This window comes from Labrus bergylta, chromosome 4 (genome assembly GCF_963930695.1).
Source record: "Labrus bergylta chromosome 4, fLabBer1.1, whole genome shotgun sequence".
NCBI classification, from domain to species: Eukaryota; Metazoa; Chordata; class Actinopteri; order Labriformes; family Labridae; genus Labrus; species Labrus bergylta.
In genome coordinates, this window is record NC_089198.1 from 10,005,404 (window position 1) to 10,066,351 (window position 60,948).

A 60,948-nucleotide genomic window follows, 5' to 3' on the forward strand; every position below is an offset into this window, starting at 1 on the left:
AAAAGGACGAATTATGTCCTTCATGTTCTTTCATGTCATTTCTAGAATATTCTGATGCATGCATGGCATTATACGTTATTACATATTTAAAAAAGAGGCTTTCAGAACCAAAGCTTTCCATTACAGTTGTTGACATGCCTGAATGTGTTCAAGTAAACTGTAATGAAACAACTTTAGTTTCAACTCTTCCACCAAAAAAATATTGAAAGGCCTAAAAATGGCAAAAAATATAGAAGAAGCACTGCAGATAATTACTGTCTTTATAAAATATGAATCTGCTGATTGTTGTCTCAGTTAACTGAATAATTGTTTGGTGTGCGAAAAGTTAAACATAATAAAAATAAATTGGCCGTCATGATTTCCTAAATCTCAAGATAATGTCTTCAAATTGCTTGTTTTGTTCAAACATCAGTCAAAAAAACCCTGAAAATATTCAGTTCACAATCAGATAAAGACAAAGAAAAGCAGCGAAGACTTTGTAAGAAGCGAGCACAATTGGAAATGTTTTTGCATTTTTGCTGAAAAATAAATAAACAAACAATGTGGAAATAGTTGTCAGTTTTGACAGTAGACAGTTTGATGGTTTGATTTTCATCATCTTACTGCAGAATAAACTATTAAGTCCAGCTCTAAATGTAATGCTTGAAGGTAAGACTACGAGAAAATTGTAGTTTTATGATAATGGACTGCTGTCTTCAAATTCCATTGTGGGTTGTGTGTGTGTGTGTGTGTGTGTGTGTGTGTGTGTGTGTGTGTGTGTGTGTGTGTGTGTGTGTGTGTGTGTGTGTGTGTGTTAATGCCTTCCTCCTTGTCTGATGTATTAATTGTTGCCTTTAACAGTCGGCCCTGCCTGGAGAAGACTGCGGAGGGCTTACAAACCGGTAACTCGGTGATCAAAGGCTTTGCACACATTAGCATTTTGGCTAAATCATGTTTGGACTTGAATAGTGGCTCACTATTCATTTTCCATGAAGAAGGTGTCACTAAAAGGACAAGTATACAGCGCTGAATCAAAGACGTAAGTGTTGTGAAGCAGACTTACAAACCACTCCTCCCTTTAGGACAAGTCGCTGTGCCAAAACTGTTCAAGTTAATAAATATATTTAAACTAACAACTACAGCTCTCTGCCTGTGTTACATACCTAATCAAAGTATTACTTCAGGGATGAGGTCATATATGAGGCTGCACAATTAATCAAAACGTCATCGTTATCAGGACATGAGCGTTCACGATGAAGACATCGCAGTGCTTCCTCACAGAGCATGCATTGTAACTATTGGATGGAAACCTGGGCAGAGTGTTCATGCTTTCAAAACATTTTGACGCAGTCAGCTCAAGATTAAAGAAGCTATCAGATACCCTCAGATTAATTGATGCCAAATTAGTGGTGGACAAAAAACCTGCTTTTTGTCTTTATTTCTGATTCAGGACAAAAGTGTTGCAAAAAGGTAAAATGAAAACATTCGAAAAAAACGTTAATATGGCTAATATACACTCTATATATATTTATTTAACGCACTACATATTGTTATTGCGATATAGAAAATTGTTATCACACACCGCATTTTTTTTCTCATATCGTGTGTGTTTAAATATGAGACTTAACCTTCCAAAATGGGAACAGAAAACTCAGACTGAAAAACATGTTCTAGTATTTGTTTTACCTCTCCTTTATGTATCACACTTCTATGTAAAGTTTCTGAGAGCAGAGAACTTGATGTCGCAGCGATTTGTGTTTCTCTCTCAGAATGAACATAGTGTTAGTTTACAATCAACAAGTGTGAAATGAAACACACATTTTACAGTTAATTTAGGGTGTATGAAACTTGCTTTTCACTGCTAGTGAATTATCCCAACTCATTTTCTATTTGCAATTAAGGACAGAAATTCAGCTCTGCGATTGACTGGCGACCAGGGAGTAACCCCGCCCCTCTCCCAATGAAAGCGGGGGTTCTGCTGCAGCCCCCTTGACCCTGACGGGAAAAATCGGTATAGATAATGAACGGATGGATGGATGAAGAATTAAAATCATGCATTTGTGTATATTCAAATTATATTTATTTTCAGAAGCTTAAGTTACAACAGTGCATTGTGCTTTAGCTGGAGTCAACAAATACAGATGTGATAATATAAAAATCACTTTGAATTACAAAATGTTATTCTGTATTATGAAATAAGACATTTAATGAAACTTACACTTTCAGTAATTCAGCTCTACAAGAACTGGACTGCAACTATCAGCTTATGTGATGTTCTTATTATTCAGTCAACTATTTTCATGATTAGGTATGAATCATATAGTTTGAAAAAAAGTGCTGAAATGCAGTTTAAACTATCCCGACCTATCTGCCTCGCTAGTTTCTTTATGTTCAACCAACTGTCCACAACCAAAGAACATTTCATTTGCAGAAATTTACCAGAAAAAAATCACAAAATTCAAATTTTTCTAAAATATTTTGATTTTTTTTACTTACAAGTGAAACAATCGACTTCAAACTAGTCGCTGATTCTTTTACAAATTGCTGCAGCTGCATGCACAGAGCAGCAATAAAAACTTCAACTAAACCAAGAAATCTGTCACTTAAATATTGTATTGCTCCGTTTACATCAGCAATGTGATGTTGCTGTTATTAAAGAAGGGAGTATTTAGTTAGAAGTGTGTGTTAAAGTCCCTCCTGTTCTCTTGACCTTAAGGTGACCTTAACATTTCTCACTCCATAACTTTGTCTACTTTGCACTTAGGAGTTGCCCCTGGCCTGGGAGCTCATTTCACACGGTATGACTCACTGTAAAGCTTTAAATATAGCCTGGAGTTAATGAATCCTATCCAGATGTTAAGAGGCTAAGCAGAAAATCTCTCACCTCAAGACCACATTGTGTCTACGTTTTTCGGGACAATACATGTGAAAAATGGATTAACAAATGTATGAATGCCACAGTAACTTCTCTGACTTAGACAAACCACGAGCACACTCTGAAATGACGTTAAAAAAAATCAGCATGTTCAAAATCAGGGCTTCTGACGTATAAGCCCTCCAACTCTGCCTCGCTCTCCAAGTGAATGGGCTGGTGTGGTAAACGCAGCAAAAATCAACTCAAGGAGCTTCTTGAATTTGCAAAAAATCTAAGAGCAGTCGTGCTCAGTGAAGATGGGCTTGTCTGGAAAAAAAAGAAGCTTCCTTTAACGCAGACTTTTTTTTTATCGGAGACAAGAAGGAAGAATCAGACACACAGTGGCCCTTTTTGACAAGGTCACAGCTTCAAATGATTGCAGTGGAAATATAGCACATGAGCCCTTTTTTTTTTTTGCATAGCAACAACAAAGGTACCATCAGTGACTACAACCACAACCCCATTTTTAAGTGAGCGTATTGGCCCTCTGACAGATGTGATGGCTCTGTGTGTCTGTCAATAAGGTCAGGTGTTATAAAAGTTGCAGTTGCTGACAACTCCTGTTAAATATTTGAATCATTTTCTGCTTCTCGTATTCAATTTCATGTGTGCAGATTTTATTTATAACTTTCCTGTGCAAATGTAAAAAAAAACAATATCACTTAAACTCAGAGGCGCAGTCTCAATTCACTTCAAACTTTTGGATATTTAAGTTTTAACAAACCACCTCACCTCCTGGAGCTGAGGGAGGGGGTGAGGGGGGGGGCCCAATGTACAGCCAGGCCTTGCAGACTGCATGCACAGGTAGTGGCCACTGTAACACATCAGCACTAGCAGGCAGCACCACCCTAACTGCTAAGGGAGTGTACCTACATCTTACCTAGTGACAGGGAAAGCAGAGCGCCACAGACTGGGCTAATCAAAAAAAACTAATTTGATGCTCAAGTTCTTCACGTTAAGGAGCACTTTGTGTGTTCACCTGATTCTGACAAAAAAAACATCCTCCTCCTCATCATTTCCAGTGGATGAGAACTCAGAGTATGAATGAATAATGATTTGAAATAGATCCGTCGTATCATAACACACAGCTATCAATAATAAATCACTGTCTATGCTTACACAAAGTGTGACCCTCTGTAGCCTATTCCTATAGCCTGCTGCAGTGTTGTATGGCACAGCCTACATAAAATTGACTGCTATGAAATGATTTTTCAAATCAGCTCTCAATACCTGCTTCGCCCTGTGCCGCAAGAAGAAAAAAAAAAACCTCTACCTGGACGCGCTGCAAGTTGAAAATATAGTCAGCGGTAATGTTTTGACGAAAGCTGCTTTGGCCAAATCAAAACCTCTTTGCAAATTTATCCTCGTGAAATGCACGCAGCAGCAGCAGCAGCGGCAACATATCCCCGCCTCAACACCAGCAGCAGTGAGCAGCAGCAGCAGCAGCAGCAGCAGGCAGCTCGGCGCGGATATGTCGAAGGGCGAACATTTTGAGGTGTGTGCAAGTTGACGCGCGGTTAACGAGGCGGTTTTTTGCAGATGCGTCTCCGCTGACTGTGAGTGTTTACCAAAAGACCCGCTGCCCTGCGCTTACCACAGAGGCTACGTGAGGGAGAGAGGGGGGGGGGGAAAGAAAAAAAAGAATACACAGGCAACCCCTCCCTAGAAATAAGCCAATACCGGTGGAAAGAGGGGAAACAGCATGCAGCAAAGATGCCATAACATTGCAAAAAAAAAACAAAAAAAAAAAACCGAAAAGGGCGTAGAGACAGAGAGAGACGCATACCTGGGATGATGCTTGGCGCGGCCGTCGCAGTTCCCCTGCGCCCAGCTTTTAGCTGCTGAGACTGAGAGCACTGCACAGTGCCTGAGCCGAGCATGCCGATTGGTAGGCAGAGACGCGCTGGTTGCTGGCTGCCTGGACTGGGCTCTCCTCACTACAGCTGAGGTGGGGTGGGCTCCTCACATGCAGGCAGCCACAGAGAGGGGATGTCAGAATGGTTTCTTCCAAACTGTTCCTCCTAACTTTGCTTTTTTTTCATAGCAACAGTCATTTCTTTGCATTGAATCTGACACGTCGACTTGAATGATAATTGCAGACATGAAGCTGAAACCTCTGGATCTCCTTGTGTCTCCAAATGTGTGTGTAACATGATTGGTAAATTAAAATCTGGCAGGAGCACACCTGTTATTTTCTTAAGAACTGATTGGTCACTGCTTGTGCCCATGTTTGCTGCAATACTCAAACCAATTTTTCAATGAAAACTACATTTCCCTCTCACAATCCCCCCCCCCCCCCCCCCCCCAATACCCATCCCATTAACTTTTGGATGTGCAGTACGGCAGTGAGCAGCACCGCGCCCTTGGTGATGTTGATGACTCGTCACTGTGTGTGTCCCCCCTCCCATCCAATGCCAAGACAGCTTGGCTAATTAAATGTGCTGGGCTCAGGTCTTCCTGTGCCAACTGTGACATGCCGCACTCTGAGGGATCCCTCGTTTGGAGAAGTGGTGGGACAACGCACACGTCCCAGAGATCCACTTGCTAATGGCAAAGTGTTACAGCCTGATGTAAGGCGTCTCTGCATCACTTTTTACGACTTATTCAGGGAAGGGGTTCAGTTGACATACATCCACAGCTTACCAGCAACTTACCGGTTAATCAAGTTGTTATCCATAATGTTCAAGTAACTCCAAGTAGTTCAAGTGGTAAAGTACTTTGACCCAGTATTCATGCCTTATTGTAGGACACTTGGATGTCAGACTGATGATAAATGATACACCTGGCTGACACTGGTCCAAGTCTAACCCCAGTGCTGCGAACAGTAACTGCAGCTGTTTTCCACTCCAGGTTGGTCCACAAGTCCACATCTTTAGTTTTAAACTAAATGTGGAAACCATAAATGGGCCAGAGCTGACTTACATTTTGTGCCAAGGCGCTCAAAGTTGCCTGACACTCTTCTACAATAACCCTGACTGAACATGGAAGGCATTTCAAACCTTTATTTTTTACATCCAACCAACTAAACTTTCCTTCTTATAGTTCATGATATGAATTATTTTCTAGGCAATGTGCACAAGAAAATAAATTGGAAATCACTGCAAAGACAGAGCCCTACTTTGGAGCTCAATCTGTAATTCAGATGTATCATGTGGTCCACTTTATTAATTACCTTTCCATTTATTTTATCCATATACTTACATGTTTGAATTAAGCGGTCCAAAATAATTTCTATAATCTCAACGATGATCCTCAACAAATGTCTACTTTTAGTTTTAAAGTGGACACTGCAAGTCATTATTTCAGTTTGGACAATCTACTTTGACTTGACTTTATTTGAACTCTTACAAAAGTTCTTTGGTGAAATTTACTTTCCTGATCTTTTCAGGTCAAACATTGCTGGAGGAAAATTGCAAGTTGGATAAGAGCTCTACAAATGCTGGTATGTTGAACTTGAAGAAACTTGAGAATTTTTTTCTACAATACTGATTCAGCTTTCATACTAAAGAGATCCTCTAGTTTTCTTTAAAGCTGTATTTTTCTAGAGACAATAAATTCCTCTTCTTAGACGGCCACCATGAGATTGTTTTAACCAGTCGTATAATGCTAAATCTGTCTGGTACCAATCTTTCTTTGACAGACATTTTCATACCCTAACCTGCCTCTGATGTGGATCGTTCTGAATCCACTAAAGCACTAGTGGAAATGGAACTGGACAGTAGTTCACATAAAGTGTTTGTTATTGAACCACCATGTAACGATAAACACATTTGTAATATCTTGAACTATATGCAGTATAGAACTAGCTACCTAGACTAGCAACCTACAGTTATGTCAGATGTTTTGTTGCCCTGATTGGCTGCAGTTTTCAGGTACATTTTGTCCTCTTGTCTCTTCATTACAACATCTGGAAATGTAATGAAACCACTTATTCACATCTTCAAACGGTCTGTTGTTTTCAGGTACAAAAATCCCACGCTGCAAAAGCCAGTCCATTCCTCAGAAATGCAAAAAAGACTTTAAATTTAGTTGTTCTAACACTGTTTGGTGTCCTAAAACTTTGATCAGTGCTGTACAGTTTTCACACTGCTTTTAAATACGGCAAGAAAACGTGTTTTATTGTAGAGTTCTGTGTTATTGAAATCAGAATCAATGTATTGTCACACCTCAACTAATTACACTCTGTCTCAGCTAGTAAAGAGCTTTAGAAAATCAATACTCCACCGCTCCATGCAGCGGCCTTGTTGTTGGATGTCTGGTCAGTCTAAGTGCTGCCAGAGAGGAGAACTATAGCTGAACGCAGACCCCTGTATCAGCTTTCTACCACACTGTCGAGGCTCTGCCATCGTTCCCCATCTCTATGGCAACATAACATCATATCATTTGGTGGACGCTTGCGTCTCTTTTAGTACCCGAGTGCTTCCTTTTATAGTACAGGGAATGTGAAAGGGAAGTAGAGGTCGGACTCTGGTCTGAGCCAATATCGGTTCACCTCAGAGACACTGAAATATTGATTTACAGCTAAAACTCAGTTTAACTTTCTTGAAATGTGTCCTCATTTTGAAGAGACTTTGTCTTGCTAGAAGTCGGCGCTGTCTGAACTTTTTTTTTTTTTTTGCATTTCTAGAACTAAACATTTTACTCTTGATTGAGAGATTTTCTCCCCATCATGCCGTTCTGCATCAAGACACATTCTCCAAGTGTTGATCTTGAGCCAGACTATGTTTGATCCTGTTTTGATCTTGATCACCTCTACACCTGCTCAAGGTGGAGACATGTCTGGGGATTTACTTCAAAGCAGTCTTGAGGATTGTGTACACCTGCTGTGGCAATGCGGTGTAGAATCATCATTTGGCAGACTGCAAATTGCTCTGCCATTTCCAGGGTCGTTGTGCAGTCTGCTGCTTGCTACAGTGGGTGGTCTAACACCCATATCAGCTCTGCTCTACTTCACATGGCAGGCTGAATTTTCACCGAGTGGAGACCTTTGATTCTCATTACCTGCGTTTAAAATAATCGACTAAAGAGCTCAGAGACACTTGAAAGAAAAATGACTGTTCTTATTTTTTCACTTTTTAGATCCAAGTTTGAAACTTGAGGACATTTTGGGCGACACATCAAACAGTCCATACATTAATTGGGTGTCGCGCTTTAATTGTGCTTATTCTTAGAGCAGCTGTTGTGAGAATATCTCACTTTAGATTGAAGTCATTGCACATACAGGAGGTGTTGCTGCATGTTTTTCACATCTGTGCTACAGAAGGTAGACAGATCTGGCTGTTGGCTGTTTCAGACTATTGGAAGGTTGCTGGTTATGTTACATACACGGCTATAATGGAGCCGTGTGGTTCAGTCAGTTCGAACACAGACATGAGTATGGACAATTGAAGCAGCAGGAAAATGAATCAGAATGGAAAGGTGAAGTGAGAAAGAGTTTTACTGCAATGAAAGTCACTGTTCATGATCTGACTCTGAAAACTATTATTGTTCGTCATTGGATACATTTACTGGAGGTGTTTTTTGGGGCAGCTGTGGCTCAGTTGGTGGAGTCGACCACTCTCAACCGGAAGGTCGAGGGTTCGATCCCCAGCTTCTGCAGCAACATGTCCAATGTGTCCTTGGGCAAGACACTTAACCCCCATTAATTCTCAATGAATGAATGCTTATGAATAAGATTAGTTACTTCTGATGGTCTCACTACAGCAACCTCTGCCATCGGTGTGTGAATGTGTGTGACATGCGGTGTTAAAGCGCTTTGGGTAGTCAGAAGACTCTACAAGCTCAAGTTAATTTTACCATTTACCGTTTTGACTTCACCTAAGGATGCATATATCACAAAAACGTACTGTTTAAATGTTCTGCATTGCTTGGAAAATGCTTTCCTATGAATTCATTTCTTTAAGGTTTCTTAATAACATTTACACAGTTCTGTTCCCCTGCCTGACAAAAAAATGAGCTGAAATCATTCATTTTGCCCTCAACTGGTAACAAACACAGTATTGACCTTGATGAAATATAGATAATGTTGTGGCAAATAGTTGCTTACTTTCACATCCTGCAAACATGGATCAACATTAGCATTCATGTATTGTGTATCTGATTTCTCTTCTTAGCTCTGTTTTTGTTCCTTTTTTTATTCTCCTGGTGGAAAAAAAAAATCTGTCTGTGAATAGCCTTTATATATTTGCCAGATAGTCTTCCAATTCCAAGACTACCAATTGTTTAAAGGTAGTGTACCGTCTTTTATATCGACTCGTTGGCTAGAGACAGCTGTGTGCTACATGTGGATGCAACAAAACATTTAGTTAAATGGTCATAAAATGAACAATTTTCAGTTCCATAAATGTCTGTTAAATCTTTATCTTTGTTTCAGCAAGTTAAAGGCAGGGTTGGTCATTTTCTAAAACTAGCATGATTTGTAAAAGTAGCATTTGAGTAGCATTTGAATTGCCCCCCAGGGACAAATAAAGTTTTTTGAATTGAATTGAATTGATTCCCTCAGTGCTCCGTCTACACCAACCGCCTCCCCTCTGTGCTCCCTCAAAAGCCACGCCCCCTCACTTAAATGCACAATCGCCGTCGATCCAGAAGCGGACCTCAGCTCATTGCTTACGTGTAGAAACGACGTCGTCTCATGTCTCATTCAGCGGTAAGTAAACTCTCAGTATAAACTCTGTCATCTGTGACGCGCTCTGAATGTAGGCTGGAGCATGCAAGGAGTAGAGAACGAGCAGGGATGCGCGATTGGTTGATCAGATTGGTACCTCGTGGCAGTTATCGGTCAAAGGTTTTGCTTTGCTACAGATGACTCACTGATTTTCTTTGTTCCTTTTTCAGAGCACACGAGTTAATCATTTCTGTCAGGACCTAAAGACAATTTCAACCAAAATCTCTAAAAGTGTTTTTACAGAAATTTACCAACCCTGACATTAACAAAATGGGATTGCGCTCATGGACCACTGATATGAAATTTTCTTCTTGTAATACTAAAGTTGTGTAAAGGTTGATGACAAACCCTTTTTGAGTGACTTCCTGAAACACACCTTCAGTTACCGCTTACCTGTGCTGAAGCCGCCAAACACAACAAAACAGAGATTTCAAAGATGACTACTTTAAAAGGCTCCAGAGAGCTGAGGAGACCAGTACCTGGATTATGATTTTCATCTCTATAAATGATTCCTTTTAAGCTACACAAAGTATTTTGATCTTCATTGAATACGAAAATCTAGCGAAGGGCAGAGCTCAGCCAACAATATCAGCCATAAAACATAATATTATGATAGTTCTAAGTCTGTTTTATGCTGAAATAGATCAAGGACCTTCACTGCAGGATGACGATGCTGTATTGATCCAATATTTCGAAGACAACACTCACAAAATGCCATTATTGGGTTTTTGTGTTTGGAGTTTGGCACAACCATAGAAGCCCATTTATCTCCAAGTTATCTATTTGTCCTTGATGAAGTGTGTTGTATATAATATCCGCTTCCTTCTGTTTTTAAAATGTTCCTCCCCCTCTTCTCGCTGTCTGCCCTAGACTGAAACACAACTGTCATGACTTCCTCGCATGAAGAGAAACATTGATTTCGACTCAGCGGGGATCATGCAAAACAGCCTCTCATTAAAATCATAATTACAACTTGGAAATGGCACACGCGGTTCAACTGTGGGGCGAGCTGAAAATCACTGGAAACTATTAAAGTTGCATTTAGCCTTTCCCCCCCCCAAAAAAAACAAAACAGTTCTGACGTCTTTTGTAGCGTGAGGTGAAAGCTTAAACACGAGCTGTATGTCTCAAGCATTGTATTAAGGTCCAGCTGTTTCTCTCTGTTGAGATCTGGAGTCGTTGATGCTTCAGCCTGTTCTTTATAGTGACCAAAAAAATGACTTCTTTTGTTTCTAAAATACCCTTTCTATGTTATATAGTTGTTGTATTGTGGCAGGTTAAGAAAAAACAGTGAAAACTTGCCACTATCCTTCATGACTTATTTTTTCAATGTCAAGGGCATTTGTTTGTTTCTCCTTCTGAAGGTCACTGCTGTGCATCATCATCACTCGTTCTCTCACAAATATCAAACTACAGCGTCACACCAACTCTCTGACAATCCTCATAAAGTCCCCCATCAGTTGTGAAGGTCCACTTCAAACACATTAACACACACAAAATCACATGAAACACACACACACACACACACACACACTCTCTGCCCTCTCCCTGTCCCCAGCCCTGGTTGCCTTGGAGACAGCTGAGACAGGGACCCCATCTCATTACACACCAATAGAGCCGTGTGACTGGCTGCGGGGGATCTTTATCGCCATCTAGCAGCCAAGACAGGGAAAGACATGCAATTTTGTTCATGGCCAAGATTCTGCCTGGTAACCCAATATGCTGACTTCTCCTGGTGCTGAAGTCCAGCCCTGAATTTATAATGAGACACATCATGCTATAGGGGCTATACAGGGAAACATTGACTTAATCTGTAATCTGTGATGGATCTTTCCGAACGCAACTTATTCTTTGAGCTGAGCAATTGATCACGTTTGATCCTCTGATGCACCAGAAAATATATCAGAAACATTTTGTAAATAGATGGAGCTAACCAAAACGGTGCTTAGATGTAATCTATTTGTTTAAGGCAGGTGTGTTTTTCTATTCATGTTATTTTTTACAGCATTTCAGAGTTAAACATTATACCAACAAATTTAGCCACTTAGGTTGTCAAAATAACAGAAATTAAACTTTGAAACGATACTTTTAAAAATGAAACAGTCTCAAGACCTGTTTCTACACCACTGCAGCAAAAAAGAAGTCAGAGGCAGTAGAGGTGGGGGAAAATATCGATGCAGCATAGTGTCGTGATATTTTGCATGGCGATGTTATGTCGATTTGTGGCCGCCAAGTATTAATATTTTTTTATATATCAATACCAAATTTGCTTTTTAATTGTTTAATTGCTGAAGGGGTTTCACAATTCATTTTGAAAAGTTACTTTGTTAATAATTGCTGCAACTGTCGTCCGTACATGTTCTAGTGGTGCAGTCTAGACCTGTGAAGGCTGTTTCGTCATGAGCCGGGGATCCAGCTGAAGATTTCTGCCTTTTAATAAGGCAGTTTTTTCTTACCACTGTAACTTTTGCTGCTTTGCTAAAGTGCTCATGATGGATAGGCCGGGTCTTTGTAATATAGCAATAAGTAAGGTCTTTTACCTGCTCTTTTGTAATGTTAAAAGACAAAGATTAAGGTATTTTACCTGCTTTTTGTAAAGTGTCTCAAGATAACACGAGATAACGAGTTGACGCTATTCAAATAAATATTGATTGATTGATTGAAGTGTGATTAGACTGAAATACTAAATCCATATAGTGAGGTGCATGCAGCCTTACAGGGTTTGACTTTTATCCCAGTGTTGGTCCGTCTCGGGGCTTGACTCACATTGTGTAGAAATAAAAAAGACTGAAGTGAGATGAGTAGACTGAGATTTTTTCTGAGATTATTTTGTCATATTTGATAAAACAGTTCTTGATTTAATTTAACTTTATGGACATAATATGCAGTTAAAAAAGTTAAATCACAATAATATCGTATCGGGACTCAAGTATCGTGATAATGTCGTATCACGGGGCCTTTAGCGATTACCACTGCTAGACACCCATTGGCTAATCTCTTAAATGATGCAAATTGTTTTGAACACACGTGGTATCCAAACGTATTGCATCTAAAATGTTGACCACCTTAATGGCCACCTATAATCAGCTGTTACACCGGAAACATATTTTCAGATTGTATCAGTACTGTATGTAGCTGTGTTACAGAATAACTACCCTGGGCAGCAGTTGAACATTTCAGCTGATCAATGTGAAGCTATATTTGAACTGATAAATATAACCCATCAGCTTATATAAGTTTGCATCTTCCTTGTGTGTGAAATAGTTTTTCTGTAAGTAACTTGGAGCTTCAGCTTACACATAAACGTAGTGGAGTAAAAATATAATGGTAAATATTTATGTCTGAACTGTAATGATGCTACATCTATAGAAGCATGAAATGGAAACACTGATGTGAACTTTAAAGGCTTTGAAATCCAACTTAAAGGTCACATATTATCTTCCTTTTCAACAAGTTTGAATAAGTCTCAGAGCTCCTTAAAACATGTCTGTGAAGTTTCTAGTTCTAAATTCACTCTGATCCTGTTTTTGATCATGTCTATAAACCCCTCTATTTCAGCCCTGCTCAGAACAGGCTGTTTCTGTGTCTGTACCTTTAAATATGTAAATGAGCTGTGTTTGACCACGTCCCTCTCTGGAAGGGCTTGGGTGGCTCAGGCTTTCTCCCTCTGTGCCCTATTGTATATGGAGAGAAGGCAGACTCAGAGGGCAGAACAAACACCTAGCTGTGGGAGTGTCACCCACCTGGGGGAGGGGTTACTGCCCTTTGTGATGTCATGAAGGGAAACTCTCCAAACGGCCTGTTTGAGCACACATTTTCTGAAAAGTGGAGCAGGCAAAAGATGGAGAGGATGGTCTTTTTTCATAAATGAGGGGTTTGTAGTCAAACTAGGGACTCATATTAGTGTTTGAAAAACATGATAAATGCATTTTTCATATGTGACCTTGAATAAATGTTTGTGTACTGATTCTATATTTTAAAACTGTGTTAGTCTCAGTGTAAAACAATCATTTGTACGCACAGTTTGTATAATATACTTAGATGTATGGTGTCACTCTGCAGAATATAACACACTCTGAGTCGTCTGGTCTGGAATATACTGCAGTTTATTAACTCTAATAGATGTGCTATATTAAAAAACATCAAGTAAAAGTGGCAACATGTATACGCAGCAGCAGAAGCAAGAGTTTGGGCTGAACTGAGCAGGGCACTGTTGTGCTTGTAGTTTCTACTCGGCCGGGGACAAAAGATAGATTATCCTCGTGCTACACACATTGTACGTAGAACAGAGCCACAGACACACTCTAGTGTTAACCTGTCTCTATATTAAAGGTTTTGGTTTAAAGTAGGTACCCTATTCACCATAATGTGATGTAATGTGAAGATAGGAATATCAGAAATGTTCCAGTGGTATTGAAGAGGAACTCAACACTCACTGATCCATCCTGTTTTTTGACCTTCACTTGTTTAATTTGACACCTTGCTGTGTACTCCATAGACTGTATGTAAAAATGGACAACACACGACCCTCAAAGTGAAGTCAAAAGATGTAGAGCTCCCCCTACTGACTGGCTGCAGTATAGGTCCTAAACTCCTCTTACTCCATGTTAACAGATGGTACATGGGGCAAACTTTAACTACAAGCAGACTCTTGCTCCAAATATGCGAGACATCAGTGTGTGATGCGGGGGTATTTTGGCTTCACTTTTTTCCTACAAAAGGAGTTGGAGATGTGTTGTCCATTCTTCGTCACATCACTGCTGGGTGTGGTCTCAAAGTGCAACACATCTCATTACTCTCTGACCAATAAAAATGACTCCCCAATGCCTCTGGGACATTATAAACCATTTACAACCAGGCCAAGAAACCACATTTGTTGTCCACTTGCCCCTTTTATAAATCTTTGCCAGCTACACAGAGTATTCAAATATAATTTTCTAGCACCACCTGTTGTTGGTTTTTTCTAAGTGTAGTTTTAGCTGAGTAGACAGATGTGGGCTGGTGTTATGTTCCAACCCTGATAATACCTGATGATTTACAACGCATCTAAAGGAAATTAATGTTTCTGCAATTTGAGTCTTTAACCTCAATATCATCTAATTATAATCATGCGCAGGGGAAAATATAGCATCTACGCACTGTACCTATTTTTAAATGTGAACAATCCCACAATGTGCACACTTATTTGTCCGACAAGACAAATCCTTCCATCTCCCTTTGTCCACAGGATATACTATTATTGACCCCAACCTAAAGCATAGTATTTGTCATTTAAATGTAGATATAGGCAAGGGTGATAAGAGCTAACACGACGTATTGAAACGATTTCACACAAACTTGTAACAAAGATAAAGAAAGAAATCAAACAAGACAAAATATAAGAATAAACTCCTTCAAACGGAAACGGAAGATATGGTGTATACTGAAGAACTTATGCTTATGAAACTACTCATTTGCCTTGAAAGTAAAGATCTGCGAACATTGATAGTGGTTTGGTGGATGTGTACGTAATGTCTTTGTAAACATTCTCTGTCCTAGGCCTCTGATTCGGATTGGTCGGTGGCAACGCTGCCGTTCAGCTCGCCCAGTCCCGTCTGCTCCTGGATGTCGGTCATCTCCCCGACGATGAAGGTCGGCTCCCCTCCTTTGCTGTTGGCCGAGCCGCTGTCTGGCTGCTTTGCCGCCTGGTTGGTCAGAGTGGGTTCTTCATCCAGCCTGCTGGAGATGGACCAGTAGAGGTGAGCATCGAGCCTGGCCGCAGCCAATGAGAGCTCTCGCGCTGAGCAGGACGGCGTGTCCACCTGGTGGGGGGCACATAAGGTCAAATAAGAACATCTCATGTCTGCACAGTAGATATGAAGCCACAGCTATCAGTCAGTTAAGTTAGCCTGGCAAAAAGACCTGGAACATGGGAAGATAGCCTGACGCTGTGGGAAAGTTAATCACATTGCAGGACGCTCATTACGTCTGCACAGGTGGACGAAGAGGTTAAGACGGGGGTTAACTCGAGACTGAAGTCCAGTGTAACCAAACTCAGCATTAATCACATCCTACAAACTTTGTGAAACAGTCAGTGTGTCTAGATTTATGCAGATTTAGTTTAAGATAAAAACCGTGGGATGAGGTAAACACATATTGAGGCTCTTGTTTTCACACAGGTCTGCATTATTTTGGCATTTCCAAAATTTTGGGTAACAATCTAAACATGACCCTTTGGACATTTATAGACCCTCTGTGACACTCTGCCTCAGATGTGAAAATAGAACATGAACATGATCAATTATAAGTCAGGTTTAAGAATGGTAATCCAAATGATTTTAAGTGTTTTGATATTGTATAAGTGTTGGTGCTCTGATATATATATGTATATACTTTACATATACATTTACTGTATATAAAAGCTCATCTGTGGATAGGCCTAGATTTAAGAAGCTTTGTTGTTTTGCAAATCTTCATTTTATTAACCTCCTCTAAAGTCTGAATGTGGAATTCATTCTCACATCAGACATCCTGCATTTCCCAGCATGCCCTTCAGCAAGCCCAAGAGAACAAGTGTGAGAATTCAGCTCCATGTGGGTGGAGACAGGAATAGGAATAACAGCACGCGTTTTCTTTACTTAAACACTTTCAGACAGATATTGTTGATGCTTCTCAACTGCAGTACAGTATGTCAGAAAGAAGCCTTTGCTTTTTGTTTTTCAGCGTTGCAACGTTTGTGATAATGTTTTAAATAAGTGAAAACATTTCTACCACCAGACTCCTTTTTAACCTGACAGCTGACTGTTGCCACATCGGCTGTTTGTCCTCAAGTAAACTGCAAAGATAATTCTAAACTCCCGACAAATATTGACATTAGTGTTTGATCCCCGGTTCACATAAGACAGTTCACCCATGTTACCACTTCAAACACTATATTAGCCCATAGTTCTTCGGCTTTGATTGACTCTACCTCAAATGTGTGATGAAAGGCTCCGTAGTCGATGTCAAAAAAGCCCTCTGCCAGTGACATCATCGGGCTAAACCTGTGACCCCACATCACCTCCTCCGCGAGATAGGAGCTCCTCGCCTGGCACGTCATCCCTGCACACGCAAACATGAACACAGTAATGAGTACAGACATTTATTATTTCTTGCATCACTTGTTAAGACCGCACAGTAGAGGTTGTAACTGCATAAGTAAGATCAAACACACAGAGGTAATTCAGTTACCCATTCACTCTCGAAAAACTAAGTGACTAGAACCTTAAAGAGGACATATTATCCCCCTTTTCCACCTTTTCAAACAGTCCCCCTGTGGTCTAAATGAAACATATGTGCTGTGCTTTGGTCAAAATATAACATGAATCAACACCAGAGGAGGTTTGTGACCCTGTATAAACCAGCTCTCTCAGAACACTCCGTTTCGGTGTGTGTGTCTCTTTAAATGAAATGACCCCCCCCCCCCCCTGAGTTTTTACGGTAGACATCACTCCTCTGTAGCGAGAATAAAGCCTGCTCAAAAGTTTTGTTCTAGGCTGGGGGTGGAGTCCATGGGTGGAGATATCAGGGGAGGGGAGGGGAATTGTTTTACCAGAATCCCACTGTGACATCATAAGGAGCATAAATTTGAACATTTGAGCATTTTTCTCTGGGTTGTAAGACTCATACAGACCACAAAACAAAGGACTGGATTGGTTTATTTCACATTTTGTGGGTCTGTAGACACTCAGGGTACCCAAATATATGTTTAAAAACACTGTACAAGTGGATTTTCAAAACATGTCCCCTTTAAACAGAAGTACTTTAGTGGCTTATCATGTCACAAATGTGTAATTTACAAGCTGCCTTTATGTAAATACTGTCTGCAGCCGTCGTGATGACCATCAGCTACTTCTGTGAAACTCTCCGCAGCACTCTGACTAAGGGAATCAATATTTGTGAGTGGGCAAAGAGGCCCCCTTTACCTCACGGAGACGCATCATGAATAGCTTTGACACACTGTAGTCATGCCAAGTTAAGTACCAAGTTTATGTAAGGTTAACGTGACACATTCACATTTTTGGTATTTAACTGATGATGTGTCCAATGTGAGTGCCTCGCTGAAGGTCAGGTAAGTGTTCACTGACACACGTTGGTTTATTTAGGAATGGATGTGGTTGTTGATGGTGGGTCTCTGCCTGATAAAAAAAAAAAACCTTGTCATATGATGTAACACCCTTGAAGCTTTCCCGATGCAAAGAAGGAAAAAGACAAATTTGACCCACAGATGAGAGATGAGAACATACAGTAGAAGAACACAAAAGCATCAGCATGTCCTCTAAAGACACAGAGATTTCTCTCCAGTTCTGTTTGCTGTTATATAACACATTCCCATACACACTCCTTTCTAAATATACATGGTATATTTCCCACGTTACCACAGCATTGTGAGGCTCGAGAAGATTCTAAACAGACAGATAAAGGGATTGATAAATAAATACTGCAGATCTAAACTTGGACATCCTGGAAAGGGATATTTCATTTTCTAATGGACAGTTTGGGACAGGGTTTGCTTTCTGCAGAGATGTGATAGTATTACTGTAATATTGGACATTTTAATGCATCTGCAAGATTAAGCTCCTAATGTTCAATTCTTGTTTTTGCTGCAAAATATACATTTACAACCCAGAGCCTCGAAGGTATTAGTTCCCACAGGACAATGCTGTTAAGTTGTTATCTTGGTTTGGTTATTAAATGACCAACTAGCCTGAATTTAAATCTCATGAAACTCTGAAGCAAGAAATATTGTTAATTGCAAGTCCATACAGAAAAATTATAATCATCTTATTGTAGCTGCTTTTATTTCTGTCACCTTCCACTGAGGAACCATGTTTTCATTCACGGCAAGATTTATTTTTAGCTGCACGTTTTCCATCGCCCACTTTTTAATTTCATCTACAAACATAGAAATGCCTTCTGGCACAGTCATTTTCATATTGTGTTGTGATTATTTGATCTCTTTTTGTTACTTACTTTCATAACATTTAAAGGTCACATATTATGCAAAATACACTTTACCGTGTTTGTCGAACATTAATATGTGTCCCTAGTCCGTCTACAGACCCCCCCCCAATTATGAGAAAAGTCCATCCTCTCCCTCTTTTGCCTGCTCCACTTTTCAGAAAATGTGTGCTCAAACAGGCCGTTTGGAGATTTTCCCTTCATGACATCACAAAGGGCAGTAGCCCCTCCCCCAGGTGGGTGACACTCCCACAGTTAGGTGTTTGTTCTGCCCTCTGAGTCTGCCTTCTCACCCTAAACAATAGGACATGGATCGAGAGAGACTGAGCCACCCAAACCCTTCCAGAGAGGGGGCATACTCAGACACAGCTCATATTTACTACTTTACATATTTAAAGGTACAGACACAGAAACAGCCTGTTCTGAGCAGGGCTGAAATAGAGGGGTTTATAGACATGATCAAATACAGGATCAGAGTGGATTTAGAACAAGAAGCTTCATAGACTATTTTAGGGAGCTCTGAGACTTATTTAAACTTGTTGAAAACGAGGATAATGGGTGACCTTTAAGTTTCATAACAATCTTATGTTAAAGATCTCCTGATCTCGATTGAAATAAAACAAGTCATCTAATAACTCTCGGAAAAATAGTGTACCAGTGACAGATGGAGGATTTGGTGTTTGCGTTATCATTACTTTTATTATTATTATTATATTTAACCCATTCCTCACCGGTTGCCTCCACCATTCCCTCCAGGATGACCACGATCTCAAAGTCCTCCTTCTCCAGCTGACCCTGCGACATGTCCCAGAAGGGCGAATGAGTGTCGATCTCATGGGAGATCACGAGCGGCGACACCAGGAAGAGGCGGTCGTCGCCTGTCTCGAAGCCCACGCTGATGTCCGTCTGATCCAGCGGGATGAACTCACCTGAAGGAGACAGTGACAACAGAGGTGAGAAAATCAGAAGGAAGGGGAAAGAGTTTAGAGCTTTTTGTGTCTCAATGTGCTCCTGTGTGGTTTACTAAAGTGGTTCCAAATCAAAATCAATCAAAAATCATAAACAGATTTTTTGGTAAGATTTGGTGTACAGGTCATCAAAGTATTCACATGAGAATCTATAGTGAGTTAAAACTGTACCAAGACTTTAATTCATTGTCTTATCTTGGTATCTCACCCTCCTGAGTCTGTTTGGACTTGATGAGCTTGGCCCTCATGTTGGCCCCTACGATGTGGGAGCTCCGCAGGTCGCCCACCCTGAACATCAGACACAGCTTGTCGTCCCTTAAAGAGATGACGGCGTGTTTGGAGAAGACCAGTGTCTCTGCCCGTTTGTTGGGCTGTGAGATCTTTACAAACATACAGCCCACCTGGACGGAGAGAAGAGAAGAGTAGAGGATGGGTGAAATAACTGGCAGAGTAGAGGATCAATAACAAAAATGTATTTTGTTTCTGAACTAACACAAGAAGTACAGTTGTTAGATTTCATAATGAGTGCTGAAGAGAAACAACTTTGTACGTTTTATGAATAGAGCTGGGTATTTCCAGTTTCCAGTTTTGTCTCTTGATTTAACTTCAGACTCTTATCGCTTTTTTTAAACATGCAAAAAGTAAACAGCCCACATTCCCATCAGTTGCTATTACCATGGCATGTTTCCAGCTCACACACATGCATAAACATGATGCTGCTCGGACATCAGTGTGTGGATTCATCTTCATCAAAAGAGTGCTTACTTCACGGGAAAACAGCGCCTCATCAGCACTCTGGATATTCTTTTTGCTGGAAGCTTAACATCTGCGCTGAAATTAGTGTCATTTTTTTTGCTTAATACTCGTGAATAATCTCAAACATCTAACTAACATCGGGCCTCTTTTGAATCAAAGTCGAGCAGGTCTATGTTATTACTGTTCTGTTTGTTGGATCTTACTCAGGTGTTTTATGTATGTTGAGGTTCTGCCAAGGGAAGTGAGATTATTTAAAGATTTAACTTTTGCTGCAGCACATCAGACAAACAGATTCTTATAGACACAAAAAATACTCTAAATACAGACTATAAGTTTAATCTGAATTGTCCTGGCCCTGATTGTAATCATTACTAGTATACTTCATAACATAACGATTGAAATTTGATTTAGAATTCTTTATGTTTTTGCCGATTCTTACAGTTTTAATAATTGCATACTGATATGAAGGGAATTACACAGCTTTTGATTCACCTCAACAATTACACAATCATTTCTTCATCAATCATATTAATTAAACATAATGAAAAAAAAAGATAGAGATGATTTTTTGTTTTTCTGACTGCCTCATTTCTACACTGTTCCCGTTTCTCAGCCCTGGTGCTCACCATGAAGGCGTTGACCATTGAGCCCAGTATGGCTTGGAGCAGCAGCAGCATGGTGCCCACTGGACACTGGTCTGTGATGACTCGGTGGCCGTAGCCAATGGTGGTCTCCGTCTCGATGGAGAAGAGGAAAGCTGAGATGAAGCTGTTGACATTGTTGACGCACGGCGTCCACGTCTCGTCCTCCAGATGGTCCAGATCGCCCCTAAGGAAGAAAACGTAGAATGTGTGTGAGAAGGGGAAAGAGGGGAGGGTGACAAAGTGGGTGTCGAGATCGAAAAAACAGACAGGGAGCGAACACATTTATATTTTTAGAACTGAGGTGCCAAAGTACATGTACGGCGTCTCATCCTTCCCTGTTTATTTACAATCCTCCTTTCAGCAAGTTGTTATAATGAATACGATTAATAGTGCTGATGAGGCTTACGCTCATGATGTCAGTTTGTGCAACGTTGCAAAAAACCTCCTTTTATCCATCATATATCATAACGTGAAGCATCTTCACTTTGTCTGCTGCTCTTTAAAATCTGCAAATCTGCACATTTTTCTTTAAAGCTACTCGGTACACAAGCTAATGTCCCTGATTAACACAACCCCCGCCAGAGAGGGAGGGCTAATTAATGAAAGTGGTGTTAAGTCGTTTATAAAATCTATGACTTTTATTGACCTGTGTTGGTGACCGAGGAATAGCAGCAACACTGACAGCTCTCTGGCACAGGCTGCAGGTGGCCTGTTATTGATATAAAGGGGTCACACTTTTATGAGGAGAATATGTTAGCTAATTGGTAGCGAGGATCCAGCAGACACATCTTCTAGTGAGGATGTAACACATCATGATGAAATACGCTGTTTTATCAATACTGCTTTGTCATCTGCTTTTTTTTATTTTTGTCTGGACTTTTTTTTTTTTTTGCATGCTTTGCAGAAATGTCTTGCACTTACTCAGAGCATCATCATCCATCTTTTAGCAGCGGCCTGGTGATGGTTTCATTAATTAGATAGTTTTGAAGGGAATTTATTTTTTCCCTTAGTTGACAAAAAGTTTAATGAGAAGATCGATACCACTGACTGTTAGATTCAAGTTATGAATAGCCAGATCGAATGTAAGTTTTAAGATCCAAACAAAGGAGGATGAATATAATGAGTTGTTTGTTTCATGTGGGACTCAACAGCTTTGATTTCCATCATCCCAAGTTTTAAAAGCTTTTGTCCATTCTTGCAGGTCGCCTCATAATCCCCGTCTGCCCCTTTTTAACCTTTCCCTAAATTTTTCCTCTTGTAGCCAAATTTCCTTGACAGCATTTCCCCATCTTCTTCTCCTTTTCTCTCTTGTTGGTGGTTTGTGAATGCAAACAGAGTATGCTGCCATAAAGCTGCAGTAAGTGTTGTGAACTGTCACTTAAACAAGCAAACCCACACAAAAGAATAATAAAATATTAAATAATGACAACTACACTTTGTAGATTGGATACAGTTTTCTGAACTGTCTCAAATTGCTATCTACATTTTAAGACCACTGATGAGTTTTATGCCCTTTAATATAAAAAAATCTAATAATAGGCTTTTCAAGTATCCGCAGGAAACCCTGAGCTAAGCACCTTTTGACTGTAGCTTTATTTTTGAACATGCTGACATGCAGGTAGTATCAGTCTCTCTACAGATATCATTCTCACAAATTAGCACATATCCCAGAAGTTCAAAATAGTTCACCAAGCAACAAGAAGGAGTTAACTAGTAAACAGTCAAATACAGAAAGAGTCTATAAAAGGGATTTTTAGAATCAACAAAACAATGTTTGGATTTTGGGCAACCCTAGTTTAGATCGTGCTCATCGTCATGTTGATGTAGCGACATGTAAAACAAAACTCTGCTCTGAGAGTCTGGACGGAGGGGATTTAAACAGATAGCTGGCTCTAAGTCAGGGTTGTCACAGCCTGCATGCAATAAGATTAAGATTAAGATTTACTTTATTGATCCTCACAAGGGGAAATTTCTGTTTTCACACTCTGTAAGTCATGCAACACACACATAGGCTGAAATACACACACATGCAGAAACAGGATCCTGTGGACATGCACTAATGGAGGGATGTCAGGGTGACGGAGCGGCCCACAGCGGGCGCTCCTGAGCTGATGGTGGGGAGGGGGTTTGGTGCCTTGCTCAAGGGCACCTCGGCAGTGCTCAGGAGGTGATCTGGCACCTCTCCAGCTACCAGACCAACTTCCAGAGAGGTGCCAGATCACTTCCTGAGCACTGAACCTTGAAACACTGGGATAAGAATTACACATAATAACATTATTATTATGAAATCATTATTTCAGGGTCTCTGTGCATTTTATCTATTAAGAGCAGACACCTTTATTGAGTCAGCCATGAGCAATCTTAAATTTTAAGGATTATATTTAACATAACTTTCATTACAGCACAAATCTCACTTACGGACTGTGGTTTTATTTTAAATTAAACAACTTGTTTTGTCTATAATTTAAAAATAATGGGTAAAATATACAATTTTAAATTATTTCAAATTCTTGTTTGTTTTTGGAAGGCATCTCGTGACCCTCCCCAAGGGACCCTGACCCCCACTTTGGGAACCACTGCTCTCTGTTTCATCAATCTTACCTACAGTAGGCTATGAGGTACCAGATAGCCCCGAAGAAGAGCCATGTGACGGCGTAGGCCATGACGAAGACGAAGAGCGAGCAGCGCCAGTTGAGGTCCACCAGTGTGGTGAAGATGTCGGTCAGGTAGCGGTAAGTCTCCCTCATGTTACCATGCTGCACATTGCAGCGTCCGTTCTTCTCCACGTAGCGCTGCCTCTTACGCCGAGTCCGGACTGGTGAAGACAGGAGGGGGATGGGGAACCAGCAGGGGGGGGGACACAGCAGTCAGGAGAGAGAGAGGGGAAGAGATACAGTTTGGTTACGGAAGATCAAGTTAGAAATAAAAGTAACGCCTGAGGCTGAAAATCGCGACATTTTGCCCTTGTGGAAAGCGCCCGCAGCGAGTGTTTTTTCTTCACTTGAATCTAGGCTGAAGATGAGTGTTTGCAGGTGTCTCGGCCTCATACCCGAGGGTTTCCAAGAAATCCTTTTAAAACCTCTTAGAGATCTTCAACAACACAAATACCACAAGGCTTCCTTTTTTTTTTTTTTTTTTTTTTTTTTTTAATATTTCTGTAAAGTTCTGATGTTTGAAGACACAACCCGGGCGTTATTCAGAGGATGTGAGTTGAATAAAGGAACACGGAGAGATGTGGAAGGTAAACAGAGGAAGGTGTCAGGGGAGAGCAGAGCTGCTCAGAGAGATGCCGTGAGGCTGCGAGGGAAAGTCAGGCGGCTGGTTGAAGAAGGGATAACAGAAATGAGAAGAGACAGGTGAGGAACAGAGAGGTAGATGAAGTACGACGGGAGAGCGTCGTCAAACACTTGGAAAGAAGAAAAACTTCAACATTGGAAGGTCAACTGCTGATGTTTGTCTTGTCTTTTGACTGAGGGGGAACCAAACAAACTGAGATTATGACAAATGCAAGACACAAACTGTTTGCAACTTAGGTCCGCAACGACAATGGGGATCAATCAGTGTGCAGCCCAGTCAACCTACAAGTCGAGTATTAACCTTCACAAGAAGATTCCAGCCCAAAATGTCAGCTTTTCTTCTTTTGCACAAAGACGTGACGTGATAGTGGAGAGTCAGGGAGCATGCACAGAGTAGAGCTACTGCAGGAGCCTAATGGAAGAAAAAAAAATGTGCACAACTGTCAAAATCGCTGAGGGGTGAAGCTTTACCGCACGATGCAAATTAGAGGAGGTTCACAATCATGGCAGGAGGGGTGGAGACAGGAAGGAGGTGCTCGAGTTTCGACCCTTTCCAGTATGTGTGTGTGTGTGTGTGTGTGAAAAGAAGGAGAGGAAATAAATCCTCCTGTGTAAGTCAATAGCTTCCCATCTCTGAAGGATTTGAGGGAGTCATTAATGATGTACCTGCAGCCTCCATTCAGTTTCTTAAAGCTTGAATGACGTTCATAGAAAGCAGGAAGGATGGAGGATGAAGGTGCCGAGTCACTCACCCCACCCGAATCGCCCCCTCTCCTTCTCCGTCCCCTGCGTCTTCTTCCTCGGTTGTTGGTTGTTGGCTTGGGCCTCCCGCTCGGCCAGCTTGTTCTGGAACGACCTTTTTTCCTTGACCGGCGGCGGAGGGGACGGCGCCGTCTCCGTGGTGACCACGTGGCCCAGCTCCTCCAATAGGTTGAAGACGCCGGTGGAGGCGGTGACTTCCGTAGCCACCTCGACCTTTTCCCCTTCCCCTTTCTCGTCCACAGGGAGGGAGAGGGAGTCCGGGCGGGTGGGTAAGACCGAGTTCTCCAGCGCCATGGCTACTGTGTGTGTGTGTGTGTGTGTGTGTGTGTGTGTGTGTGTGTGTGTGTGTGTGTGTGTGTGTACTCGAATGTGTGTGTGTGTGTCAGGTGTATTAGCGTGATATTGATGGCCTCCCTATGGCACACTCTGTCCACTGGATATTGATTGGACCATTTGTTTGCTTGACTGAAGCCTGGAATGAAATAGAGAAGAACACAATGATCCGTCAGCGTAATTTACAGACAACTGATGTTTGAGAGAAAAAAAGATCTTCTTCATGGACTTTACACACACGTCTGTCTTCAATTTATCTCAAGACACTTTCTTCTTTGTACTTTTTTTACAAAGAAAACAATGCATGGAGGATCTGTTTAGCTTAGCATACATATATATGTCTTTGTCTATTTTATCATTTCCTTTTAAAGACTTAATCAACATAAAATAAACAAGGCAAGAACAGCCTTCTTCTTGCCACTATGCAGGGTTTGCTAATCAACTTGTTTACACATTAAATACCCATTGGAATGACAGTTTTTTTACACTTTCCCGTAAGAATGCCTTGAGTTTTCTCTTTTTTCATTCCTGTGTTTTCCACCAAACAGCACATCCAACAAACCTCGCACTTCAGAGCACTCATGTCTGTCTCATTTTTTCTGAGTTGAAATTACACTTTCATTATCCTTCACTGAGAGATAAGCCTCATCCTGGGAAACATTAGAGCATTATGCACCTTAGAGCCACTATCATTGTGTGCATGTTTCACAAGGCACCTTGGTGTAGGTGTGTGTGGTCCAAGCAAATGTGTGTGCGTGTTTCATGTAGTGCACTTGCAGCTATATTTAATGTGGTGGGTTTGTACTGCAGGCCTGGCCAGGTTTCTTATATAAGTCCCATAGGGCCTGTATGTATAAGAAACTAAGTTAAATATGTATGTGGAGAGTAGGACATGGTGTGTGTGTGATATATGTTCAGAGTAAAATGGAGTCCTAGCCCCTCTGTAAGCCTTTTAATGATGTGCGTCCATTTGGACAACTGGCGGACGGACGCAAGAGGAGCCTGATGGTGACAGTCAAGATGACGCACTACGCCTGATGGATGGATCAGAAATAGACTATTTCACAGGTTTTCTGTTAGCCAGGCAACAGAAAACCAAAAAAAAATTTAAAAAAAATGCTAAAGCCTGTGGATACAATAACACAGCAGGGAATGAATAACACGAAATCTTTACCTGCTCAGTGTAGCAACTTGCGGGATGTAGCTTTAAGACCAGGATCGAGCAGATGTTGTTTTTTTTTTTTTATCAGGAGAACAACGAAAATCTGGCCCAAGACTTCACCGCGATATGCCGTCTTGGTTCAATGACACCCATTTCTGGTGTTTTACCAGCGACGCAGCATCAATCCTCTCCTGTTCGCGATTTCTTTCTCCAGGAAAACACACAAGACCCCCCCCCCCCCCCTCGATCCGACCACTCAGCAGTCACTATAAATAAAAAAAATTAAAAAGGCGAACACCCCCATTCAACTGAATGATCAGGCATACAAATGAAAATCCCAGTAAAAAAAGAAAAAAATCAAAGATGAAGTCCAATTATCAGAGCATTTGTAGAACATGTGTCGGGGCAGTGGACGTGCGAAATGGTGGCTACAGGATAATAACCCGGCAGCACGGAGAGCTCCATCATCTGTGCATCTGATGGAGACAGTCAGGTGTGGAGCCACTGAGCAGCGGAGGATGCTGTCGTCAGTCCAGCCCCCCCTCCAAAACCAAAACCCAGCCTGCCTCAGACTGCTCCTCATTTCCACAACATTAGGGGACAGAATCTCCGTCTGCACACAGTTCAGACATGAGGACCTTCATTATGACACAAATGAGATGACATTCAAAAACCTATGCTCGAATTAGCGGCTCAACATGGCCAATTTGTTTCTATTTCAGTATTCATCCAGTTCTGGTTACTTTATTCCTGTTGTTTCTTATCCATCATTGCACTACGGTCACTTTATTTATCTAATTTTTACCTTTACAGTTATATTGTGTATATTAGTTCTGCTGTTCCATTATTCACCATGCACCTTAATAACTTATCATTTAGTATTTAGTATTTAGCCTACCTGCACATAGCTCTGTATATATATATATATATATATATGTATTTCTCGTTTACTGCACATAGTTATGTTTACATCTGTTTACATCTGTTAGTCCGATCACTGTCCACTTATATCTGCTCTTTTATATTTTGCATTTTTAAGTTAAGTCTAAGCTTTGAGTTGTATTTAAACTGACACTTTATATTTAGGTTAAAATGTTTCGTCTACTTGCACTGTTGTTAATTTACTGCTCTGTGTGCCTTTGAATTGCCTCCCCCCGGGGACAAATCTAGTTTTTTGAATTTGAATTACAAATATAAATCTATGCTGTCATTTAGTGCTAATCAAATACGTGTTTTTTTTCTACAATGAAATAGTTTGCCAGACTTTTCTTAAAACAATGAAATAGGTTAATAATAAGATATTATTATTATTATTATTATTATTATTATTATTATTATTATCATATCTTGTAAGATATAATAATAATAATAATAATAATAATAATAATAATAATAATAATAATAATAATAATAATAATAATATAGTCACACGCTGCATTGTATCACCAATTGTATCAATGACTTATTATAATTAGCGTCATAATCATTAAACGCAGTTCCTCCTCCAGCCTCTAGGGGGCGGTATATATATGTTTGTTCCCCGCCGCCGGTCAGCAGCAGTCCTCCTTTTCCAAGATGTCGGTTTACGGGCCAGTGGTGAAAATTCACCCCGTCGTTCTCTCTTCTATCTGCGACTCTTACGAGCGGAGAAATGAGGGAGCGAGTCGTGTGATCGGGACTCTTTTGGGTAAGCGGAAACAGCAACATGTGTTTTTTATGTGTCGGGTTTATTCATCCCCTCTGTGTCAACATGTGATGGGTAGCTAGCGCTTGTTAGCTTGTATGCTAGCTAACGCATGCTGCTAGTTTCAGTAAAGTGAAGGTAAGCTAACTAGCTCGCTAACGTTAGCAACATCACTTTTAACAGCTGGATAACATGTCGTATAGAAATATTGACTGTAACTCAAGTCGTTAAGCATTATAAAGACACTATTGTGCACCATATGGACTCGGGTGTAACAGTATGTAATGTTGTAATGAGGCTGGTAATGTTATTCTTCAGTGTTGTTATGCAGCTAACAATGCTAGGGGAGGTTAAGCACACAGCATTACCTCATCACTAACAACACTTTGTCTCTCTCAGGTACTATTGAGAAGCACTCCATCGAGGTCACCAACTGCTTCTCTGTCCCCCACAATGAGTCTGAAGACGAGGTATGTCACCAAAGTGTTCCACCTCACAGTGCAATACAAGTGTGCAGTGTTAACCTTAAAAACAAACTGTGCAGGTGTATCATGTGAGAAATGTGTGTGCAGTAACCTCAGGTGCAAAAAGAGATAATAAGTGCAATAAGAAAACTTATTTATGTTTTCATTTCTTTGTACAGTGTTCCCCTTTGTTATTTTTTTGTATTATATCTTTGCTTTAATACAGAGTATAACTTCTGTGCAGTTTATTTTAAATCACTTATCTGTTACTACAACTTGTTTATTTTTACTTTTTTTTGTACTTTTCTACTCTTTTTTTCTTATAATGTTATTCTATTTTATATATAATTTTAACTTTGTTTTGTAGAGTTTGACTCGGGGAGAAACGCATAATAATTCCGATGTACCTGTACCGTCCTGTACCTGTGCAAATGGCAATAAACGTCTATTCTATTTTATTCTAGGGCTAAATCAACTTTGTAGATCTTAAAATCTTAAATGTTGATGCAGTACACCTATTATAAGTTATCGACCTGTACAATATGTCCATATTCTTTATATTATCTGTAAACCAGTATAGCATGCTCACTGCACCTTAATCTGTATATTATAATCCTAACAATACTATATTTATAGCATTTATTTATATTTATAGCATCCCATTAATCCAGCCATCCAGATATACCTAATAATTCACTTTTTTTAGTCTACATCTGTAAATTTTGTAATTACTGTACATAGCACAGACTCTTGCACTTTCTGCTTATTTGCACTTCTGGTGAGATGCCAAACCTCATTTCGTTACTCTATACTTGTATATGTGTAATGACAATAAAGTTGAATCTCATCTCATACGATACGATCATCCTTGTATTGATTCCCAGAGGGGGAATCCAAGTGTTGCAGGAATATAAAGGCAAGAAGAGCATGCATATGAGTTCTAATAAAATACAAATAGATAGAACAAGTAAGGGTCCGCCTATTAACTAGTAATAATACAAAAACTCTACATGACATTTCAATTCAATTCAAAAAACTTTATTTGTACCTGGGAGGCAATTCAAAGGCACACAGAGCAGTAAATTAACAACAGTGCAAGTAAACGAAACATTGTAACCTAAATATAAAGTGTCAATTTAAATACAACTGAAAGCTTAAACTTAACTTAAAAATACAAAATATAAAAGAGTAGATATAAGTGGACAGTGATCGGACTAACAGATGTAACCAGAACTATGTGCAGTAGTGACCAGATGTAAACAGAACTATGTGCAGTAAACGAGAAATAAATATATATATACAGAACTATGTGCAAGTAGGCTAAATACTAAATGATAAGTTAATAAGCTGCATGGTGAATAATGGAATGACACACTTAAGTTTGTTGTTAGGCATCTGAAAATGTCATGGGGTAGCATGTTTATATATGCAGGACATACTTGTATAAATCTCTCTGGTCTTTTCCCACAATAGTGGTGTAAGAGGTGAAAAATATGTTGATTTTACCCTCTTTGCCATCAGGTTGCGGTGGACATGGAGTTCGCTAAGAACATGTACGAGCTCCACAAGAGGGTGTCGCCCACTGAGGTCATCATAGGATGGTGCGTCAGTTGATAAGATTTTGATTCCATGGATCAGGCCGGGATCATTTCTCTCTTACAACGTTTATATCTGTCGTTACAGGTATGCCACAGGCTTCGACATCACAGAGCACTCGGTGCTCATCCATGAGTACTACAGCCGTGAGGCCACCAACCCCATCCACCTGACCATGGACACAGCTCTGCAGAGCGGCAAGATGAACATCCGAGCATACGTCAGGTCGGCTGATCTTCCTGCCACATAAGCTATGTTTATATCCCAATCACAAACCAAGTGTGTGTTTAAACGTGTGTTTTTTTCCGTCTCGTCCACAGTGCACAGATGGGCGTGCCAGGAAAGACAGTTGGTGTGATGTTCACACCGCTGACTGTCAAGTATGTCTACTATGACACTGAGAGGATAGGAGGTAAGAATACAACAAAATGAAAGTGACAAATTATTTGTGTGCATATCAACTGTCAACATAAAAACTGCCTATAGTGTATATTCCCAGTTAATCAAATTATTTAAATTGTGTACCTGTAGTACTAAGCCCGTGGTTTTAGTGCTGTACTCTTAAACATGCATCTTTTTCGGACTACACTTTTGTCAATAGCTGATCTATTTTTTATTTTTTTAATCTATTTTTTTTGTACATTCTTAATTTTTCTTTTTTTAATTTAAATTGTACTGTGTTCACTTTGTGTCTGCAGTCTTTGCTCTTTGCTGCTGTAACACTGTAAATTTCCCCATTGTGGGATAACTAAAGGATTATCTTATTTTATCTTTTCACAGTGGATCTCCTAATGAGGTCGCGAGTCACTCCGAATCGCACCAAGGGGCTGACCTCTGATCTATCCCAGGTTGGGTGCTCTGCAGCCAGAGTACAGGACATGCTGACCACCGTGCTTGCATATATTGAGGATGTGCTGGTGAGTGTCAGACTATTCTTTTGATATGTACAGAATGATAACACAATGCCTTTCTTGTGTTTCTGCTTTAAATGAATCTGTTGTGTCTCAAGAGATCATCTGTAGATTAATTAAACTCAAAACTAATTATGGCTTTAAAATGAATTCTGTTGTGTCTCTCAGGCCGGTAAAGTAGCAGCAGATAACAGCGTGGGCCGCTTCCTGATGGACTTGGTCAACAAGGTGCCCACCATCTCAGCCGAGGACTTTGAGAATATGCTCAACTCCAACATCAATGTAAGTGCATCTCATCAGCTTGAAAATAGGTTAATGTCTCATGTAAACACTTCAGTCACTCCTGAGGGTTGTATTTCCTCGTTTGTTTTAGTGCATCTCCTCCAGTCTTCCACTGTTGATTTACTCGCTGCGCTCCGTCTTGTTCTCAGCACTTTGGCACACACATTACAGGAAGCATTTAATCAGGCTTTGCTTCCTATGTTTAGTGCTCTCCTGGCTCAACTTGTCCAATACTTCTCTACTAAGTACTCATCAAGCATACACAGCAATCCATTGAGTGTACATTTTATCGCTTTAGTCTAGTGCTCCCCGACCTTTTTTGTCTTTAACTCTTGTTGAAGGAGCATCATTTTATGCCTTTTTGAATAACATTGTATGAGAAATCATGTAAATTCTGTTTTGTTGTTGCAGGATCTGTTGATGGTGACTTACCTGTCTAACCTCACCCAAGCACAAATTGCTCTAAATGAGAAGCTGGTGCTGCTCTGAGGGGATTTCTATAAAGTGATTCATATTTAATTTTGTGTACTTTTTTTTTCTTCTTTTTTTTTGGCTGAGACTAATAAAGACGTAAAACAGTCATACAGTTCCAGACACTGATTTCTTTGGCGATATCGTATTCACACACAAGTAATGAAAGTTGGTTTGATATTGAATGTTACTTCATTTCCTGAGCATGTTTATTTAAACTAATTACACTGGAGGCCTAAAATGTTTTGATTAAATATAAACAAGGATGAATTTGTTGATAATAAGGCTGCAAAAAAACTCTGTTCATAATCAGTGTGTGCACTTGTTTGGTACTTAGAATAGTTTCATAAGTATTGTTTTGTTTGACTAAAAGAAAACACATGTAAGAGGTGTTGGTCTCAAAGTTCAGACGCTAAATAGTTGATATCTTTCTACTTATTTTAGACATCGGTCCAGTCGCAGTTTAATCCATCAAATGTATCTATCCTAGAGAGAAAAAAAAAGTCTCTTTCATTTTTGTGTAAGACAGCTGTATTATTTTTTAATTAATTCTCTACATAAATATACATTCAGATCAAAGGCAGAAGTCATTCAGTCAAGTTGCAAACCCCATGTGACAGACCATGCCCGGCCTGAGTTAACATGTGAAGCATAGTGCAAAAAAACAAAAAGTGGGCATGAGGAAGTCGCACACATCACTGCTCTCCTAAAGTAGCACACGTCAATCTACAATATCAGGAAATGCTGCTGATTTCTTATTGCTGTGTTGTCGCTGGGTCACATTTTGGGGCTCCTCAGGGTTTAGTTGGGTCCTTCCCCTTGTCCGGTTTGTTGTCAGGCCTCAGCATCTTCTCCACGGCAGCGTAGGTCTGCACGGCGCGCTCGTACGCGGAGTCTCCGGTTGACTTTGCGATCCCGACAGCCTGTTCCGGGTAGTACAAGGAGGTGCTGACGGTCACCAGGCCCGCAGGGTAAATAAGCCTCTTAACCCTGGAGCTCCTGCCAAGAAACAGCCCCAGGGCGCCGGTGAAGGCTATGACTCCCGCCCGGGGGTAGAAGTCCTGGGGTGGGTTCTTCAAGAAGTTGTAGGTGTCATTCCCAAACCGGACCACACTTTGAACTTTGGGTTTAATTTGGCCATAAGTTCCCTGACACCAGTCCTTGTATGGCTCCAGAAAGTTCCTGAGGGTGGCGACAGTGTCCTCCAGCTGACCCGCTTCAGGCTCCACATACCGAGACTTGGGCTCAGGAGCCGTGTATAAAGACAGCTGGTCCCGGTGGACCGGGGTGGTCGTCCCGCTCTCCTCGTCACCGGCTGCAGCGTACACAGTGACCGGCAGCAGACTCTGAGCACCCGGCATCGTGCTACCTGTCACCTTCAACATGATCGCATCTAGCCATGCATGAACTACGGTGTCCGAGAAGGGACAGGAACACTACTCGTAGCGAAACTCATTCAGCCGGTTGGTTGACTTGATAGATTGAATAAAGTTATTACACTTTTTACGCGTAAATGTTTATTACTATGATTGCAAATTGAGCAGCCTAGTATTCATGAATATTATATATATTATATAAAAAATATTGTTAGGGCTTATACGGTATTTATAAGCAGTTATGTGAAAAAAACTTAAATATTTTCAGTGTTGTGCTCTTTTATAGTTTTCATTTACTCATTTGGTAAATGTTTTCGCGTTTACTGACTTTATGTGGCAGTTTCTTTGCAGACTAAATAGGCTATTAGGCCGAATTATTTTATTTTTTATTAATTAAATACATTTAAAAACAATACATAATGCCTTGAAATGGATAAAACTGTATAATTAGAGTTTTATAAAACGCCATAAGTTACTCTCAGCTCCACTTCAATCAGTTTGTAGCAAACGGATGGTACACATTCATACAATCATGTTGTGTTAATAGGCTATATGTGTTTTTTAAAGTAATTTGTTAATATTATTATTAATAATAGGCTATATTTAATTTATAAATAACTAATGCTTATATAGCCTACTTCTACATAAAATAAATAGCTTTTCCATATTTATTGAGTGTTGATCAGTGTCTAGTCCAGATATTCCTGAACATTAAATAAACTTCTCCAAAACCGGAAGTTAGATTTTATTGTATTTATTATTTGTTGTGTGTTCATTTTTTCAGGTAATGTTTCTCTTCGCTACACTTTTGTATTCAGCCTTTAATTTTCATTATTAATTCATCACATTGATTTATTCTCGAGGGTTTCCTTTTCTGTGTGACGTCATCGGTTTCCAGGGCCGACGGATTGTCTGGTCGTCTCCAAGGCAACGGAAAGCGTCAGCTGCAACAGGCCATTACGTTCAACCAGCATTAGCTTCTTTTACTGGAGATTTTGTGCCTCATTTTTTTTTAAAATCTGTTTGCTGTTGTAGTTGTTTGCTTTGCTGAGATTTGAGAAGATTTAATTTAAGATTTAATACATTTATATTTTTTCTGAATGGAGTCTCTTGGAGTATCATCGGCTCAACACCTGCAGGCACTTTCTGCCTTATTATCAACTCAGCAGGAGGAGGAGGAAGAATGTGAAGTAAGTTTTATGAACTGAATCTCATTCACTTTTCTTATGAGTTGATTGTCTTTTAGTATACATTTTATAGTTGATATAATTAAAGCATAGTCTCAAATTAATACAAGAACAATATTAAGAAAAACGCACAAAGATTGGCTATCTTTTCTGCATATGTAGCCTCTTTTTTTTATTATTGTTTTTCAGGTCATCAGTATTTTTACAACAGACTGAATGAATGGGTGCAATAAGTGTCTGTTTGAATCAAAGACTGAACAATATTGTGGATTACGTTAACATCACTTAATCTGAACAGAATGTGACATCGTCTGCACGGCTTGGTCCTGGACATATTGGCCCCCTGCCCAAAAAAGATAAAGAAGGTAATGCATTATACATTCACATAACCCCCCAAGTCACTGTAATAACTCATGTGGCCTGTCCAAAAGTGCAAGACGCATTATAATGTGTGTGTTTGTTTATTGATTTTTGTTTAGTGTCAACTGCCTACATGAAGAAGGACAGCAAAGACATCTGGAGTCCGGAGGAGGTGGCTGAGGGCTCGCAGTACGATGATCTTTCTGACCCACGGCCACAGCCTGAGTAAGACAGGAACACACTGTGCAGCTACTTTCCTTACTTTTTCACCCATTTTTTTCCATCAAGATTGCATCTTTTCCTGAGGTCAAAAAAAAACATTCATGGGTGCTTGGTTTAGCTCATTCAGTAGAGCAGGTGCGCAGGGCTATAGTCCCTGTCGCTCTGGTCGCAGGTTCAGGTCCTGATTCATCCCCCACTCTCTCTCATCCCTGTTTCCTGTCACTCTACAGGTGTCCTATCAAAAGTGTCCTTGTCAGGGTATAACTCACAACAAATCTGAAACGTTGCTCCACATTTCCCTGACAAAAATGCCTACTAGCCACGTCTTTTACAAGTTTTTACCACGGTTATACCTGAGTAAAAGGTACAGGTCAAGATGCCTGTTGAAAAGTATTTATCAAAATTAGACACCAAATGTTCCACTCTTCATTGACCTCAGCTGACACTCTGCTTCGTTCTTCTTGTTGGTTCCCTTCTGATGCTCAGGGGATGACTTTTGTTTTATGTAATGAATTACGTTTTAACACCTTTGTGTTCAGGTATGAAGTAATCCTCAAGCAGAGTGTGGGGACAGAAGATCTGTTCTTGGGCTTGAATGGAAAGGATCCATCCTCCATGTGCTGTGAAGCTATGCTGGTAATTCATCCTGCAGAGCATTGACTATATTTAGATCCAAAGCACTTACATTATCGATCTTAAAAAATTCTAATGTTGCAGAATGGGATCAGATACACTGAGAGAAACGGAATCTGGCTAAATAACACGATTCTGCCGTTGCTAAGAGTGGGCTGATTTCAAAGAATTCATATGAAGGACTAGATCATTTTAGATACAAAAAAGACAATTCACTTTTTAAAATGCTGGCCAATATAAAATTGATAAGGTGCATAATTCCAACATTTTAGCAGCATAGAGACAAGGACGGTCAAATGCACATGTTTAGAAAATCACTTTTTTTTTTGTTTTAAGATTTATTTTTGGGCTTTTTTTGTGCCTTTATTTGAGAGATAGGATAGTGGATAGAGTCAGAAATGGAGGAGAGAGGAGTGGGGAACGACATGTAGGAAAGGAGCCACAGGTCAGATTCAAACCTTTCGCCGCCCGCTTGGAAGACTACAGCTTCTATACATGGGGCACGCGCCCTAACCACTGCGCCACCAGTGCCCCAGAAAATCACTTTTGAATGACATTACAAACCTTGATTTTTTTCTGCATACAGTATGTCAGGCCAGGTAAGAAATATCTTTACCTTTACAGGCCTGATTAGTTTTCTAACATCTTTGAACCTCCACTAGAACTAATAAGGGGTGAACATATGCAATAGTGAGAAATGTGCTGAACTTGAACGATACAACACAAGTAAAACATTTTTCCTCGTGGATAAAGGGGAAGATTAAATGTTCTCATTGTATAATATTAAGAATTGCTTCTGTTTTTCCCCCCATGCGTAGGTGAAAATAAAACTCCCAGAGACTAAAGCAACTGATGTCGTCCTGGATGTAAAAGAAAAATTCCTTGATCTGCGGACGCCGAAATAGTAAGGGATGCTTTGAAAATCTTCTCTTTGATATTTGTATCCCCTCAAAAATGAGACATCAGTGGTTCAGACCAAAAGCTCCCGTTCCAGATATGTTCTATTAATCAGAGGGTTCACATCATAATCTCGCCTTTGATATCTGTTTCACACTACTCCAAACATCCTCTCTTATATACACTCTCTCTCTCTTTTGCTATCTATTTAACTTTTCCTCTCTCCTCTTTTCAGTAAACTGGGTCTTCATCTCCCACATCCCACTCACAGCCCCGGGGGTAAGGCTCAGTTCTTCAGTGAGAGGGAGGAACTGGAGGTGACTCTGCCAATGAAACGCCCCATGGATTTTCTCATCATGCAATAGGAATGAATGACAACAGCCAACAAATATTGAAAAGACACATAGATGTGAAAAACAGTGAACAGTAGGAGATGAAGCACACACGCTGTGAAGTGGTCATGGAGAAAAAACTGCTTATCATTTCTCTGACCATCTCTTTACGAATTTCATGGTCATTTCACATCTCTGCTCACAGACTCGATGACCAATAAAATGTGAGTTTGTATGCGAGTTATTTGATTTATTATGTGACTGATTTATTTGGATTTCCACATATCATAAATCGTTCTATAAGCTTTGCTGATCTTTTGATGAAAGAGAAATTACGGCAATATTTCGGTTTCTTTGAAAAGATGCCTACTCGAGTACTGAGGTCTAATAACTTGGACTTTGGATTTTGGATTTTGGATTTTGGATTTTGAATTGAGTCTCTTACACTGTATTCAGACTTTAGAAAGAGCTTGTTTCAGGGCTTGTATGGGAAACACATATCGAATTGTATTCCAAATACTTGATATGTTGAGAAACTTTAGGCAAGCTGGTTTGCAACATGAAATAATACCATTACACACAAATCACAATCTAGAAATAAAAAGATAAAAAACAAAGAAGGGGACAAAAGGCTTCTAAACAAGGCGAGATTGTAGCTGACTTATAGTGGCTATCATAAACACACTTTTTCAACATACACATGCATGTATACATTGTAATAAAGACACACAGACTTGCAAAAAGTCAAAATCTATCATGTAGGTATTAGCCATCTTTTAAAGCAACAATTTAACATTGAGGAACTCTTGAAACTGAAACACCACCAAACGCGCATGCACATCTGGAGTAACCAGCCAATCAAAGGTGACACAGACAGGTCACCGAAGTTAAATTCCTCGTGTGTGCAAGCAAAAAAGCTGATTCTGATTCAATTAAGAAAACATCATAACAAGAGGTGGGACTGGGCATAAAGTGCAAATACTTCTTTAGGTAGAGTTTACATACAATACAATACATAGGCCTAGAGTAGGCCTATGTATTTTTGAATCTACACATTATAGGTCGAAAATCTGTTCTCGCTTCTCCCTGCATGCTTTAATTCACTTAAGGGTAAAAAGCACTCATTGTAACCAGCCAACACTGCTGACAATCGAGTAATATAATCAGAGCTCCTTCTGACTGTTTTCCACATCGGTGCAAAGTTAGCGTTCATTCATTTCAGTATTTTTTTTAAAGTAAATTTGAAGTTATAAGATTTTAATTTTTACAGTCCAAAGTATAAGATTGGGCTCAGTTGGCTTTGCACAGAAACAGCTGAGAGAAGTTAGGGCCACGTTTTGCTTTATTTGTGAGTACATCTCTAAACCTAAGCTATTCCACTTCTAAATATACTTAAAGGTGCACTATGTAGATTTTGTAGTGAAATTTGAAAGTTGGAGAAGAACAATTCTCTGCTATATTTTCTGAACAAAATACACCCATTTTATCTAAAGGAAAAAATGGGTCCCTGGATGTTTGGCACTAAAAAGCTACCAGGAGAGTTACAGTTTCACTGTTGCGGACCCACCACCATAACTTCTCAGGTAGCATTTTATCTTCAAACAGTGTTACAGGGACCAAATGTTCCTCTGAGGACAGTTTGTGTACAGAGTTATGAACATATACCACAGAATCTGTACACTTCTACAACATTCACATTTCTCTACCAAAAATCCACAGTGCACCTTTAAAATAATACCAATAATAATCATAATAAAAACTTTTTGTACAGTACATTATATAAATGAAGTTTGCAGAGTACTTTTCATAGAACAAGTAAATACAAGAAAAACACAAGAAATGATGGATTATCTGTGACAGGTAGCCATATAATTTATATCACATCATCAGTCAGATATAAAAGACGTGCTAGTTAAAGTTTAATGTAGGATCGGGAAAGATAATTTGCATAAAAGTCAAGTTTAGTAAACAATTTCAATCAGTACCGGTAGGCCTACTTCTACTTTCACAACATTGAAAATAAAAGAAGAACGTGTTCTTTTACTTGATTTGACATGACTTGTGCATTTTTTTTGACATCTCAGTTTACAACCAAGTACATCTCAAAACCTAAGCTATTCCACTTCCAAATAATTATACTTAATTATAAGAATACCAATAATACCAATATAATAAAAACCTTTTGTACAGTACATTATATGAATGAAGTTTGCAGAGTGCTTTACATAGAACAAGTAAATACAAAAAAAAAAACCAAAAGAAATTATGGATTATCTGCAACAGGTAGCCATATAATTTATAAAACATCAACAGTCAGATATAAAAGATGTGCTAGTTAAAGATTAACACATAGGGTTGAGTTCTTGTGTTTCCTGGGTTCTTATAATGGTTCTTGTGATGGTCGAGGTTATATATGTCTGTTGGGTATCGTGCAATATGGGTTATTTTCTGTTGAATTGTATTTAATTATTTTTTAGTATTTTGTTATGTTCTTCTGTGTTTGGTTTAGTTTGTTCTTATTTTTTGCTGTTTGTCAAAGCACTTTGTAAACCTGTGTTTTTAAAAAGGTGCTATAGAAATAAATAAAGTTATTATCATTATTATTATTATAGGATCAGGAAAATGACACTGAAAGATGATGTGCATAAAAGTCAAGTTTAGGCCTACTTCTGCTTTCACAACATTAAAAAAAAAAAAAAAAAAGAATATTTTCTTGTGCATTTTTTTTTTTTTTTTGACACCTTAATTTAAAACCAAATTCATCCCTGAACCGAGCAGCCTGAGCCACACCTCCGTGCACCGTTACCGCAGCAGCAGCAGCAGCAGCAGCAGCGTCGGTGGTGGTGTGATCATGTGACTCCTGCCTTTACGACACAACAATACAACACACACCGTATCGGTCTGCTTTCACTTCTCTCTCCCCCACTCTCCCCCTCCACGCCTCGCTCTCGGTATGGCGGACGGCGAGAGGTCCCCCTTACTAGCAGACCTGGGAGAAGGTGCTCTCGGCATCGGCTCCGGCGGGCTGTCTCCGGGTGCGGCGCCTTACGGTGTGCCCAGCAAACCACAGAGTGAGTATCCATCTGTCTCTCTCTCTCTCTCCTCCATGTACTCCAAAGCCTGAGCTAGCCTTAGCTCCCACGTTAGCATGCACTGACTGGGCATTCTGCTTTAACCTGCTTGCCCAGCTGTCAAATATAATTTCGTGGCGTTGTCCGTGCGGGTACACTGAAAACACCTCTCTGAGAGTTTATCTACGAGCATCTCCTTGTTTCATGATAAAATGCTGTTTCAGACATGTGATGAAGCAGAGGTTGAAGCGTTGTGTGTTAGCATGTTAACCTAGCCTGATAGCTGCAGCCTCAAACCCCGCATGTTTGCAGAACTCTGCAGAACTACAGTAATAATGCATTTCATTAACATATTCCGACGTTAACTGTTGCATGTGTTTCAGCTGTGCAGTGCTTTTTACTGTGATGGTAAGATAGGTTACTGCAAGGCTGAGCTAGCTGAGGAACACCTGATTTGATTGACTGATGGGAGATCCATTAAGGGAGGCTGCAGAGGGATGCTCCAGCAGAGAGCTGCGACCAATAGCATGCTCGCATAGGGAGGGGATGTTTTTTTTTTTTTTAATTCATTAATGGGGGGAAATGCATGATGAGAGAAAAGCAATAACCCTGATCACATCTGTCTATTTCAAAGTGTGACCTGCTCCTAAGTTAAGTTTGCACATTTCATCCTTGCACATTAAATGAGTGTACCTGCTCATTATTACATCATTTCTTATTGCTGGCTGATGACATGTCTGCACACTTAGTTGCACTTTGACGTATGTAAACACAACTCTCTGTAATGTAACCACATTTTACACCTCTGCCCTCCAGAAAAGTATGTTTACATTCAGTTATACACTCTGTCTTATTCATTTTATTTAGTCTTTTTTGAGACTATTTCCTTTGTAATATAGCAAGAAGTAAGGTGTTTTACCTGCTCTTTTGTAGTGTTAACAGACAAAGAGTAAGGTGTTTTTACCTGCTCTTTTGTAGTGTTAACAGACAAAGAGTAAGGTGTTTTACCTGCTCTTTTGTAATGTTAACAGACAAAGAGTAAGGCTTTTACCTGCTCTTTTGTAGTGTTAACAGACAAAGAGTAAGGTGTTTTACCTGCTCTTTTGTAATGTTAACAGACAAAGAGTAAGGCTTTTACCTGCTCTTTTGTAGTGTTAACAGACAAAGAGTAAGGTGTTTTACCTGCTCTTTTGTAGTGTTAAAAGACAAAGAGTAAGGTGTTTTACCTGCTCTTTTGTAAAGTGTCTCGAGATAACACTTGTTATGAGTTGACGCTATACAAATAAAAATTGATTGATTGACTTGAGTAGGTAATTTGAATTTCCCTCGGGATCAATAAAGTATCTATCCATCTAATGTTAATCTAAATTCTGGATGTATATATTTCTTTCTCTTGTATTTGTGTTAGGGTTTATTTACTTTGTATGTATTCTTCTGTTGTTATTTGCATTGATAACCCTGCAGCTGTAACTTCCACAATCTCCCGGTCTATCATCCTGCTTAATAGAAATGTAGAGCAGACTGTACAGTATTTTGCAATAGATCTCTCGATTAATCCGTCTCATTTATGAACTCATTCTTTAACTCTGGTTTCTGTTTCTCACAAGACTCTTATTGCTTGGGACTGACCCTGCTCTGCATTCCAGGAGAGTTTTTCTCCTAAAGCTCCTTTCTGTTGAACTCGAGACCAAATCTTATTATCTTGTTAATCACAACGTTGAGGTTACTTGTCATGAGTATTAGGTTTTTTTTTTTTCTTCTTTTCAGGGCCATTACACCACTTTTGCAACTGCGTTTCCTCAGCAGTTCATTAAATGGTCACTGGTTGTGTTATCATATTATTCATTATTGTTTCACTTTTCCTGTCTCCCGCCTTGTGTAGGCTTCCCTCCATTCCCAAGCCCCACCCAGCCCTCAGTGCTGCTAGGGGAGGACCCTCCACCCTACTCCCCTCTCACTTCCCCAGAGAGTGGCAGCGCCCCTGTTATCAGCTGCAGAGTGTGCCAGAGCTTGATTTCTGTGGAGGGCAAGATCCACCAGCACGTGGTGAAGTGTGGGGTTTGCAATGAAGCTACGGTAGGTCTCAAGAGGAGTTACTCCAGCAAAATTTAACACACAGAGAAGGTTTATGTCCCGCTTCTGAGTCCGTACGACTTCAGTGTGTTCACCTGAGTTCAGTTCGCAAAGTCTGAATGTTGCAACAACAACGAAAAAACAGAGTGGAACGTCTCTGTTACAAGTTATATTTGAGCAAAAAGTTGATGTGCAATATGTGAATTCATCAACAAGTATTATAGCGTGAACAAAACATATTTTGACCCCCATGTGATGACGATTATGACGTCAAGTCGGCTAGTCGGGCTCCTAATTCTTTCCAGAGTTTCCAAATAGTTGCTGAAACTTGAATATGTGTTCATGTGCATTTCGCAACTCGGAGACTCGTTTTTCCGATATGTACGACGCCAACTGGACATATTCACGGTATCAACACATGAGTGGAGAAAGAACATCCTGAGAACCAGGAAATGGTTATAAAGCTGCTTCAATAAGCGGCGGTCTCATCTCCAGTCTTGCACCGGTTGTGTTATAAACGTCATCAACCCCTCACACGCGCTCCTGCTGAATTTTCCTGAAGATGTCCTGCTGCCTTTCACACATCAGCTCATCCCGCTCTTCATGTGAACATTTTACTCGGGGGGGCTGGGCGGGGAAAAGTCAGGGGAAAGAAGCGGGGCTGAACTCGCTCGACTCACCACTTAATTACAATAGAGCTGAACCCTGGGTCCACGATGTATACCTGCAGAGCAACAAATAAGGAAATCATTCCCTGTTTTTCGCACACCTCACTGGTGGGTTCATTCATGTATCAAAATAGTCTTATACTGGTAATTACGAAACCAATGCAAGCCAGAACTAGATTTTGGTGTTAACAATGTGCGGGCTGTTTCAGTATTAATGTAAGTGTTTGGTGCACACCTGTCCTGCACACAGTCTAGTTCAGTTTAGCTTTTTTTTCATCTACCATTTACAGCAGTGGGTCAAAAAGTAAATTCCAGCGCTTGGGTAATTTAAGGTTGTTGGGTTTTTTTTTTCTTGTCATTGAGTTTCAACACAATTAGTTTTCAGTTTCATTATCCTTATTAAGATGAATAATCCACCAGACTCACACTGAGGTCACTTTTAGTCCTCACTGGTAGAAAGTAGTTCCACTGTTTCTGTTTCAAAGCTGAACCGGACATTGGACTGTAACTTTCTGTAGTGTTTTAAAATCACCACCACCAAGACGGGTTTGCAGACGTTAAGCGGTTGTATTGGTTCATCAAAAACTATGAGCGTTTACTTAATTAAATTAATTAAATGGGGTCATTTTGGTCGAGGGAAAGCAGTGTAGCATGAACCTGTGTGTGCACTAAGCCGTTTCAGCAATATTTATAGTATAGATCCTCTTTAACATGCTCAGCTTTGACTTCTGCATACATTTGAAAGCTTAACAATTATATCTGATTATTATTCTGGTGCTAAAGGCTTTCCTGATGCAAGTCACATTGCATATCTTAAGTCTAGTCACAGTCTTGTCTGATGCTACAGAACTCTTGTTTCTTTCTCTGTAAATACATCATCATAGTTTGTGAAAACACATCCGAGTATTTATTTTAATGATGCTAGCGATCAGATTCCATTAGATTTTGCGATACCATGTTTTGTCATAAACCGCATAAAAAATTCAGTATGTTCACAACCTGTAACTGAATCTTTTCTGTTTGAAGTTTAAATCAAAGTGCTGGAGTGCCTGATCCAGAACATGTGACATGCTGAAGTGAGAACACTGTGAGTGACGCTATTTTTACAACCGCCTCATTCTTACGTTGGGTCGGTAATTAAGCAAAAATCACATCTCATATGACAGCCAAACACTTCAGTTCAGACTTACTGTGACTGATCAGGTGTAGTTAGACGCAGCAGGAAACAGCATGCACAGAGAAAAAGATCCAAAATAATTAGGATTTAAATTTAGCTGATGGTAACAGCACGTCATTTAAAACGACCAACGCTGTCTGATTTTACAGGATGAAGGGGCGTCATGCATGCTCATCACTCGCAGCTCTGCTGTTCAGTACACAGATGGAGAAAAAATATATAAAACATGTCCAGATGTACAGATTGGAAATATGAGCAATCGACAGACGGAGGAACATATGTACAGAAATATGGCCATGGCTTACAAATAAAAATATTTTGACACAAATCTGTAAAAAAACCAAAAAAAAAACGATAGCTGAGGTTTCATTGAGACTGGAGTCAGTCTGGATGCATCGTTAAAGTTACAGATTGATGTTTCATCACACAGACATGTTTTAAAACCCAAGCATTTTCTGTGATCCGAAGATCTGTGAGGGATGTTGGGCAGGAGGCGAAATATGCTCCTGTTATAACTGCAGGGTAGCTTTTTTTATTTTTTTTTGTTTCAAGCAAATAAGTTTGATCTGGTCTGGTTCTGTTTCTGTGTTAATGGGGCGCTCCTTCTGTTCGTGTCACTCCCCTCTCCTTAATTAGGCTGATGCATTTGTTTGTTGTGACATAACAATTTGGTGCGGCCCTGCTTTAATTTGACAGCCAAGGAGGGATGACAGTCCATTGAGTAGTTGCAAATAAACAATTTAAATGCTTATTTCGCTGCCGCTAATTGAAATAGCTCAACAAAAAAAAAAAAATCAGAGTTAATGGTGATTAACACGAGGCAGAAGCAGCTGAATATCTAAGACCGAATGGCTGGAGCAGGGATTATGAAACTGAAGATTCAAATTACTGAAGACATCATGTGTGTTTATTGTGGAAAAAGGTAACTTACCTGCACATTACCCCCAAATGATCAACAAACCATCCTCAGGGAGACAAAGCAACATGTAGTTTGAGCGCTTTATTCCCGAGCGATCTTGTAGTTCTCCTGTGGTGTGAGTTCAGCTGATCATGGCTGCGCTCACAATCCAGAAACGGATCCATTGGGGGCAGGGTGGTGCGCCATCTGAGTGGTCAGAACCCGTGGCGCTGACAGACTGAGGCGAGCACGGAGTAGGGGGAAATTGGGGGTTAGATTTTGTAAAGAAATGGGCTAAATATGGGAAAAACATTTTTAGAATGATGCAGTGCAGTTCAACCGTAACACAAACAATATTCTCCTACATGAATATAAATCCACTTGACACTATTTGCAGGCGTTAAGGGACCAGTTCAGCCCTGGATCCCCCCTAACTTCCACTTCCGCTGCTGCTGGATAATACATAAACCAATTTGTTGTTATTAGTAGTTGTGAAGAAATACAATGTCCTCAAATGAAAAAGTTTGAAACAAGGCGCAATATGACTGACCAGCTAACTCACTCATATCTACCCTGTCTGCACCTGTGAGAGTGTGAGGGCAGCAGCCATGCTACAAATACAGAAGCTTAAGCTGGGAAAAAAAAAAAAATATCTCCTCGTTTCATCAAGCCATAGATTGATTATTGGACGTGTGCCTAATTGTGATTTTTGTGTCCTGTAAGGTAATTACTCCAAGAAATTGTAGGTCAAATCTTATCTGCTAACTTTGTTTTTGTACATACCAGATGTATTCTGGGAGCTTACTGTGTAAATTAAGCCTGTTACTTAATGGATCTGGACTGAGCACGTGTTTGTTGTTAGCCTGCTTCTGTAGATGCTTATCTTTATTCATGAAACGCTTGTAATACTCGTTTTGATCTTCCAGGGGAAAAAAAAATCTCACCTCAGGCTACCCCGTTCAGTCTGAAAGTCGCATAAATGCTGCTTTGTCATTTCCTCCTTCTTCTTTTTTATTAGACCTCTGATAGGCTACAGGCAGCATATGTGACACACCTACATTTGGTCGCTGCCACAATTCACACTACAGATTTCTTGTGTTCCCACGGCGTTGTTTTTTTCTCCGCTGTGTCATTGCCGCTCTCGTTCCTCTGCAGAAACAAACTCCCTCAGTTGTTGTAAGTGAAATTGATCAAGGCGCAGGAAACTTGCAGGACTCCATCTGATCTGGTTAGTCAGAGTTTAACGACGCAGACGGGAGAGCCATCAGCGGGACACACAGCAGGAGGATGTTCTATTAAAGCCCAGAGGAAGGTGTCGGACTCCTCCAGTTGTACTTGTAGGAAACTCAGATTAAAGTTTCCGTTCTCTGCGTGAGCTCAAACGTTGTCCTTGACTTGCCGATCGGGGGGCCCACAGTCACATGTGTCCTACTGAGACGTTACAAAGGAGACTGCACTGTCAAGACGAACACCTGGTGCATTAAATCATACACATGAGCACTATGTTCTTCAAAAACTACGTTTATGATTCTGTACATGATATCATTTTTTACAGGGGATCGGAAAAGCATAAGATTTTAATGATTTAGATTAAAAATGATCTGAGTCTATATCGATATTCTAATTGCTTGTAGACAATTTCTCATGTACAAAAGGGGCTTACACAGGCTATAAGCATCAAAGCAACAGTTTAATTCTCCTTGAGAGTGAAGACAATTTAGCAGTAGAAGAATAGCGCCAATCTCCCTTGGCACTCGTTACATCGACATCTGATGTTGACCCTGAATGAAGGAGGTGCTGCTCAGTTGGTAAGCAGCTGCACTTGAAACATAAAAGACGATTTTTCCGACATGATTACTGCCACTCTTTCTCAGATTCCTTCATCAAATGAAGCCCTGCTGTGATCCGTTTCTTGCTTCCTGTCATGTCTCCTTGTTGCAAAATTCCTGCTGCTTAGAAGCCCGATCTTTCCGTCACTGCTTAGCAATGTGCGATCGTCATAAAGACAGGACTGCATGAATATAGCGAATGAATATGCTTGAAGGCACATGTAACAGATTTATCAGGCAATTAAGGACTGGTCCTGGATTTCCATCTCTAGATATCTTGATGCATTATGTTACTTGTGTACCCTGATACGGCATTCTGCGGCAGAAATATTCAAATATATCGTAGAAGCGTTCGTAATCGTAGAAGAAATTACGAGCCAAATCTTTTCGACTAGGTTGAGATAAAGTTGTTGTTTTAAAGAAGAAGGCCTCAGGACGACCTTTGCTCTCCTTTCTTAACAATCATCATCATGATTCCCTAAGTTTCCTAACCTGCGACTGCAGTAGTGCCACTTCTAAAAACTCTCCCTCTCTTCCTCACTTTGTATTGGTTCAATTCTTGTCTGTCAGGAATAATTGGCTTGTTATTGACTCTCCCATTCTAATGCCCTGCTTCTTATCTCTTCCTCCCCGTGTGCCTCTGTTTCCCTCTGCAGCCCATTAAGAACGCCCCAGCAGGGAAGAAGTACGTTCGCTGCCCCTGCAACTGTCTCCTCATCTGCAAAGTCACTTCCCAGAGGATCGCCTGTCCCCGGCCATATTGGTGAGATATTTTTTTTCTTTTCCAAGTGTGTTGAGTGTGTGTGTGTGTCTCCACTGCGAGGCCCGCCAGAAGAACTTGTGTGTCTGCATGAGAGCAAAATGAGGCAGAGAGGTAACCAGGTGCGATGGGAGCAGCAGTCCCTCAATTAAGGCTGTGCTCCCAGTTGCAGTTTACATGCAGTGCTCAGCGAGCCGGGCGAGGAAATAACAGCCTCATTAAAAACACCACATCATGTGTTTCGCCTCAGCAGTATGGGAGGAGTGTCTGTATGGGTGATAATGCTGTATAGTACTGTATGTAATGGGGTTTGTGTTGGGTGAAACTTTATTCAGAGTAGGGAAATATTTTGAAAGTTTGCACCTTGAAGCAAAAGAAAAAATCCACAACTCGGCAGGTAAATGCTCTAATTCTGAAGAGTAGCTCCTCACCAAATCCACATTTAGTAGATTTTCATTAGTATTCAAATATCAGAGCTGATTGAGCTTCAGAAGAACAAAAACAGGTTAAAGTGAAAACTGGAAGGGCTCCAAGAAGTTGTCGTAAATGTCTCTTGTGTTGCATTTTGCGTTTCTCAACTCATCACTAGGTTGCCAAAAAGCTCAGGAAAGAAAAGTTTCAGGGGCCATCCGTCAGGAGGAAGCTCAACGAAAAAACCGTAAAACACTTTTTTTACAGGTCAAACCGATGCCAACGTGTTTGGATTTCTATCATATAAAAACGGGCTGATGTCAGTCACAGCAAATGACTTTGGCAGCTCGTCTGAACATCATGCTGCTGCAGCCTGGTGTAATTGGTGAGACAGATAAGAGTCGTTGTTTATGCCTCAGGCGTAAAATGTGCAACAGCAACATTTTTAGCCATCATGCTTTTTTTTTTGGGTGGGGGGGGGGGGGTTAAGTTTTAGCTGTTATGTAAATGTGTGTCATTTTGAACGGCACATCATACAATCTTTTGTCATGAAGTTCTGAGACACACAATTCTCAGTCAATTTCTGCTTGGCAAAATATCGTGCTGCAAAATCCAGTTTTTCGATGAAATTAAAAGTCTCAAAACCTTCAATGATTTACCGGCTATTTGTTTTGGCCTGATGAAAGGCAGGGATGGTAATTTTCCTCCAGATGTGCTCTGAAAAAGGAACGAAGAAAAATCTGTCATCTGTTGTAAGCATGTAAAAAAACTTGCACCAATGTCTGCCACGAGGTCCCAATCTGATGAACCAATCACACGCCTCCCTGTCTCCCTGCTCGTTCTCTACGTCTTGTGTGCACTCGCCCACACTCACAGAGTTTATACTGAGAGTTTACTTACTGCTGAATGAGACATGAGACGACGTAGTTTCTACACAATGCGAGAGATGAGCTGAGGTCCGCTTCTGGATCAACGGCGCTCGTTCGTGTAAGTGAGGGGGCGTGGCTTTTGAGGGAGCACAGAGGGGAGGGGGTGGGTGTAGACGGAAGCACTGAGGGAATGCTACTTTTAAAAATCATGCTAGTTTTAGAAAATGACCAACCCTGCCTTTAACTTGCTGAACAAAAGATAAAGATTTAACAGACATTTATGGAACTGAAAATTGTTCATTTTATGACCATTTAACTAAATGTTTTGTTGCATCCACATGTAGCACACAGCTGTCTCTAGCCAACGAGTCGATGTAAAAGACGGTACACTACCTTTAAACAATTGGCAGTCAGAGACTATCTGGCAAATATATAAAGGGTATTCACAGACAGATTTCTTCCACCAGGAGAATAAAAAATGTGGAAATCTGGACTTTGCGGTTTCAACTTGATTGGAAAAGCTTGAGGATGGAATGTAGATTAGGTGTCACAGATACGCTTAAAGTCGGAAGAGATACTTTAATTTGTTGGCAGAAAAGAACCAACTCTTCCTTTCATAGCTGTCTGGTTGTGTTCAGCACCTGTGAGGACGTTTGACCTTCCTGGCTTTATTACAGTTGACCAAAGGTTTTTCATTTCTTCCTCCGAGGCGTATTTTCCCTGCATTGAATTGCTCTGGAGGGTTTACATTCCCTCTCACTGTTTTGCATTCAGACCAGACATGCTGACTAAAGCAGACGCCTCTCTGCGCCGCTGTCTGATCAGTAATTCTGGACAGCTGTGGTTATGTGTGGAAGTTGCTTGTGGAAAAGAAGTGTTAGTTCTAATGAGAAGCCTTTAACCCTTTCCTGCAGTCAGAGTGAGTCTCACAACACCAGGCAGTGATTGTCAGCTCGCATTGATGCTGAATATATTATCTGGAGTCATTTGAGGTGTGAATGTTGACCTTGTGTGTCTTAACATGTTTGCTTCTGTCTTTTTTTTTTTTTTTAGTAAGAGGATAATTAATCTTGGCCCCGTTCATCCTGGACCTGCCAGTCCTGACCCCCAGCCAGCTGGAGCCCGCGTCTCCTGTGGACACTGCAGCAACACCTTCCTGGTAACACACAAACCCTACTTATATATATACCATTAAATTAACTTAAGGCAAACATGTTTGTTACCTTTAATACAGATGGACAGGTTTCAGAATCACATTTTCTCACAGACTTTATAAAACATGGTCGTAGTCTCAGTGATGTCACCTGTTGGTCTCCGAAGAGGCGTTTTGAAGCCAAGCGATCCACCTAGCAACAGGCAAAGAAGTACAGCTACAATGTGTCCAGCTGTTATTAAACTCAAGTCAGCCATGTGCATAACTCTTGGGCTAAACGGTTAATGTAAAAATTAAGATTCTAATCTTCTGAGATTTTAAATCGATTCATAACTTCCAAATTTTTTTTCTTTTTTTGGGCTAATCAGTCACTCCCTGCTAAGTGCTAATGCTAGCTCTTAAACTCAGTAGAATGCCAAATGGAGCAGCAAGACATTCAGCCAGTCTCACAGCTGACTGGAGTAGATCCTGAAGTATGGACTAATTCATAAATAGACTTTGAATCCAGAATCGTTTTGAATCGAGAATTCTGAATCAAATCGTGAGACACCCAAAGATTCCCAGCCCTACCCTGTAGAGTGTGTGCCTATAAAGAAAGGAGCTACTGATACTGATACATTATTTTTCTAACCTGGCTTCCTGCTGTATAAAGAGTCATTTTAATGGTAATTCATTGGTTTCATTTTTTTTGGAGCCAGCCTCAACTGGACACCTGGGATCTGCAGTTCTTTTTTGCACTTCCTCATTTGCTTCATTTTTCAACAACCGGAGGTTACTGCTTCATTTTACATTTGATTCAAAGTTGATGCAACATTTCCACATTTTGGGAAATTTGCTGTCTTGCCATGATTTTGATTAATAAGATCAAGTCTCACGTCTGTCCGTCTGCTATCCAGCCAGTGCATAAAGACGGGAAACAGGAGAAAACTGCCGGTCTAGTTTTGTCCCAAAGTTACAAAATTCATTCATCAAAATGTGTGAAGCTCAGCAGTGAACTCATTAAATCTCTCAATCCATTAAGAAAACTCATCAGACAAAGCAACAACAGTTCTAAGCCTTAACACAGCAATTAAGATCACATCTACACTGGAAATCACTGCTACATGTTCATAAATAATCCTGAACAGAACGCCTGTTAAACCTCAGTGTGTCGTCTTTTTATTGAAAGGTTTTTAAAATCGAGACCAGAGACCTGTGCTATTTTGCAAAACTATAAGTATGTTATTAATCTGTTTATCCAAGTTTTAGCTGAAAGGCAAATAAGGAAATGTAGCCTGCCCTCTACTGATTTGAAGCCTCTAATTTGGTATTTATGCCTTCACCCTCTTGTTTTGTTTGTTGTGCCAGAGGTGAGCATAGTTGGTTTAGAGGGTAGATGCTCAGTGTAACATTTCTCTTTCTTGATTCACCCTCAAACATACCCTTCTTGACTTGTTGATTTGACTCACAGTGGGATCGAGAAAGACTTCAATCTAGGGGCTGAGAACATCAACCTGTGAGAACAAATGTAACTAGAGTAAAAAGTCAAGTTAGAAGTGGGTACATTTCCACACATCAACACAATCAGACTTCTTTTCTTTTCTAACCAGTCTAGTCCCCATTAGTAAGAATGACTGTTTCAAGGCATATGTTGCATTTATTTTCTATTTCCGAGGAGTTTATCATACAAATACTGTCCAAGTCTCTGGCACTGATCCTCAGCTCTCCTGTATTGAACTTCACTGTCTCGAGCCAAGAACCAATAAAACGTTGTTGAATAGTTTATGTATTTGTATGCAAAGTAGCTTAGTAATAAAACAGCTTTTTCCTTTGTCTTTCTTTTGCTTTGGAGTGAAGCTTTTGTAATTTGTGGCTGAAATATCTTGTGACAGTTTCAGCAGGCCTGAGGTTTTTTTTGTTGTGAAACGTACTGTAGCACGGCCAGAACAGTGAATTATAGAGGAGCTAAAACCTCTTAGCACCAGCGCCAAGTAAATGTTAAGTTACTGGAGCAGATCAATAACCCTATCAGCCCTCTGCTGATATATTTCAACCGTTTTGTGCTAAAGAGGAAGCGAAATTTAACTTACTGCCCTCTTAACAATGTGTGGGACAGGGGGAGACGGTTTGGATATATGGTGAAAGAAAGGAGTCAGAGACAGCGGGGTGAAGTGCTAAAAGAGGTGAGACGGATGGTTCAGGCTGCTTAGCATTCAGGCGGACCTTTTCTACCTGCTTGAAGACAGCGCGGCTGAATGAAAATACAAATCTGTGCCCTGGGTGGCGTCGCCGTGATCCTTTTGTCGCAGATCTGGCGATAATGTTCTCGGCGCTTCCCATACAGAGCGTTTCTATCAGAACAAGAGGGATGTACAGCACACACAAGTGCGTCCGGCTCTGCAGGGTGAACGAATGTATCACACCGCAGTGTTAAGAGAGGGAATAAATGTTGACTCCCAGAGAGAGAGAGAAACCCATTTCTCTTTCTCAGCTTTTTGGATGGCATGCGGCGCTAGTTGGCGAGGACTGGAACGGCTGTGTGTGAAATATATCATCAATTCATGCAGCAGCCAGATACAGTCTGTATTTTGACAAAGGGTTTATTGTTTCTTTATACATCGCTGCTCTGTGACATTAGGTCTGTCACATCACCAGCCTCATCAGTGCTGCATTTTCAGTTTATTAATGAGATGAGTTGGACTGTCGTTTAATCAATCAGCTGTCATCTGAATTCTCTCCAGCAGTTAGTATAGAAGCCAAAAATGAAGGTCAGATTGTATCTATTGTTTACAGTCTATTCAGTATTGGTGGTGAGCGTTTTCACCAGGAAATTATTGTGATGATGGCGGTCATTGTATGGACCTCTCTCACCTGTTCACTGGGGTACTTTGGCTTAGAGGGAGAGATTTGTTTAAGGTCTTGTAATGTGAGGGTTGTTGCTTCTTTCTGGTTTGTATCATTGACAGTTAAATATTTAGGATGACAGATTTTTGATTTGTGACTTTAGGGCTTTACAGTATTTATACAAAGTGACGTTACCAGAATGTATTGCTTTGTTGGTCAAGACAAAAAAAAAAAAAGATATTGCAGGGAAGGCCTTTAACTCTTTATTTTTCAAATTTTAGTTTGCATTATTCAGACATTACCAACAACTGTACTTAGACGGCCTCCTGTCTTGAAAAGTGAAGCTAATGTGGAAGTGCAAAATCGTGCAGGTCGTCGAGTGTCGGCTTGATGCTGACTCCAGGAACACCGGGAATCACATACACACCACAGGCGAAAAGGCTGTTTTTACAGCATTAATAAACATGTTCACAGCCTGCTACAAAAAACGAAATAGTTGTGATTGGTTATTGTCATCACTGGCACACACTTTAAGGGGGGGTGATTTTGTTTTTAAAAACGCCTCTGTTTTGATTTGATGAACGATACGTGTTATCCATAGTTAGGCGTGTAGCTGACATGATTGACAGGTGTCAAGAGGCTTAGAACCCGCCTCAGCTCCAGCTCTCAGCCTGTCGTTAGGCCTAACAGGATTTCCAGCATGGCGGCTGCTGCCGATGAGCCTCCTGACCCCCCTGCAGGAACAGATGGCTGACGTCACTCAGGCTTCATCCATTAATATTAACAGTCTATGAAACAAACCCAAACGTCTCCTCCAAGCACTTATAATAAAACCTTATGGCCAATACAAAGACATGCATTCTTAATTCCAGATGCAGACACAGCATAAAGAAGTAGTGAAGGACTTTACAACTATAAATATGCACTTTTGATTTCCAGCCAAATGCATTGTCTGAAACTTTTTGATTGGAAAGGTGTAAGCAGTTAGAATATCAATTGATGAGAAATATTCTGAATGTAATATTTGTTGAAGGCCGTTTCTTCCTGTGCACATTTGAGAAAAACATGTTTTTTTTTTTTTTGTGTGTGTTTTGAAGCTGAAGCTTGCATGTCTTTCCTTTTTGTAATTGCAGTGGACAGAGTTCACAGACCGGACGCTGGCCAGGTGCCCACACTGCAGGAAAGTGTAAGTAGCTATAAACAATTCATCCATTATACCCTTTCAGTCTCACTTTACTTGTAAATAGTAGTTTTACATTGTCAAGGCTCTTAGCTGCAGCTTTTATTCAGTGAAACCTGCGTGGAGTGAGCAGCGTCAGGGTCTTTCTCAAGGACAGAACACACACGCACACACACACACACACACACACACACACACACACATGGTATCCGGTTTGTGTGGCTTTTGTCTTTGACCTCAAATGCTGCAACACATTTTTCCTCACCCGCTTCGGAGTGTTAACATCTGTCTCATAACATCAGGAGCTTTCTGATCAGAAGGATTTGAACTACAAACCACATTCATATATCACTGTCTGAATAAGCGTCTTAAGAATGTGAGCAAAGTTCATGGGACTGTGGGGGGGCTGTGAGTTAGCAGGCATAACCAAGGTTTTCCTTTTAACCACCGTCCTTAATACTTAATCACAACAAAACCATGGGACAGGTCACAGTAGAAAAAAGACTGATGTAAAATCATACAATTGTTGACTTCAAAATGGCACTATCTGCTTTGGTTTCAAGGTTTTTGTAGCGGGAATGCGCTGCTGTTTACATGAATATTTCATGTATATACTCACTAACATACAACGTTGTATACTACATGAAACCCTTGAAGCTGTTGGCTGATAGCTTGATTTTTTTATTTTCGAGTTTGACTCGTCAAAATGCTCGCTTTGACAACGACTTAGTTCTCAGAAGGACACAGAGTTTTATCACTGGGTTTGTATATTTTTGTTCTAATCAAATTGATTTCTGTCGTCTGTTTATTCATTTCTGCAGCTCGTCTATTGGTCAGAGGTATCCCCGGAGGCGGAGCTTGTGGTGTTTTCTACTCTGCTTGCTATTCGTCATCTCAACTGCGGGGCTGATAGTGAGTTGGCCATCCAGGACGCCTTACTATTTTGTTTTTATTTTTCATCTTTTTATCTCTATTTTACCAGGAAAATATTTCTGGGAACTAAAACTAACATCCAAGATATCAAGACCTTCTGTTAAGTATATACACATCATCAACGGTGACATGTTTAAGGGCTAAAATGTCACAAAATATTTAAATGTTGTCTCATCTTTTAAACATTTGAGCTCTCAAAAGACATTCTTAGAATAAAAAAAAAGGTGTACTATTACACTCTGTCCTTTTGCTGCCGCTCTTTAAACAGTGAAGGTGTTCACCTCACAGCTGCTCTCTTGGCACCGTCTGACAAGCCGCCATTTGTTTGAGAGAAATTGCACAAACAGAACCTCTCTGCGCTGTAAGCAAAGTTCAGCTTGCAACAGCCGCCTCTACACCCGCTGAAAAGTTCAACAGATTATATAAATCTTGACTAGGATTGACCTTTTCTTTCCCTTTTCCAATTCTTCAAGGCTCTTAATGCAGAAAAAAAGTTCAGCTTCCTGTTTTTATTTTTCATGTTTGAAGAAGTTGTGAAACAATTTCATAAACTAAGAGGAGTGAAAAAGTCTAAAAGTAGACGTGGATTCAAAGAAAGAAAGAGTCGATGCATTCTTCTTCTGAAACAGCAGAGGGAGCAAGATGAACGTGAAACGGCACCACACAGAATACACACATTAAACACTGGATGAGTGAGTGCCCGCCCGCATGGAGAGCAGTAAGCAATGTGCACAGAATACATTTGCAGTATTGGCAGCATTGCATAATTCTGGTGTGGAGGCAATTAATGTCCCGACATAAAAGCAGCCCGTGTTTAATGTAAAGGCGGTTTTCAATCAGATGACTCGCACCACAGCACAGGTTTGACAGTTTAATCTCAACGCTGCGTTAGTAAAACTTTTATCGGCAAAAAAATCAAAGACAAGTATCTGAGCGAATGCAATTTTCTCCATCGCGAATAATCAAGCAGTGGTTCAACAGAACACGGAGGTGGTTAAGGATTAAGGAAGTTAAGCACATTCATCACTGCAGCAGCTGTGGCGTGTCCCCAGCTGAGCAGCATGAGCTCAAAGATGCCAGTTAAAATGTTATGGTCCCTGTGAGCCGCCTGAGTCATTAAAACTTTACACATCACTTACACAAGAAGAGGGAAGACTTTCATTTAAGGCTGAGGTATACATTTTTTTTTTTTTTTTTTAAGCGTATATAATATTTTTTTCAGCCTTCATGAGCTGCTTTGATGGTTCGATTTGGCTGCCTTCACAGCTTTTCTTTAACTGGTAATAAAGCGCATAACTTAGCATACAGAAACCAACCTGAAGTGATGATGATGATGATGATGATGATGACGACGCAAAGTCCTGGACTTAAAAATGCTCTGTGGTTTAATATAGAAGCTAGACATGTGCATCATTAGGGAGATCTCCAGGGGTCTTAATGGGGTTGTTTACAGTATTTTGGGTACCCAACCGAACTGAACCGGACTGCTTGGTGGAAACGGGGCTTATATGTCAGTTCAGTTCCGTGGATTTTTTTAACCTCACAGCAGTATAACAATGTGTCATAAACAATCTTCCTAACTCAAGTTTCATAATTCTCCTTCTGGTTTTTAAAAACTCATATTAGCTTTGCTCCACTCTTGTGACTTTGAAACAGAAATTCACATTTCCATATTCTCAGACGATCCCTGTGGGTTCTCTCAAAGTCACTTTTACCATCTTCATTAAATAATTTTCTTCTGAGCAGCTGCACATGCTCAATACTTGATGGGAAGCTATTTTCCCTCTCGCCCCTCAGTCACTTTTGAGCACTGAACAGTGAACATGGAAATGTCTGCAGCTTAAACTCCCAAAAAAATTCAGCGTCTGATGCAGGTGGATCAATCACGGATTAGGGACACATAGTAGCATCTCTCAAGTGAGCGTGTGTCGTATTAAAAAATATTGTAATGTTGTAATGTTGTCATAGTCCGACTGGTTGATCTTCTACGACGACAGCAAAAAAAATCTCTGGGTACTTGGTTTGAATTTTTCAGTTTGCAAAATAATCTAAATGGGTCAGATATGAATACATAAAACATTTTCCAGCCTAATTGTAGCTTTAGCTCTCTGATTTCTTTCGCCTGATTGGACTTGAGCTGTCTCATTATAATCACCACAACACACACTCAGAGAAATGCTCATAAATCCTTTTTTTAAAGACTCTCCAAAGCAGCATCTGATTTTTCTGAAAAACCCCGTCTGTTGTGTCGTCCTCTCTTCAGGCTGGAACGTGGGTGCAGGCGCAGACCTACCAGGGGATCTACGCCTCTTGGGCCGTGCTGCTGCTCCTGGTTGTCATCACCATGGCGCGGGCCTTCTACTGGGCCTGCATGAGGGTCAGCCAACCCCTCCAGAACTTCACATAGAGCCCCCAATCAAAACCCTTCAGCACCATGTTCCTTATCCGCCAGGCAGGAGGAAAAGATGGCTTTAAAGAGAAAAAAAACAAACAAAAAAAACAACAGAATATTTATTTAAATCCAACTCCAGAAAGAAAAAAAGTTCTCCTCTTCCTGTCCCCTCCCTTTTAGTCAAACGTGTTTCAAAAACTGGATGGCGATGGCTGCGACTGCTATATATCTATCGGTAATTATGATGCGTAAAGCCTAATGTACTGTTTATCTGTTCTAATCTCGTGGCCAGTGTGGGGTTCATTTTAACATTATAACAAATTCTCTGCCTCGATTCCCCCCTTTGCGCTCTTTATAAATCTTTGATTTAGTCTGTGGCACATCTGTTGCACTCGCAACTTCTGAGACGACGGCTGAAAGTCTTAGACGTGAATACCGCCCCTTGTTTTTTTAATTTTTTATTAACTACACTCTTTCTTCAGCCCTAATCCACATTAAGGTCTAAGCATTTGGAGCATTTAACATTTTTCAAAACCCAGAAACAAATAATTTTTTTTTTTTTTTGATGAAGTCAGATGAAGTTTTCAAAACAAAACAATGATGCCAGTAGAACATTAGCTCGGCTGGAGGGACATCTGCCTCCTTTTGTGAATCAGAAGATCAAGTATGTGTTGAAATGTGTCTGGAAATTGAATTCAGCACGACGTGAAAGGTAGGCTACGATGTCTCTGAACTCTATGTTTATGCTGAATTATCCCCTGGGACTGACTTTGATCCAAAGCAGCTTGAAAGCCTTAAAAGGAGGTGTGATAGAAGGATTCAACACACACACACACACACACACACACACACGTACACAGCCAATCATACACACACACACACACACACACACACAGATATGAATGCATAGCGGCACACAACAAAAGGAGGATGCTCTTTTGGAGTTGCAACAGCTCAGAAACCAGTTTGTCAAAGGCACTCCAGCCTCGCTCTTCAAAGACAAACTCGCAGACAGATTTCCTCCGTTCGGTTTGTCCTTATTTCTGTGGAGGAAGAAGTGACATGCAAGCCCCCCTCTCTGCATGAATGCTGGATATTGTGTACCGGTCGCATCAGAGTATAACCACATCTAAAGATTTAGCTTCACTTTGATCCCAAACTGTGGCCAACACGTTTACTTTCTGAGAACTTTTTATGTCATTCAACCTATTTCCCCATTTCAGCTTTCAAACTTAAATCTCTTATTTTCACATCGTACAGCCACTGCATATTCGGCATAATCCAACTCCAATACAGTTTGTCATGCATCAACAGGGTTTTACCTGGGTTGATCTTGTTCTGCTCAGCTTTAAGAAACACTCAAATATATACCAAAACACATCAGGGCTCACATTGATATCTACTTCCTCGTAGCCTGGGAGTATGGGGGTGTGTTGTTGGAGTTGCTGTTTGTGTCGGTGCTTGTAAGTTTGGATCCTACAAACTTTAAAACAGGTTTTTTTCTTTGGAGAGGACCTGGCTTAAATCTTGAAGCCTATTTGGCCAACTGCTGCTGATTCTTAAAAAGCAACGCTACAGTTAGCGTACTAGCTCTGTTAGCAACCCTAAAACTTTGGGATGCGCTTGTTGAGAGTGTAAAATCGCTGAATAGTTCAACTCTCATGATCTGTCTCTTGATCTGCAATTTGGGACAATTCATGGTGGAAATAGACCTCTTTTTTTTTTTGTCATTGAAGATGGAGGCTGGAGCTTTCTTACTGATTGATTTCCAGGCAGAGCATTCACCTTTAAGGCCAGCGGTATATGTGTGAAAGTGGAGTTGTCTGCTTACTACACAAAGCCTAATGCCAGTCAGAATAGGTCAGTAAACTGCACACACACTCAAACACTACACTTGACATTCTCACTCAGTGCAAGTCCCACAATGACTCGTCTGTGGTTCTGAATGTGGTTACATTTCTTTTATGAATTATGTGTTTGTTTGGGTTTTTTTTGTTTTGTTTTTGATTGTAAATATATTTGTTGTTCATGTACAATGGAAGTGACTAAGCGGATTATGTTGCACTCAGTTCTTAACACTACTGCTGTGATCGCTGCGGACCTTTTTATTCGTTGTTTTTAAGAAGGTTATTTTTGCAAATCTTCACCTGTTACATATTTAATGATTTGTTGAACTACTAACCTAATAAGCCTCGGGACACGCAGTGGTGTCCAAATCTTAACCACAATCACAGACACACCGACATACTCACAACAACAACAATAAACACATTCCCAAACGAGGACATTTCTCTGTCACACACACACACACACACACACACACCCAGCACCTTATACAGTAGTGAGAAACACTGCATACACCAAGTGAGACGAGATGAAGTTGCTTTGCTAGACTGAGCTGAGGTCGCAGACAGTTAGTATGGAAGTGTCATGTTATTTATTATACATGCTGCAAAAAAGGCCACTACAACAAATAAGTCATTTATGAAGTCCTCAAATCTTATTTATTGTTACAAATTCAAGTCTGTCGAGAAGTGAGAATATTTCCCTCACCTCAAGACTCGACAAGGCAATACGATTTTCAAACACTGAAATCAACACGATGATCCGCTAGGTTGAAGTTATAGCTAATAAATTCAATTCTGAGACTTTGAAGGAAACAAGTGTGAAAGGAAAGGTTGTAGGACACGACTTATTTAGAAGTGTATTCAGAACGAACGCAAAGCCAAGTTTTCCTTGCATAGCGCAATTCAAGACGAGTAAAGGTAAATACTTGAATTTTCACCAGCCAACGCAGCGACGTCTTCATGCAATTTCAAAGATTTTGCAAACATTAGCGATGACATTCTCCTGTTAGGGTCACCAGGATTCAGAAATTGAGATCAAACCTGTCGCTGTATGCTATCCAGATGAATCACTCATTGGCTGTAAGGGCAAATTATTGTGTAATGCAATTTGAATACGGGCCGTGTTGGCTTGGGGAAAAAAAAAAAGCAATGCAAGATTGACTTTGTGTTTTGTCTCAATACACCTTTAGTATCCCTTTTTTGCAGTAGAGTGATCATGTTTTATCCATGACTGCAAATGAAATGAATCATGTTAATGCCAATAATCAAGAACCTGGCTGATGCTCTTTTCAGAGTTTGTTTACACGCAAATAAAGACATGATGATGATGATGTACAAAACAGCTAATGTGAGTTCTTTTTATTAACCGACGCAGGACGGGGCTGTAGGAATGAAAAAAAACAACTCAAATATTAATGTTACAAAACCTGTAATTTAATGATGCAACATGTCGAGTCAAACCTGCCTGGGGAAGATCTTGAAAGTCTAAGTGAGCTTGAAATATTGAGTGTCTGTATCCCCTCTTTCCTTTATCTGTATGCTGCCTACCTTCTGCACCTGTGCCATCTTGTCTCTATACAACACTTACTCCAAACCTTCCTAACGTAAGCTATCTCAACCATATGTTGCATTAAACCTATAGTAACAGTATATAACTATTATTTACAATCTTTAATTTCAAACACTTTCAGCTTACTGTTTCAACCATTTAGTCAGAATTGGTAACGACACATACTCAACCATTATTCTGAACACAGGTGTGCCACAGGGCTGTGTACTCAGTCCTGGCCTGTTCACCCATGACTCCCCCCCTATTCCCTCCCATTTATTATTTTTAGCTAACTGCTTAAACTATCAATCCATTATTTTAGCTAACCGTTTACAAAGGTAATTGCAGCCAGCTATTACAACCGTTTACTCCTAAGCTAACTATTTCAAATATTTAACTAGGGTATCTTTTTTCGTATAATGTATTAATTACTTTTACTT

At 40.3% G+C, this 60,948-nt stretch overlaps 6 protein-coding genes across 6 annotated transcripts in view; 3 read left to right on the top strand and 3 right to left on the bottom strand.

Annotated features, from left to right (window-relative positions):
- Positions 1 to 4,815, bottom strand: part of LOC109997519 (junctional cadherin 5-associated protein) — a 16,917-nt gene extending 12,102 nt beyond the window's left edge. Inside the window, exon 1 of the mRNA XM_020652021.2 lies at positions 4,680 to 4,815. The gene's annotated coding sequence lies outside the window, so the exon portion shown is untranslated. The remainder of the gene's footprint in view (positions 1 to 4,679) is intronic.
- An 8,833-nt stretch (positions 4,816 to 13,648) lies between these two features.
- Positions 13,649 to 26,963, bottom strand: kcnj9 (potassium inwardly rectifying channel subfamily J member 9). The gene is made up of 8 exons (XM_020652020.3): positions 26,473 to 26,963; positions 24,956 to 25,437; positions 23,509 to 23,722; positions 20,890 to 21,091; positions 19,716 to 19,908; positions 19,271 to 19,468; positions 16,510 to 16,640; positions 13,649 to 15,361 (listed from the first exon to the last, which is right to left on the bottom strand). Exons 2-8 carry the CDS (start codon positions 25,257 to 25,259, stop codon positions 15,095 to 15,097), a joined length of 1,509 nt encoding a protein of 502 aa, XP_020507676.1. The 5' UTR covers positions 25,260 to 25,437; positions 26,473 to 26,963; the 3' UTR covers positions 13,649 to 15,094.
- A 1,028-nt stretch (positions 26,964 to 27,991) lies between these two features.
- Positions 27,992 to 31,979, top strand: eif3f (eukaryotic translation initiation factor 3, subunit F). The gene is made up of 8 exons (XM_020652013.3): positions 27,992 to 28,147; positions 28,544 to 28,614; positions 30,130 to 30,209; positions 30,292 to 30,429; positions 30,525 to 30,616; positions 30,985 to 31,121; positions 31,284 to 31,397; positions 31,809 to 31,979. The coding sequence occupies exons 1-8, from the start codon at positions 28,036 to 28,038 to the stop codon at positions 31,884 to 31,886; spliced, it is 822 nt and encodes a 273-aa protein (XP_020507669.1). The 5' UTR covers positions 27,992 to 28,035; the 3' UTR covers positions 31,887 to 31,979.
- Positions 31,980 to 32,376: 397 nt separating this feature from the next.
- On the bottom strand, positions 32,377 to 33,271 carry LOC109997508 (MICOS complex subunit MIC26-like). The gene has a single exon (XM_020652014.3). The coding sequence runs from the start codon at positions 33,251 to 33,253 to the stop codon at positions 32,663 to 32,665; it is 591 nt and encodes a 196-aa protein (XP_020507670.2). The 5' UTR covers positions 33,254 to 33,271; the 3' UTR covers positions 32,377 to 32,662.
- dnaaf6 (dynein axonemal assembly factor 6) lies at positions 33,260 to 39,603 on the top strand. The gene is made up of 6 exons (XM_020652025.3): positions 33,260 to 34,434; positions 34,730 to 34,796; positions 34,911 to 35,016; positions 35,553 to 35,649; positions 36,465 to 36,550; positions 36,779 to 39,603. The coding sequence occupies exons 1-6, from the start codon at positions 34,345 to 34,347 to the stop codon at positions 36,906 to 36,908; spliced, it is 576 nt and encodes a 191-aa protein (XP_020507681.1). The 5' UTR covers positions 33,260 to 34,344; the 3' UTR covers positions 36,909 to 39,603.
- Positions 39,604 to 39,689: 86 nt separating this feature from the next.
- pip4p1a (phosphatidylinositol-4,5-bisphosphate 4-phosphatase 1a) lies at positions 39,690 to 60,301 on the top strand. Its single transcript, XM_020652012.3, has 7 exons — positions 39,690 to 39,946; positions 41,829 to 42,022; positions 47,248 to 47,354; positions 49,685 to 49,790; positions 53,741 to 53,793; positions 54,609 to 54,699; positions 56,984 to 60,301. Exons 1-7 carry the CDS (start codon positions 39,829 to 39,831, stop codon positions 57,125 to 57,127), a joined length of 813 nt encoding a protein of 270 aa, XP_020507668.1. The 5' UTR covers positions 39,690 to 39,828; the 3' UTR covers positions 57,128 to 60,301.
- Positions 60,302 to 60,948: the final 647 nt, after the last annotated feature.

Excerpts from the sequence above, each read along its gene's own strand:
- dnaaf6 (XM_020652025.3), top strand. The coding sequence starts at position 34,345 with ATGGAGTCTCTTGGAGTATCATCGGCTCAACACCTGCAGGCACTTTCT. Across the intron at positions 34,435-34,729 it reads AGGAGGAGGAAGAATGTGAA|AATGTGACATCGTCTGCACG; the intron begins GTAAGTTTTATG and ends TAATCTGAACAG. Across the intron at positions 35,650-36,464 it reads TGTGCTGTGAAGCTATGCTG|GTGAAAATAAAACTCCCAGA; the intron begins GTAATTCATCCT and ends CCCCATGCGTAG.
- kcnj9 (XM_020652020.3), bottom strand. The coding sequence starts at position 25,259 with ATGGCGCTGGAGAACTCGGTCTTACCCACCCGCCCGGACTCCCTCTCC. Across the intron at positions 23,723-24,955 it reads GAGGGGGCGATTCGGGTGGG|TCCGGACTCGGCGTAAGAGG; the intron begins GTGAGTGACTCG and ends TGTCTTCACCAG. Across the intron at positions 21,092-23,508 it reads TACCTCATAGCCTACTGTAG|GGGCGATCTGGACCATCTGG; the intron begins GTAAGATTGATG and ends TTTCTTCCTTAG.
- eif3f (XM_020652013.3), top strand. The coding sequence starts at position 28,036 with ATGTCGGTTTACGGGCCAGTGGTGAAAATTCACCCCGTCGTTCTCTCT. Across the intron at positions 30,430-30,524 it reads AACATCCGAGCATACGTCAG|TGCACAGATGGGCGTGCCAG; the intron begins GTCGGCTGATCT and ends TCTCGTCCACAG. Across the intron at positions 30,617-30,984 it reads TGACACTGAGAGGATAGGAG|TGGATCTCCTAATGAGGTCG; the intron begins GTAAGAATACAA and ends ATCTTTTCACAG.
- pip4p1a (XM_020652012.3), top strand. The coding sequence starts at position 39,829 with ATGGCGGACGGCGAGAGGTCCCCCTTACTAGCAGACCTGGGAGAAGGT. Across the intron at positions 39,947-41,828 it reads TGTGCCCAGCAAACCACAGA|GCTTCCCTCCATTCCCAAGC; the intron begins GTGAGTATCCAT and ends CGCCTTGTGTAG. Across the intron at positions 49,791-53,740 it reads ACTGCAGCAACACCTTCCTG|TGGACAGAGTTCACAGACCG; the intron begins GTAACACACAAA and ends TTGTAATTGCAG.
- LOC109997508 (XM_020652014.3), bottom strand. The coding sequence starts at position 33,253 with ATGTTGAAGGTGACAGGTAGCACGATGCCGGGTGCTCAGAGTCTGCTG.